Below are 70,640 nucleotides of genomic sequence, written 5' to 3' on the forward strand. Positions count from 1 at the left end.
TCCACCCATCCACCGACCCATCCACTCACCCATCCACTCACTCATTTCTCCCTCCCCCGTCCATTCATCCAGCCATCCCTTCATCCACCCATCAGTCCACCCATCCACTCATCTACCTATCCACTCATCCATCCTTCCATTCATCCATGCCTCCGTCCATTCACTAATCCATCCACCCATCTCATCCATCCACCCACTCACTGACCCATTCATCCCTCCTCTCTCCGTCCCTCCCATCTAGTCTTCCCTCCCTCCCTCCATTCACCCATTCATCCATCCATCCAACCATCCATCCCTCCCTCCCTCCATCCATCCATCCCTCCATCCATCCATCCATCCATTCTTTCCTCCATTCATCCATCCATCCCTCCATTCATCCATCCATCCATCCATCCATCCATCTCTCCAGTCATCCATCCCTCCATCCCTCCATTCACCCATTCATCCATTCATCCATCCAACCATCTGTCCATCCATCCACTTAGCCACTGACCCATTCATCCATCCTTCCCTCCCTCCATCCATCCACCCACCCATCCATCCATTCATCCCAACCATTCATCCACTCACCCACCGAAAGCAAAGTTATTGAGTGCATCTGCTGTGAGGGTGGCCATGGGGGACCCACACAGGCCGCTGCCTTTGAAGCATTCAGAGCAGGAAGGCCAGCGAGGGTCACACAGTGTGGCCAAGGTGGTGAGGACAGTGTTCAGTGAAGGGATGTGGCACCTGGACCAAGTCTTGAGGAGCAAGTACCCCAAGGTGTCTGGACTCCTGAAGCACAGCTCTCCCCATGTCGGCCCTGGCCCTGGGCTGCCCTTTCCCAGTGGAGCCTCCAGTGCCTGCCTGCCCAGCGGAGGCCTGGCCTGGTTTCGGCCTCTCTCAACTCCTCACCTGAGAACAAACACTCTGTGTGCTCACCTGCTCACCCCTCACGCAGTGTGGCCCCAACATCCGGCCTTTCACCCCTGTAGCCTTGGGCTGTGATGCGCACACCTCCCTCCAGGCCTCTCAGAACCTTTGGAGGCCCAGAACATGGGCATGCTTGGGGGTCTGCGCCTGCCCTGGGAGGTGGGCATGGCTGGTGTTTTATTTGCCCTCCCTTGAATCCTCAGATGCTGCCTGCCAGGGTGCAGGCCTGGGCCTCTCCACTCTGTCTCTGTACGGGGCTGCGGCTGGGGCCGGGTCCTCCTTGGTGTCCAGAGGGCTGAGAACCGTGGCTTCTCTGGGTGTGCTCTCCATCTGCCCACCAAGGCAGGCCAGAGCCATGGCACTGGGGGTGGGTGCCAGCCCCTACAACCCTGGTTAAGCCCAGTTGGCTGGGCCTGGGTAGCCTGGTGCTGGCAGGGTGGGCAGCGACAGGGTGGCTCAGGTCTGAAGAATGGGTGTGGGCCAGCCTGGCCTCCTGTGCCCTGAGTCACTGGTCTTATGATGGAGGCACAAGATGTCCAGTGACTCAGTTTCCCCTTCTGTAATGTGGGCTGATAATCAGACCTTCCACGTGGGGGGGATCATCAAAAAATGGCCCCAGATGACACGTGGCTGAGGAGTGGGTGGCCTGCATTTGCCGAAGGCCGACATTTCAGTGTCCAGCGATGGGGGCCACCTTTGGACCAACACAGGCCGTGGGGGGAGGGGCTGCAGGGAGCTGCGCTGTGGGTGGGTGGGGTGCTCTCCGGGAAACCAGGCTCCATGCCGGTCTCCCACACCCGTGGGAGGGTTTGACCACACAGGGAGCACTGGTGTTCTGCAGGGAAATAGCCAGTGGGCCGTGGGCTTACTCTAGGGAGCTGGCTCATGCAAGGGTGGGGGCCTCCAGCTGGAGACCCCGGAGGCCAGCAGGAGGCAGCTCGCCGCGTTCTGTGGAGGACATACGTCTCTTCCTCAAGGCCCTCTGCGGATTGTGTGAGGACCGCCCGCCTCGCCAGGGTCACATTTGAGAAATCCCTTCACAGCAGCATCCAGCCCAGCGCCCAGCCAGAGACTGGAGCCATGGCCCGCCAGGCAGACCCGCAGCCACTGCCCGAGCCACAGGTGAGCCACTGGATGGGGCGGGGGACGCGCCTGCTGTCTTCGGCTGCCCCAGCAGCGCAGGGGTTCCCTCTGCTCCCCTCCCTCCCCAGCCTCCTCCTCCTCCTCCTCCTCCTCCCTCTCCTTTCCCTTCTCCCTCCTCCTTCGCTGGCTCTGACTTCTGAATGGCTACCCTTCACCCGGCCTTCCTGGTGAGTCAGGTTTGTGGATACACAGTGGGGAGGGGGTGTCACTTCAGGCACCGTGTGACGTCCGTGCTGCCTCCTCCCTGCAGTCACGACTGAATTCCGTGCTGGCCTTGGCGACAGCGTCTCATCAGGGTAAACATGCCAGGTGTGGGTGGGGTGGGGAGAGGTCAGGAGGCCAGGATGCTGTCTGTGTGCGGGTCCACTCTCCCACCCTGCCGACCTGCCCAGCCCCCATTGCCTCCACGACCCCAGTAGATGCTATGAATCTGGCGGTGGGGACCGGCCGAGGCTGGGAGGCGAAGAGGTCGGGGACACTCTCGCTGTGGGGGTGCCGGTGACTCCAGTCACCCTGGCCTGATGCACCCCTCACCGCTGTCTTCCCCAGCTCCCTTTCCCCATTAGGAGTGGGCCTCAGCTCTTCACACCTCGCCCCACGCAGGGCTGCCCGTGAGCTCAGACAGGGCTCTCACCTGGGACCTGGCCACGGGCCAAGAGGGGTGTTAGGGTCAGAGCCCTGAGTCTGGGCACCACCACTGCCCGCCCAGAAGGGACACAGGGTCAGGGTGCAGGAGGGGCTGTGCTGGGCAGCCTGTGCTTGGCCAGGGTCCCTCCAGTCCCCCCAGGGCAGGGAGCCTGGCCTGGAAAATCTGCCCCGAGGCCCCTTGGGGGGTGAGGGCCGAAGTTGGGGCCGTCCTTGGGTTTTCCCAGGGCTCAGTGCCAGTGTGCGGAGGCCACACAGGGAGGTGGACAATGGTCCCCTCTGGCCTGGACCCACTGGCTTGTTTCCTAATCCCTGGTCCTGCTGGCCGGGGCCACACACTCAGCTTCCGCCACGTGCTCAGGCCCTGGCAGGGGGCACAGACTCTGGGCCTGGTGCTGATGGGCAGCGCAGGAGGCCAGGAGGGGCTTCATTCCAGGCACCGGCTCCTGGCCACCCTAGTCCCTGACGTCTCTGCAGGGCGGGGACCCCTGTGGGTCCTGAGTAGGAGATGCAGCTGGAGGGCAGGGCTGGGGAAGTCTGGCAGGGCTCCCCGACCCGGCTCAGTCCAGGTGAGGGCTCCAGCTCCAGGGGGTCACTGCCTCTTTGGGGGAGCCTTGTCGGAGAAGCAGGTCAGCCAGGGAAAGAGACTTGGCGCCTCGGGCCCCAAGTCTCCATAACTGTTGGGATGATCCCTTCCCGTGGCCATCATGCTGCCAGCCCGTCCCCCGACCCTTTGGCCAAAGCCACAAACTCAACACGGGGCCGGGCTCTGTTTTCAGGAGAAAAATGTAGAGGGGGAGGGTCCCCAGACCTCAGTTTACCCACTGGCTACACCTGCCTGTGTCCTCCCGGGCCGGGGCGAGCACTGGTGTGCCCAGTGGTCTCACGGTTTGTGTCCCTGTGAGCTCCGGTTCTCCGGGCTTTTCCACACACCTGCTGGGCTCGGCGGGTGAGACTGAGACTCATCAGAGGCCCAAGCCTCAGGGGCCTGACCCCCGACCCGAGTGAGAGGTGGCTCTGGGGAGCATGGGCAGGCTGCTCCTTTCTCAGCCCTCAGCCCCGAGGTCCCCAGGAGAAGAGACAGATGGCCACTTCCGGCCACCAGCTGGCTCCCCACGTGCGGGATTCCGTAACCTTTCCCCTGGCTGGGCGGGTACCCCTCAAGTTCCAATTACGTGTAATACCAGAGACTGGCTCAGCCTGGGAAAAGGATGGGCTTAGAGGGTGGTGGGGGGCTGGGGCCTCTGACACAGCTCTGTGAGCCCGGCCAAGCGTCCCACGCAAGTCGGTGGCTCCCCTCGGACCCCGAAGGATCCCATATCCTCCCTGCCCTCGGGGAGGCCCCTTCCTGGGTCAGGCCTGGAAGCTGCCCCAGGGCTTGGGCCCCAGAAAGGGCTTGGTCTTCCCAGGGTAATGTGAGCCTGATCAGACCTGGGACCGGCTCAGCGGGGGTCTGGGGGCCCGTGGGGGGCACGGAGCCTGACCAGACATTCTTCTGGCAGGACACTCCTCCCCCAGCCACCTGGGTTCATCCCGCTAGCAGCTGGACATGGTCCCTGGGCGTGTGTTGGCATTCGGGCTGCAGGGCTGCCGCATCCTGAAGAAGGCTGTGTTTACCCAGGAAGCCATAAAGAGATGACCTCCGATAACCTGAACCAATATTTCCCCACGGCTTGGGCCCCCACAGCTGTCTTCTTGATCATCTGGCAAATGCCACACCCACCCCTTGGCCCTCCTCTACCTTCCCGCCCTCCCACTCCTGCTGGGGCATATAAGGCCTGGACCCCTGTGCCCGGGCGCAACCTGCACCACCCCTCCCAGCCACCATGGGGCTGCCACTAGCCCTCCTGGCAGCCGTCTGCCTGGCCCTGTCTTTGGCCAGGGGCTCGGAGCTTCAGACAGGTGAGAGGGCAGAGTGTCCTGGGGCCGGGGCCGGGGGGCAGGCCAGTCGCACCTGGGAGGCAGAGGTGGTCCGAGTCCCTCCTAGCAGTCTGGGCGACTCAGCTGAGGCTCCGGGCCTGGGTTGGCCCCCTGCAGCCCCCCAGCTCTGCTGACTTTCAAGGGGCTGGAAGGATGGGGTTCCCCTGCCAATCCTTTGGGGTTGACTGCCCGACAACACTGTGGGTTCCCGGGCCAGCACCAGGTGGAAACAGCAGCCCAGGCCCCAGTGAGCTGGGTCATTGTCTGTCGGGGAGGGAAGAGTGGCCAGGACCCCACCAGGAGGCCCCCTTCTCAGGTGGCAGAGACCCCGGAAGGGTGGAGGCTGCATAGCCCTTGCTGGGGTGCCCAGACCCCCTCCCCTACACCCTGCTCGGCACCCGGCCTCACTCCTCACTGGGTGAGGCGGGGGTAGAAGGCCTGAGACCCCTGGGGTGGAGTGACCAAGGCCCAGCAGAGGGAATCTTTCCCGGCCGGGGCCCGTGCTGGGCACGAAGCTGCTTCCAGGTCTTCCGTGGGGCCCTCCTCCTGAGGGCAGTGTGGGCAGCCTTTCCCGGCTGGCGCCACTCACCCCTCGTCCCCCGCTGCTCCCTCAGAGGGCAGAGCCCAAGACCACGGCCACAGCGTCTGCAGCGCTTGGGGTGACTTCCACTACAAGACCTTCGACGGCGACGTCTTCCGCTTCCCTGGCCTCTGCGACTACAACTTTGCCTCGGACTGCAGAGGCTCCTACAAGGAATTCGCCGTGCACCTGAAGCGGGGCCCGGGCCAGGCCAGGGCGCCCCCGCCGGTGGAGTCCATCCTGCTGACCGTCAAGGACGACACCATCTACCTCACCCGCCACCTTGCTGTGCTGAATGGGGCCGTGTGAGTGTGGCGGGCGGCGCCTCTCCCACGTCCAGCAAAGGGGGGTGGACGGCTCCCGTAGGGGTCTCCCTCGTAGCGCCTTCCTGCCCCAGCACGCGGCTTAGGAGAACAGCCTTGCAGTTCGGGTTCAGGTCACTAATTCATTCAACAAACACTGATGAGCCCCCATCATTCCCCTCACAAGCAAAGGGTTTTAGTTATCCCTTTCCTGTGTGTCCTGGACAGCTCCTGCCCTCGGAGGAGCCCACCAGGCTCAGGGCGGCCTTGGCACCCCTGGAGGCTCCCGTCTCTGGTCCTGGGCAAGGAGTGGCCGTGTGCCCTGTCCCCAGGCTAGAGTTACAGAAGCGGGTGCAGGGGGGCTGTGGGGGGCTGTGGGAGCGCTGTTGTCTCCCGAACAATGAGGCCCTGTGGGTGTGTTCCTGTCCAGCGGGGTCCCTACCTGCAGGACTTGCCCTTCTTCAGCCCCGGGGATTCAGTTCTCTGCAAGGGGCTCCAGTGTGGGCGCAGGTGGGAAGGTAGAGACCCTCAGGTGTGGGCACGGGTGGGTGGGAAGGTAGAGACCCTCAGGTGTGGGCACGGGTGGGTGGGAAGGTAGAGACCCTCAGGTGTGGGCGCGGGTGGAGGGTAGAGACCCTCAGGTGTGGGCGTGGGTGGAGGGTAGAGACCGTCAGGTGTGGGCGCGGGTGGAGGGTAGAGACCGTCAGGCGTGGGCACGGGAAGGTAGAGACCCTCAGGTGTGGGCGCGGGTGGGAAGGTAGAGACCCTCAGGTGTGGGCGCGGGTGGGAAGGTAGAGACCCTCAGGTGTGGGCGCGGGTGGGAGAGACCCACAGGCGTGGGCGCGGGTGGAGGGTAGAGACCCTCAGGTGTGGGCGCAGGTGGGAAGGTAGAGACCCTCAGATGTGGGCGTGGGTGGGAAGGTAGAGACCCTCAGGTGTGGGCGTGGGTGGGAAGGTAGAGACCCTCAGGTGTGGGTGCGGGTGGGAAGGTAGAGACCCTCAGGTGTGGGCCCCGGGTGGAGGGTAGAGACCCTCAGGTGTGGCCGTGGGTGGGAAGGTAGAGACCGTCAGGTGTGGCCATGGGTGGAGGGTAGAGACCATCAGGCATGGGCGCGGGAAGGTAGAGACCATCAGGTGTGGGCACGGGTGGGAAGGTAGAGACCCTCAGGTGTGGGCACGGGTGGAGGGTAGAGACCCTCGGGTGTGGGCACGGGTGGAGGGTAGAGACCCTCAGGTGTGGGCACGGGTGGGAGAGACCCTCAGGTGTGGGCGCGGGTGGAGGGTAGAGACCCTCAGGTGTGGGCGTGGGTGGGAAGGTAGAGACCCTCAGGTGTGGGCGTGGGTGGGAAAGTAGAGACCCTCAGGTGTGGGTGAGGGTGGAGGGTAGAGACCCTCAGGTGTGGGCACGGGTGGGTGGGAAGGTAGAGACCCTCAGGTGTGGGTGCGGGTGGAGGGTAGAGACCCTCAGGTGTGGGCGCGGGTGGGAAGGTAGAGACCCTCAGGTGTGGGCACAGGTGGGAGAGACCCTCAGGCATGGGCACGGGTGGAGGGTAGAGACCCTCAGGTGTGGCCGCGGGTGGGAAGGTAGAGACCCTCAGGTATGGGCATGGGTGGGAGAGACCCTCAGGTGTGGGCACGGGTGGAGGGTAGAGACCCTCGGGTGTGGGCGGGGGTGGAGGGTAGAGACCCTCGGGTGTGGGCGCGGGCGGAGGGTAGAGACCCTCGGGTGTGGGCATGGGTGGGAGAGACCCTCAGGTGTGGGCATGGGTGGAGGGTAGAGACCCTCAGGTGTGGGCATGGGTGGGAGAGACCCTCAGGTGTGGGCACGGGTGGAGGGTAGAGACCCTTGGGTGTGGGCACGGGTGGGAGAGACCCTCGGGTGTGGGCACGGGTGGAGGGTAGAGACCCTCGGGTGTGGGCACGGGTGGGAGAGACCCTCGGGTGTGGGCACGGGTGGAGGGTAGAGACCCTCAGGTGTGGGCACGGGTGGCAGAGACCCTCAGGTGTGGGCATGGGTGGAGGGTAGAGACCCTCAGGTGTGGGCACGGGTGGGAGAGACGCTCAGGTGTGGGCGTGGGTGGAGGGTAGAGACCCTCGGGTGTGGGCGCAGGTGGGAGAGACCCTCGGGTGTGGGCACGGGTGGGAGAGACCCTCAGGTGTGGGCATGGGTGGAGGGTAGAGACATTCAGGTGTGGGCATGGGTGGGAGAGACCCTCAGGTGTGGGCACGGGTGGAGGGTAGAGACCCTCGGGTGTGGGCATGGGTGGGAGAGACCCTCAGGTGTGGGCATGGGTGGAGGGTAGAGACCCTCGGATATGGGCACGGGTGGAGGGTAGAGACCCTCGGGTATGGGCACAGGTGGGAGAGACCCTCGGGTGTGGGCACGGGTGGGTGAGACCCTCAGGTGTGGGCGCGGGTGTAGAGTAGAGACCCTCGGGTGTGGGCACGGGTGGCAGAGACCCTCGGGTGTGGGAACGCGTGGGAGAGACTCTCAGGTGTGGGCACAGGTGGAGGGTAGAGACCCTCGGGTGTGGGCACGGGTGGGAGAGACCCTCAGGTGTGGGCATGGGTGGAGGGTAGAGACCCTCGGGTATGGGCACAGGTGGAGGGTAGAGACCCTCGGGTGTGGGCACGGGTGGGTGAGACCCTCAGATGTGGGCGCGGGTGTAGAGTAGAGACCCTCGGGTGTGGGCACGGGTGGGAGAGACCCTCGGGTGTGGGAACGCGTGGGAGAGACTCTCAGGTGTGGGCACGGGTGGAGGGTAGAGACCTTCGGGTGTGGGCACGGGTGGGAGAGACCCTCGGGTGTGGGCGTGGGTGGAGGGTAGAGACCGTCAGGTGTGGGCGCGGGTGGGAGAGACCCTCAGGTGTGGGCACGGGTGGAGGGTAGAGACCCTCAGGTGTGGGCACGGGTGGAGGGTAGAGACCCTCGGGTGTGGGCACGGGTGGGAGAGACCCTCGGGTGTGGGCACGGGTGCGAGAGACCCTCAGGTGTGGGCGTGGGTGGAGGGTAGAGACCCTCAGGTGTGGGCGTGGGTGGGAAGGACCCTCGGGTGTGGGCACGGGTGGGAGAGACCCTCAGGTGTGGGCACGGTTGGAGGGTAGAGACCCTCAGGTGTGGGCACGGGTGGGAGAGACCCTCAGGTGTGGGCACGGGTGGAGGGTAGAGACCCTCAGGTGTGGGCACGGGTGGGAAAGATCCTCAGGTGTGGGGACGGGTGGAGGGTAGAGACCCTCGGGTGTGGGCACGGGTGGGAGAGACCCTCGGGTGTGGGCACGGGTGGGAGAGACCCTCAGGTGTGGGCACGGGTGGAGGGTAGAGACCCTCAGGTGTGGGCACGGGTGGGAGAGACCCTCAGGTGTGGGCATGTGTGGAGGGTAGAGACCCTCGGGTATGGGCACGGGTGGAGGGTAGAGACCCTCGGGTGTGGGCACAGTTGCGAGAGACCCTCGGGTGTGGGCACGGGTGGGAGAGACCCTCAGGTGTGGGCGCGGGTGGAGGGTAGAGACACTCAGGTTTGGGCACGGGTGGGAGAGACCCTCGGTTGTGGGCGGGGGTGGAGGGTAGAGACCCTCAGGTGTGGGCATGGTAGGTGGGACAGGTAGAGGTCCTTGGGCACCGAGGCGCAGAGGCTGGGGTGAATGCCTCTACCTGGGCCAGCACAAGTAGCAGCAGAAGTTGGGTTAGGGCCCTGACAGCCTCGGGGGCAGCCTAGGGAGCCCCATGGGCGGTTGTTCCACTGAGCAGGGGGCCTGGAAGGGGGCTGGGCAGCCTGGCCCTCCCTACTCTTCCAACCCTGTGTCCTCAGGGCCCTGAGAGGGGACCCTGCCTGGGACTGTGCCAGGAGGAGGGAGTGGAGAGCGCAGTACAGGCCGGAGGTGGCTCTGCTGGGAAGCCCGGCCAGAAGAGACAGACAGGGGTCTTTGGCCATATCCTCCCACGCCAGAGGCCGGCCAAGTCCGCTGACCCGGGCAGAGCCGCCCCCACCACTCGCGCACGGCTTCAGTCCCCTCTGGGCGGCAGGGTCCCGGGAGGACAAGCCGGGGTCGGGGGGTCCGGGCGGTGGACCCAAGAATGACCCCGACGTGCTCCGGCCAGGGTCGGCACCCCGCACTACAGCCCCGGGCTGCTCATCGAGAAGAGCGACACCTACACCAAGGTGTACTCCCACGCCGGCCTCAGCCTCATGTGGAACCGCGAGGATGCGATCATGGTGCTCGGGGGCCCCGGGCTCGTGGGGCCGGTGGGGGCTCCGTCAGGCCTCTGGGTGGACCCCAAGGGAGGGCAGGGCGGGCAGGGCTCTGACCCCTCACTGAGAGGGCAGGTGTGGGCAGGGTGTTGGCGCTGGACCTGTGGGGGCAGCAGCAGAAGCTGGCCTGGCCCTGACCCCTGGGCCTCACCCTTCCCCCAAACACACTCGGCTTCTCGGGCACCTGCCCTCCCTCCTGTCCCACCTTCCTCTGGCTCAAATGAGCAGCGAGTGGGTTCCTGGCCGCTGTCCTGGAGGCCGTGGGCCGGTTGGGAGGCCAGCTCACCCGCTCCCTCCCCAACAGCTGGAGCTGGACAGTAAATTCCGGAACCACACCTGTGGCCTCTGCGGGGACTACAACGGCCTGCAGAGCTATTCGGAATTCCTCTCTGACGGTGAGGCCCAGAGGACTTGGCAGGGGCGGGGTGGGCTGGGGGCTCCCGGGAGCCCCGCTGAAGGCCGTGCATCCCCAGGCGTGCTCTTCAGTGCCCTGGAGTTCGGCAACATGCAGAAGGTCAACCAGCCTGACGTGGAGTGTGAGGACCCCGAGGAGGAGCCGGCCCCAGCGTCCTGCACCGAGCACGTGAGTCCCCTCGTCCTGGGTGGGGGGTCCCTGCGGAGCTGGCCTCTGAGCAGCGTGCTCACCCATGCCCATTCCCAGCGCGCCGAGTGTGAGCGGCTGCTGACCGCCGAGGCCTTCGTCGACTGCCAGGACCGGGTGCCGCTGGAGCCCTACCTGCAAGCCTGCCAGCAGGACCGCTGCCGCAGCTCCGACGGGGATGCCTATGTCTGCAGCACGGTGGCCGAGTTCTCCCGCCAGTGCTCCCACGCCGGCGGCCGGCCCGGGAACTGGAGGACTGCCTCGCTGTGCCGTAAGCGCTGGTGCCCTGCGGGCAGGGGACTCCGGGGGACCCCGCGCTGTCTCCCCAAGCCTGAGGGTGGGGGTGGGAGCCGTGTCTGCGCAGGGGACCGGGAGTCGGGGGACACTCACCGTGGGCTGGGAGCCCTTCTCGACGCACCTCGGGGTGGAGCGGCTGCTGTGCCCCAGCCTCACCCTCACCTCGGGCCTCTGCGGTTGCAGCCAAGACCTGCCCCGAGAACATGGTGTACCTGGAGAGCGGCTCGCCCTGCATGGACACCTGCTCGCACCTGCAAGTGAGCAGCCTGTGCGAGGAGCACCGCATGGATGGCTGTTTCTGCCCGGAAGGTGCGTGTGGAGGAGGCCCTGCCCCGGCACTGCCCACCGGGCGAGACTCCTGCAGCCCTGGCCTCGCGTTCTCGCCTGTGCTGAGGGGACGGCTCTGCTGGGTGGCGGGGGCAGCGGCGGTACAGAAGTGCCTCTCCCTCCACCCAATACCTGGGCGGGTCCAGGGAGAAGGGGCCTCGGTGTGAGGCTCTTCCCCAAGGATGGCTTCGGGGAGGCCGGGAAGGGGGCGGCCTTCTGGTCATCAACCTGGGGACAGACCTCCTCCTGCCCAGCCCCTGTCCTGGAGCCTGGAGGCTGGGGCCCCATGGCCAGACCCCAACCCAGGGACCCGGTGGGGACCGCAGGCGTCAGCCCAGAGGAACAGCGGTGCCTGCGGGTGGGAGGCCCGGCCGGCAGCCCCCCAGTGGGGATTCTGGCTCTTTCTGAGCTAGCCAGGGTGACGCTGCCTCCCTGGCCGTCCCAGGCACCGTGTATGATGACATCGCGGGTGGCGGCTGCGTTCCCGTGAGCCAGTGCCACTGCAGGCTGCATGGACACCTGTACGCGCCGGGCCAGGAGGTCACCGATGACTGCGAGCAGTGGTGAGTCCCGGGCCAGGGCTGGCGCGGCAGAGGCGGGGCGGCGGAGCCCTGACCCTGTGCCCCGCTCAACAGCGTCTGCGACGCCGGCCGCTGGGTGTGCAAAGACCTGCCCTGCCCCGGCACCTGTGCCCTGGAAGGCGGGTCCCACATCACCACCTTCGACGGGAAGAAGTTCACCTTCCACGGGGACTGTTACTACGTCCTGGCCAAGGTAGAGGCTGCCCGGGGGCTGGGGCGCGGGGCAGAGCTGGGCTGGCATCCGGGCCCTCAGCTGTCCAGGGGTGGCGGGCCGGCTGTCCCTGAAGCGCAGGGTGCCCGTGGGCTGTCCCGGGGCAGGTGACAGGGCTTCTGCTCTCTGGCTGGAGGATGAGAAGCGGGCCTTCCCTTGTAAGCCACCGCCGGGTCCTAGGGTGCAGGGTGCTGCCCGCTGCGGCCCTCAGCGGCTACTCTGCCTCCTGCCCTGTCACAGGGTGACAATGATTCCTATGCCCTCCTGGGCGAGCTGGCCCCCTGCGGCTCCACGGACAAGCAGACCTGCCTGAAGACGGTGGTGCTGCTGGCCGACAGGAAGAAGAATGTGAGTGGCCCCGCCCTCTCCTTCTGGAGCCCCGAGTCCCCCGGGGGCCCTTCTCTGCCCTGAGCACCCTCGGCCCTTCCCCAGGTGGTGGTCTTCAAGTCTGACGGCAGCGTGCTGCTCGACGAGCTGCAGGTGAACCTGCCCCACGTGACTGGTGAGTAGTGTCCAGGGAGGAGCCCGGGCCCTTCGAGCTCCATGGGGCCTGCAGTGATTCGGACAGTCCAGCCGCATCCGACCCAGGAGGCTGGGTGGGAAGATCCCACACTGGGAGGGTCCCTGTGGTGCCCTGAAGGCTCTGTCCTGGGTCCTCTGCTGGAGGGGGCGGTGGGAGGGTGGCACCTTCCGGCTGCTCACCTGGGCCCTGCAGGTCCCGGGACCTCACCCCTCACCCCGCCCATCTCCCTGCCCCTCACCTCGCCCCTCACCCCACCTATCTCCCTGCCCCTCACCCTGCCCCTCACCCTGCCCCTCACCATGCCCCTCACCGTGCTCCTGCCCGCAGCGAGCTTCTCCATCTTCCGCCCATCTTCCTACCACATCGTCGTGAGCGTGGCTGTTGGCCTCCGGCTGCAGGTACAGCTGGCCCCGGTCATGCAACTCTTTGTGACGCTGGACCAGGCTGCCCAGGGGCAGGTGCAGGGTGAGTGACCCCACCGAGCTCGCCCCCACAAAGGCCCATAGGGGGCCCTGCCCTGCCAGCCCCAGACCCTTCCCAACCTTCCCTGGCCCCTCAGGGCTCTGTGGAAACTTCAACGGCCTGGAAGGCGACGATTTCAAGACGGCCAGCGGGCTGGTGGAGGCCACGGCAGCCGGCTTTGCCAACACCTGGAAGGCACAGTCCAGCTGCCATGACAAGGCGGACTGGCTGGACGACCCCTGCTCCCTGAACATCGAGAGTGGTGAGGCTCGGCCACGCGGGCACCCCACCCAGCCCACCTGGCGACCCGCCCATGGCCTCCAAGGGTAGACGGGGCTCCAGCCGGATGCGTGTGTGGGGAGGGCAGTTAGGCGGCTCTCCCACGGGGCAGCACGGCACCTTCGACTTCCTGCTGGGGCTGGTTTATGGTGGCCATGGCGGCAGCCCGCCGGGTGACCTGGAAGAGCCTGGGCTGGATCCTACTGGGATGCTGGGCTGTGGGTGAGAGATGGGAGGTGGTGGGTGACCTGCAGGGGGCTCTGCCCAGCCTGGAGCTGCCTGGAAATCTGATTCCGGGGGAGGAAGGGGACTGGGCGTGGGTACACAGGGGGAACCATGTCTGGGGTCCAGGGGATCTCATGGGGGTCCCAGGTCCCACTGAGGTTCTGATACCCACTCCCCAGCCAACTACGCTGAGCACTGGTGCTCCCTCCTCAAGAAGACAGAGACTCCCTTCGGCAGGTGCCACTCGGCTGTGGACCCCGCTGAGTATTACAAGGTGGGTGGGACCCGCACCCCCAGCCCCCCACACCATCGAGGTGGACTTGGCACCCCGGCCCCCCACACCATCGTGGTGGATTCGGTGCACCCCCAGCCCCCCACACCTGAGGTGGACTTGGCACCCCAGCCCCCTACACCATCGTGGTGGATTCGGTGCACCCCCAGCCCCCCACACCTGAGGTGGACTTGGCACCCCAGCCCCCTACACCATCGAGGTGGACTTGGCATTCCAGCCCCCTACACCATCGTGGTGGATTCGGTGCACCCGGCCCGGCCCGCCGGTTGTGTGTGTGAGGTATGCGAGCTTGTATGTGTGAGTGCCAGCCACTCTGCCTCCCGGCCTCACTGCCCGCCCGCCTTGCTCTGTCACCCAGAGGTGCAAATACGACACGTGTAACTGTCAGAACAATGAGGACTGCCTGTGCGCAGCCCTGTCCTCCTACGCCCGTGCCTGCACCGCCAAGGGCGTCCTGCTGTGGGGCTGGCGGGAGAGCGTCTGCAGTGAGTCTGCCCCTGCGCGCTGCGTCCTGGGGACGGGGCTGGGCCCTGAGCACGGGTGGTCTGGGGAGAGGGGTCGGCTCCCTGGCAGCTGCGGACCAGGCTCCAGCTTCATAGGCCGGCGGTAGTGGGAAACCAGCCCCTCCCACAGCAAGGGGTGGCCACACAGCAGGGACGGAACCGGGGACGGGCCTGGCACTGTGGTGGCCGAGTGTGGGAGTGGGTTCCAGAGCGTGCACTCCCTGGCCCCCGGGCCGCCCTGGGGATGGCAGCCACGTCTGGCTCCTCACGCCCCTCACGTCACCCGTGGTCCTCTGCAGACAAGGACGTGGGCTCCTGCCCCAACTCGCAGGTCTTCCTGTACAACTTGACCACCTGCCAGCAGACCTGCCGCTCCCTCTCGGAGGCCGACAGCCACTGTCTCGAGGGCTTCGCGCCTGTGGACGGCTGTGGCTGCCCTGATCACACCTTCCTGGATGAGAAGGGCCACTGCGTGCCCCTGGCCAAGTGCTCCTGCTACCACCATGGCCTGTACCTGGAGGCGGGGGACGTGGTCGTCAGGCAGGAGGAACGATGGTGGGTGCTGGGCCCCGGAGACCTGGGAGGCTCTACCTGGGGAAGCTGAGACGCCCGAGGCTGAGGGGGCCCTGGGTGGGGACTCTGAGAGTTGCCAGTCTCACCTATGTCCTGGGGAAGCTGCTGCTGTCTGTGGCCGTCCCGCGTGGGCCCTGCTCATCTCTGGCCTCTCCCACAGCATCTGCCAGAACGGGAAGCTGCACTGCATGCAGATCCGGCTGCTTGGCCAGAGTAAGTGGCACTGCCCCTGCCACCCCTCCCTGGCCACCCCTCCCCTGCCACCCCTCCCCGGCCACCTCTCCCCTGCCACCCCTCCCCTGCCACGCCTCCCCAGCTACCCCTCCCCTGTCACCCCTCCCCGGCCACCCCTCCCCAGCCTGGCCACCCCTCCCCAGCTGCCCCTCCCCTGCCACCCCTCCCCAGCCTGGCCACCTCTCCCCTGCCACCCCTCCCCAGCCACCCCTCCCCTGTCACCCCTCCCCAGCCACCCCACCCCGGCCACCCCTCCCCAGCCTGGCCACCCCTCCCTAGCCACCCCTCCCCTGACACCCCTCCCCAGTCACCCCTCCCCAGCCACCCCTTCCCGGCCACCCCTCCCCAGCCACCCCTCCCCGGCCACCCCTCCCAAGCCTGGCCACCCCTCCCCAGTCACCCCTCCCCTGACACCCCTCCCCAGCCACCCCTCCCCTGTCACCCCTCCCCAGCCACCCCTCCCCTGCCTGGCCACCCCTCCCCGGCCACCCCTCACCTGCCACCCCTCCCCGGCCACCCCTCCCCAGTCTGGCCACCCCTCCCCGGCCACCCCTCCCCAGCCTGGCCTCCTCTCTCCGCCCACCTGCCTGCCCACCCCGGCTATCTGCCCCAGTCATCCTCCCCGGCCACACCTCCCCAGCCTGCCTGAGACCCCCAGCTTTAGCTGGAGCTGAGGTGGCCCCTCCGTCCCACAGGCTGCGTGGCCCCGAAGATCCACGTGGACTGCAACAACCTGACCGCACTGGCCACCTTGAAGCCCCGAGCTCTCAGCTGTCAGACGCTGGCCGCCGGCTATGTGCGTGCTGGGGGTGCTGCTGTGGGTCGGGGGTCCCTGGCTGGCTGGCTGGCTGAGCTGGGCTCCTGAATTGTGCCCCCAGCCAGGGTCTGGGTGCTGAGTCTTGAGGATGCGGGCCCTGCAGATGCTGTCCCTGTCCCTGGGAGGGAAGCAGCAGCCTGTGGGCCACTGGGGCACAGGGGTCAGTGTAGGGCCCTCGGCAGGCAGCCCTCACCAGTCTCCCTGCCCATTGGCGGGCCTGAGAGCGAGAGGCCTGAGCCCGGGCCAGGGAGAGAGGTGGGAGGTCCAGGACATGATGGAGACTGCATCGTCAATCCTGGCCGGGCATCTAATCCTGACCCCAGGGAGGGCTGCAGCCTCACCTGTCCACCCCCAACCCCCACCCTCTGGCTGTCTCCAGTACCACACAGAGTGTGTCAGTGGCTGCGTGTGCCCTGATGGGCTGATGGACGATGGCCGGGGCGGCTGCGTGGTGGAGGAGGAGTGCCCCTGTGTCCACAACAAGGAGCTGTACTCCCCCGGGGACAAGATCAAGGTGGACTGTAACACCTGGTAAGCTGGCCTGGCCTCTCATGCCCCACGTGCTCCACAAGGGTGTCCACTGGAGAACGGGCAGAGGGGCAGGTGCCTCTCCTGGGGGGTCTGCCTGGGTCTGGCGAGACCCTATGGTGGCCCTGGTCCCACGGCCAGGGGGAGTCTATGTCAGCCGCTGGTCTTGAAGCCATGGCGGGAGGGGCATTTGGAGCCACTTTTGGGGCCAGCGTGGGCCTGCAGGTGTCCTGCGTGGGCAGCACAGGGAGCTGTCTGCCCGGTGCCCAGGGTCTCCTCCAGGCACCCATGAGCGGGTGGGGGGGACCTCGGCCCCTGGGTCCTTCAGGCTCCTCTCCTGTCCTCAGCACCTGCCAGAAAGGACGCTGGGCGTGCTCCCAGGCTGTGTGCCACGGCACCTGTTCCATTTATGGGAGCGGCCACTACATCACCTTTGATGGGAAGTACTATGACTTTGACGGACACTGCTCCTACGTGGCTGTTCAGGTGCGGTCATGGCCACGGCCTAGCCAGCTGCTTGTGGTCAGGGACCCTCTGCCTGCCTCGAGTGAGGCTCTCAGCTCCCTGAGAAGCCCTGAGACTTGGGAGGGCTGGCCTTTCCTCAGCCCCAGACCCACACCTGCAGGGAGATTTGGCCTTCTAGCCAGGGGTGGGTGGGGGTGGTAAAATCCCCTCGGCAACATCCAGTTCTGTGGCCCTCCTGTGGGTGCACGAGGTGGGTGGGGTTGACCGCCCAGCCATGGGGACTGAGGTTACCCATGTGGGGAGCCGAGTAAGGGCCAGGGCTAGGCCCCTGCCCACGAGACTCTCCAGATCCAAATCCCACGGCCCTTTGAGGCACCATGATCCCTGGGGTCCAGGGATGGGCCTGCAGCTGGGTCAGGTCCCCGGATGGGCAGGAGCGGGGCCAGGTTTGTGTGCCCAGTGGCTGTGGCCCCACCAGCTAGGGTGGGTGTGCCCTGGGGGGTACCTGGGGCCCAGCCGTCCTGGCTGACCTCCCCCTCGTGGCCCCCAGGACTACTGCGGCCAGAACTCCTCACTGGGTTCATTCAGCATCATCACCGAGAACGTCCCCTGTGGCACCACGGGAGTCACCTGCTCCAAGGCCATCAAAATCTTCATGGGGGTGAGTGCTGCCGGCCCCGGGAACGTGTGAGCCCTGGGGGGCCCTCAGACCAGCCAGTGACTGGGGCTCTCCTCCGGGCAGAGGACGGAGCTGAAGTTGGAAGACAAGCATCGAGTAGTGATCCAGCGGGATGAGGGTCGCCACGTGGCCTACACCACGCGGGAGGTGGGCCAGTACCTGGTGGTGGAGTCCAGCACGGGCATCATCGTCATCTGGGACAAGAGGACCACCGTGTTCATCAGGCTGGCTCCCTCCTACAAGGTGGGCTGCCTCCCTGCCTGCCCTGTCCTCCCTGTCCTCTCCTGGCCGCCCCCACCCCACATCCCGTACCCCAGTGTTTGCAGGACAAGCCCCTGCCCTCCCTCCAGTCCCTTTTCGGAGTCCCCGGGATGCTTGTCTCCTGCAGGGCACCGTGTGTGGCCTGTGTGGGAACTTCGATGACCGCTCCAACAACGACTTCACCACGCGGGACCACATGGTGGTGAGCAGTGAGCTGGACTTCGGGAACAGCTGGAAGGAGGCCCCCACCTGCCCGGACGTGAGCGCCAACCCCGAGCCCTGCAGCCTGAACCCGCACCGCCGCTCCTGGGCGGAGAAGCAGTGCAGCATCCTCAAAAGCAGTGTGTTCAGCATCTGCCACAGCAAGGTGGGGGGCCGGCCAGGAGGGGCAGAGTAGGCAGGGAAGGGCTGTAGGTGGGCTGTGGTTGTGGGCGGGACCGACTGTAGGCAGAGCAGTGCTATAGGTGGGCTGTGGCTGTGGGTGGGGCCATGGGCGGGGCCAACTGTAGGCACAGCAGTGCTATAGGTGGGCTGTGGCTGTGAGTGGGGCCATGGGCGGGGCTGACTATAGGTAGCGCAGCACTATAGGTGGGCTGTGGCTGTGGGCGGGACTGACTGTAGGCAGCGCAGCGCTATAGGTGGGCTGTGGCTGTGGGCGGGACTGACTGTAGGCATAGCAGTGCTATAGGTGGGCTGTGGCTGTGGGTGGGGCCATGGGTGGGGCTGACTATAGGCAGCGCAGCACTATAGGTGGGCTGTGGCTGTGGGCGGGGCCATGGGCGGGGCCAACTGTAGTCAGCACAGGTCTATAGGTGGCTGTGGCTGTGGGCGGGGCCATGGGCGGGGCCATGGGCGGGGCCGCCCAGGCAGAGTGGCACTATGGGCTGACCTTGGACATGGTTAGGGCCTAGTAGAGCATGTTACTGATCAGGGCGTGGTCACAGCAGGGTGGTGTCTTAGGTACCCCTGGAGCTAGGGGACTTCTCCACATGCTCAGTGGGCACATTCGGGGTCGCCCTGCTGCACTGCTACGCAGCGCTTGTCCTCCAGCTTTGGCTCTGGCTGCTGCATCCTTAGGTCACGTGACCATGTAATCAGCCTTCCCTTTGAGACCCTGGGCTGGACCCCCAGCCTCCCTCTGCCTCCCAGACTCAGACACTCACCTGGAGGGAGAAAGGACATGCAGCCTCACCCCCGCTAGGCCCACTCGCCCCCTGCTGCAGGGAGTGTGGGGAGGGTGGGTTCTAGGATGGCCGTGTTGCAGCCAAGGACGCTGAGGGGCTGGGTGACAGGTCCGCACAGCCACGGTGGACAGGTGTCTGGAGCTTCTCCCAGAGGTTGGCCCTGCTGGGGCCCCAGGTGATGTGCCCTGTCACAGGAGCAGGGGCAGCCTCAGTGTCCTGAGCTCTAGAGCACCGGAGAAGTCCTGGCCCCACGAAGGCAGCACGGGCCCAGGGCACACCAGGGTCTTTTCCGCAGGTGGACCCCATGCCCTTCTACGAGGCCTGTGTGCACGACTCATGCTCCTGTGACACTGGCGGGGACTGTGAGTGCTTCTGCTCCGCTGTGGCCTCCTACGCCCAGGAGTGTACCAAAGCAGAGGCCTGCGTGTTCTGGAGGACGCCGGACCTGTGCCGTAAGAGCCCCCCGAACTGGACCTGGGGCTAGGAGGGGGGCTGGGAGGGCTGCCCTGTGGGCTGGGGTGGCACTCTGCGCCCATCCAGGTGATAGGTGTGCATCACCACCCTTTCCCCAACCTCCCTGGCGTCCTTCTTTGGGGCCCCATGGACCTGGGATGGCAGAACAGGCTTGATGTTTCTGTGCCCCAGCCCCCCACCCCAGATTTGCCTCATTCTGGCCCATGCCTGAGCCCCCACCCCTGGCATCTGACCCCGCCCCCCTCCCCCCAGCCATATTCTGTGACTACTACAACCCTCCGCATGAGTGTGAGTGGCACTATGAACCGTGTGGGAACCGGAGCTTCGAGACCTGCAGGACCATCAATGGCATTCACTCCAACATCTCCGTGTCCTACCTGGAGGGTGAGTGGGGCAGGCCTGGTGGGGGGATGACGGCAGATGAGGCTGGAGGGTGAGTGGGGTGGGCCTGGAGGGGTGATGGCACACAGGCCTGGCCATGTGGGGTTGAAGGCTGATGTTGCCTGGAGACCTATGGGAACACGTGGAGGGAGGCCTGACCCTCAGGGCACCCTCGGCCCAGGGCAGCCAGGCTCCCCTTGCTGCAGGATCAGGAGGGAAGCAGGCTGGCGCAGAAACCGGAAGTGATGGGGTGGGAGGTACTAAGGTCTGTGCAGAGCAGGGTGGGTTGGGGAACATTTCAGGCACAGGTCAGCGGAGGCCCCGGTGGGTGCTGGCATCTGAGCTGAGAACCAGTGACGTGAAGGAGGGTGTGGTGGGAAATTTGGGAAGGAGAATTCTGCCATGGGAGAGGAATGTGGGTCTTGGGACTCAGGGCTGCTCTTGAGACTGGGCAGGGCCCTTCTGCGGGCAGGGCAGTGTTCGGGCACAGTGCAGGGGGAGATCCAGGTCTTGCCTTTCTAATCCCCGGGCTTCCCAGAGGGGCATCCTCCAGAGAAGGGCCTGCCAGGGTGGGTGCGGTGGGTGGGGTGTGGTGGACTGCGGTGGTCCCAACTCCATGCCCTGTGTCCACCAGGCTGCTACCCCCGGTGCCCCAAGGACAGGCCCATCTATGACGAGGACCTGAAGAAGTGTGTCACTGCGGACAAATGTGGCTGCTACATAGAGGACACCCACTACCCACCTGGAGCATCAGTTCCCACTGAGGAGATCTGCAAGTCCTGGTACCTAAGCCATGTGGCAGGGGGTCTGGGGAGCTGCACATATGGGCACATGGGTACACACACACATGTGAGCACACAATGCATTAACACACAACCATTCTACATGAGTGCACATGCACACAAATGCACACAGCATACCATGTGCACACACAGTCACACACACGCCCAATTCACACATGCATGGATGCTGACATGCAGGCACACACAGTCACACATGCACACACAGTCATGCAGTCACATGTGCAGACACAGTCACACATGCACACAGTCATACATGCATACTCACAGTCACAACATACACACATGCTGAGTCACACAGTCATACATGCACACACAGTCACACACGCAGACACACAGCCACATGGTCACACACTCACAGTCACACCATCCATACACTCTCAGTCACACATGAACACATGCACAGATACCAACATACAGGCACACACAGTCACAATCACACCATACACACACAGTCACACAGTCACACATGCATACACTCACAGTCACAGTCACACATGCACACATAGTCACACATGCAGACACACAGCCACACGGTCACACACACAGTCACACCATGCACACAGTCACACCATGCATACACTCTGTCACACATGAACACATGCACAGATACCAACATACAGGCACACACAGTCACAGTCACACCATACACACTCAGTCACACAGTTACACATGCACACACTCTCACAGTCACACATGAACACTGGCACACGTGTATGGGTACGGACATGCAGGCACAGTCACAGTCATACAGTGCACCACATGCACACACAGTCACACGTGTACACATGCCTAGACACAGATACCCAGGCACATACTCACACAGTCACACACTCACAGTCACACAGTCACACATGCACACATAGTCACACAGTCACACACCTCAGTCACAGTCACACATGCACACACAGTCACATGTGTACACATGCCTAGACACAGATATCCAGGCACATACTCACACAATCACACACTCACAGTCACACAGTCACACATGCACACATAGTCACACAGTCACACACTTCAGTCACAGTCACACATGCACACACAGTCACACGTGTACACATGCCTAGGCACAGATACCCAGGCACGTACTCACACAGTCACACAGTCACAGTCACACAATCACACATGCACACATAGTCACACAGTCACCTCAGTCACAGTCACACATGCACACACAGTCACATGTGTACACATGCCTAGACACAGATACCCAGGCACGTACTCACACAGTCACACACTCACAGTCGCACAGTCACACATGCACATACTTCAGTCACACAGTCACACATGCACACATAGTCACACACCTCAGTCACAGTCACACATGCACACACAGTCACACGTGTACACATGCCTAGACACAGATACCCAGGCATGTACTCACACAGTCACACACTCACAGTCACACAGTCACACATGCACATACTTCAGTCACACAGTCACACATGCACACATAGTCACACATGCACACATAGTCACACAGTCACACACTTACAGTCACACATGCACACACAGTCACGTGTACACATGCCTAGACACAGATACCCAGGCACACACTCAGACGCAGTCACACACTCACAGTCACACATGCATGGACACAGACACACGGTCACACACAGGCACATAGCCACGCAGGCACACGGGAGCCAGGCCATGGAGGCACCAGTCCCTGCCTCGCTGGGGCGGGGTCTCCTGTCCTCTCATCCTGTCCTCTGGGTCTGGGGCGGGGTCTCCTGTCCTCATCCCGTCCTCTGGGTCTGGGGCGGGGTCTCCTGTTCTCATCCCATCCTGGCTTTTCCTTCCTCTCCTTGTCTCTGCTCTGTTCCCACAGTTAGGACCCAATGGGGGGCTCTTCCGGAGCTGGCTTTTGGGGAAGTGCCCAGGGGCTTTGGGCTCGGCACTGGCTGCATGGGGATACCAGAGGTCTGAGCAGGGCTGGCACAGCATAGGGATGCCGGTCGTGGGGGGATGCCAGGGGGAATGCTGGGGGCTGGGCGGGGCAGGCGTGCTGTCATGGGGTGGACCTGCAGCTGTCTGCTTGCTTTGCAGCATGTGCACCGACTCCTCCCAAGTTGTCTGCAGGCCGGAGGAAGGTGAGCTGCCCTTCGCCCCCAGCCCTGCGGTAGACGGGCCCATCCCCGGGAAGCCTGTGGAGCTTGGATGGGTGGGGGGTGCCGGTCTTTTCCCGTGTTCTGCCCCTTGGGTTCCCCCCACTGGCTTGGCTCCAGCTCTGATGTGCGTGAGCCCCGTCGGGCTCCTGTAACACATTTGTCTCTTTTCTGGGGTGCCGGTGCCCTGTGGGGAATCTCCATCGCCCTCTCCCATGACCCAGCTTCAGTGTTCCGATGGGATTCCCTTTATTCAGAGAGGGGCTCCGGGGCAAAGGCAGTCCCACTGGGGCATTTGCCTTCCACTTGTGGGAGCTTGGGCACACTCGCCTTCCCCCAACCCTGCTCCTGATGAGGTGACCCTTGGCCTCACCCTCATCCCCAGGAAAGATTCTCAATGAGACCCAGGATGGCGCCTTCTGCTACTGGGAGATCTGTGGCCCCAATGGGACGGTGGAGAAGCATTTCAACATCTGTGTGTCCACTACGCCACGCCCGTCCACGCTGACCACCTTCACCACGGTCACCTTCCCCACCACCCCCACCACCTTCACCACCACCACCACCCCGACCCCCAGCACAGGTGAGGCCCCCTGGTGCCCCTGTGCTTCCTCGGGCTTTCACCTTCCCCTGCATCCAGCCTCCGGCACAGAGGGCTCTTTCAGGGGCAGGCCCTGGTCCGGTGCAGCCAGGCTCTGCCCTGTGCACAGCAGCTGCAGAGTAAGGTGACAGTCACATTTCTGTGCACTGGGCAGGATGGGGTGGGGGGCAGAGATCGTGCCCTGGTTCCCCTCGCCTGGTGAGTTGAGATGGTAGCATCCTGACCACATCCCCAAACCCAGGTCATGGTGATGACTTGAGGAGATTTCTGAAAACCAGCAGGAAAATATCCCTCAGGGTTAGAGAAATCAGAGAAATTTCCTTATATGCCCCTGCATTTGTTCTGGTTGACATCCTAGCTCCTACCCAACAGCCACAGAAAAAAGAAGCTTTAAAAATTAAGGCAAGATTTTCAAAGATCTCGAACTATATAATGACGTTCTCTTTTCTTCCTGCTTTGTTGCAGTTTCATCGACAACTCCGGGTAAGTGACGGTGACGATATTCATGGTGAACACAGGGTGGGAGGAGCGAAGTTTGCAAAATCACCTGCAGGGCGCTTCCTTCAGGCCCAGACGTGAGGCCGGTGGGGCTGCACTCCTCTGCTTACGGACCCAAGATGGGTGTATTTTGGGGACTTGGTTCATGGTTTGCTGAGGCCAGTGACTCAAGCGGGACCTGAGTGGCTGTGGGTGACAATATTGCTGGTTAAGAGTGGAGACAAAGCTCAGGCACACTTCCTTACTGGAATGGGTGGTTCTCTTGCTATTCATTCCTTGAAAAAAGTATCGAAAATAGCCGAGGAAAGGGTCCGTCACCCCAGGTGTGGCCCTGGGTGGCCCCATCTCTCTGGGCACAGGTTTTCAGCTGCAAAATGAGGATGGAAGTGGTGTCCAGCCCTGAGCTCTCTGGCCCTGCACTCCGGTTTTTGGCAAGGCCGGGGAAAGAGAGGTTGCATCTGGGGGACGGGCATGGAGGTCCCCGGGTCCTCTGAATCCAGGTGGCCTCCTGGAGGTGCCTCTCCCTAGGAGTGAGTCACCAGAGCTGGGTTTTGCTTCCCTAGAGCCGTGCTGCTTCTGGTCTGACTGGATCAATGAGAACGACCCCAGCAGCAGCAGTGACGGTGGTGACCGAGAGACGTTTGATGGGGTCTGCAGCGCCCCTGAGGACATCGAGTGCAGGTCTGTCAAGGAGCCACACCTCAGCTTGGAGGAGCTGGGCCAGAAGGTGCAGTGTGACCTCTCCGTTGGGTTCATTTGCAAGAATGAAGACCAGTTTGGAAATGGACCATTTGGACTGTGTTACGACTACAAGATACGTGTCAATTGTTGCCTGCCCATACCTGGCTGCGTCTCCTCTCCACCAACTGCCACTCCCAGCCTTCCATCAACCACCACAACCACCACTCCCATCCCTCCATCAACCACCACGACCACTGCTCCACTAACCACCACTCCCAGCCCTCCAACCCCCACCCCTCCACCAACCACCACAACCACCCCTCCCAGCCCTCCATCAACCACCACAACCACCACTCCACCAACCACCACAACCACCACTCCCATCCCACCATCAACTACCACGACCACTGCTCCACCAACCGCCACTCCCAGCCCTCCAAACCCCACCCCTCCACCAACCACCACAACCACCCCTCCCAGCCCTCCATCAACCACCACGACCATCACTCCACCAACCACCACAACCACCCCTCCCAGCCCTCCATCAACCACCACAACCACCACTCCACCAACCACCACAACCACCCCTCCCATCCCTCCATCAACTACCACGACCACTGCTCCACCAACCACCACTCCCAGCCCTTCAACCCCCAGCCCTCCATCATCTACCACAACCACCACTACCAGCCCTCCAACCCCCACTCCTCCACCAACCACCACAACCACCCCTCCCAGCCCTCCATCAACCACCACGACCATCACTCCACCAACCACCACGACCACCACTCCCAGCCCTCCATCAACCACCACGACCACTGCTCCACCAACCACCACTCCCAGCCCTCCAACAACCACCATACCACCAACTACCACTCCCAGCCCTCCAACTCCCAGCCCTCCACCAACCACCACAACCACCCCTCCCAGCCCTCCATCAACCACCACAACCACCCCTCCACCAACCACCACAACAACCCCTCCCAGCCCTCCATCAACCACCATGACCACTGCTCCACCAACCACCACTCCCAGCCCTTCAACCCCCAGCCCTCCATCATCTACCACAACCACCACTCCACCAACCACCACAACCTCCACTCCCAGCCCTTCAACCCCCAGCCCTCCATCAACCACCACAACCACCCCTCCACCAACCACTACAACCACCACTCCCAGCCCTCCAACTCCCAGCCCTCCATCATCTACCACAACCACCACTCCACCAACCACCACAACCACCACTCCCAGCCCTCCATCAACCACAACTACCCCTTCACCAACCACCACTCCCAGCCCTCCAACCCTCAGCCCTCCATCAACCACCATGACCACTGCTCCACCAACCATCACAACCACCGCTCCCAGCCCTCCATCTTCACCATCCTCAACAACCCCGTGTGTGCCTGTCTGCCATTGGACTGGCTGGCTGGATTCCGGAAAACCTAACTTTACCATACAAGGTGGAGATAAGGAATTGATTGGAGACACCTGTGAAGGAGGCTGGGCAGCTAACATCTCTTGCAGAGCCACCATGTATCCTGATGTTCCCATTGGACAGCTTGGACAAACAGTGCTGTGTAACGTCTCTGTGGGCCTGGTATGCAAAAATGAAGACCAAAAGCCAGGTGGGGACATCCCTATGCCCTTCTGCCTCAACTATGAGATCAACATTCAGTGCTGTGAGTGTGGCCCCACTAGCCCTCCACCAACCACGACTCCCAGCCCTCCATCAACCACCACGACCACCACTCCACCAACCACAACTCCCAGCCCTCCAAACCCCAGCCTTCCATCATCCACCACAACCACCACTCCACTAACCACCACTCCCAGACCTCCATCCACCACCACAACCACCTCTCCACCAACTACCACAACCACCACTCCCAGTCCTCCATCACCTACAACCACCCCTCCACCAACCACCACTCCCAGCTCTCCACCAACCACCACAACCACAACCACTCCTAGTCCTCCAACCCCTGGTTCTCCATCAACCACCACAACCACCCCTCCACAAACCACCACAACCACCACTCCTAGTCCTCCAACTCCAAGCTTTCCATCCACCACCATGACCACCGCTCCACCAAACACCACGACCACTACTCCTACCCCTCCATCAACCACCACGACCACCACTCCATCAACCACAACTCCCAGCCCTCCAACCCCCAGCCGTCCATCATCCACCACAACCACCACTCCACTAACCACCACTCTCAGCCCTTCATCCACCACCACAACCACCTCTCCACCAACCACCACAACCACCACTCCCAGCCTTCCATCAACCACAACCACTCCTCCACCAATCACCACAACCACAACTACTAGTCCTCCAACCCACAGTCCTCCATCAACCACCACAACCACCACTCCTAGCCCTCCATCAACCACAACCACCACTCCACCAACCACGACTCCCAGCTCTCCAACACCTAGTCCTCCATCATCCACCACAACCACCACTCCACTAACCACCACTCCGAGCCCTCCAACTCCCAGCTCTCCATCCACCACCACGACCATCTCTCCACCAACCACCACAACCACCACTCCCAGCCCTCCATCAACCACAACCACCCCTCCACCAACCACCACTCCCAGCCCTCCACCAATCACCGCAACCACAACCACTCCTAGTCCTCCAACCCCTAGTTCTCCATCAACCACCACAACCACCCCTCCACAAACCACTAAAACCACCACTCCTAGTTCTCCAACTCCCAGCTTTCCATCCACCACCACAACCATCTCTCCACCAACCACCACAACCACCACTCCCAGCCCTCCATCAACCACAACCACTCCTCCACCAACCACCACTCCCAGCCCTCCATCAACCACAACCACTCCTCCACCAACCACCACTCCCAGCCCTCCACCAACCACCACAACCACAACCACTCCTAGTCCTCCAACTCCTGGTTCTCCATCAACCACCACAACCACCCCTCCACAAACCACCACAACCACCACTCCTAGTCCTCCAACTCCCAGCTTTCCATCCACCACCACGACCACCTCTCCACCAACCACCACAACCACCCCTCCCAGCCCTCCATCAGCCACAACCACCCCTCCACCAACCACCACTCCCAGCCCTCCAACCTCCAGCCCTCCATCAACCACCACAACCACCCCTCCACCAACCACAACTCCTAGCTCTCCAACCCCCAGCCCTCCATCATCCACCGCAACCACCTCTCCACTAACCACCACTCCCAGCCCTCCATCCACCACCAGAACAACCTCTCCACCAACCACCACAACCACCACTCTCAGTCCTCCATCAACCACAACTACCCCTCCACCAACCACCACTCCCAGCCCTCCAACCCCCAGCCCTCAGTCAACCACCACAACCACCACTCCACCAACCACCACAACCACCACCACTCCTAGTCCTCCAACCCCTGGTTCTCCATCAACCACCACAACTACCCCTCCACCAACCACCACAACAACCACTCCCAGCCCTCCAACCCCCAACCCTCAGTCAACCACCACAACCACTACTCCCAGCCCTCCATCAACCACAACCACCCCTCCACCAACCACCACTCCCAGCCCTCCACCAACCACCACAACCACCACCACTCCTAGTCCTCCAACGCCTGGTTCTCCATCAACCACCACAACCACCACCCCACCAACCACCACAACCACCATTCCTAGTCCTCCATTAACTGCAACCACCACTCCACCAACCACGACTCCTAGTCCTCCAACCCCCAGCCCTCCATCATCCACCACAACCACCACTCCACTAACCACCACTCCCAGCCCTCCATCCACCACCACAACCACCTCTCCACCAACCACCACAACCACCACCACTCTTAGTCCTCCAACCCCTGGTTCTCCATCAACCACCACAACTACCCCTCCACCAACCACCACAACCACCACTCTTAGTCCTCCATCAACCACAACCACCACTCCACCAACCACGACTCTCAGCTCTCCAACCCCCAGCACTCCATCATCCACCACAACCACCACTCCACTAACCACCACTCCCAGCCCTCCATCCACCACCACAACCACCTCTCCACCAACCACCACAACCACCACTACCAGTCCTCCATCAACCACGACCACCCCTCCACCAACCACCACTCCCAGCCCTCCACCAACCACCACAACCACCACCACTCCTAGTCCTCAAACCCCTGGTTCTGCATCAACCACCACAACCACCCCTTCACCAACCACCACAACCACCACCACTCCTAGTCCTCCAACACCTGGTTCTCCATCAACCACCACAATCACCACTCCTAGTCCTCCATCAACCACAAGCACCACTCCACCAACCACGACTCCTAGCTCTCCAAGCCCCAGCCTTCCATCATCCACCACAACCACCACTCCACTAACCACCACTCCCAGCCCTCCATCCACCACCACAACCACCTCTCCACCAACCACCACAACCACCACTCCCAGCCCTCCATCAACCACAACCACCCCTCCACCAACCACCACTCCCAGCGCTCCACCAACCACCGCAACCACCACCACTCCTAGTCCTCCAACCCCTGGTTCTCCATCAACCACCACAACCACCCCTCCACCAACCACCACAACCACCACTCCTAGTCCTCCATTAACTGCAACCACCACTCCACCAACCACGACTCCTAGCTCTCCAAGCCCCAGCCCTCCATCATTCACCACAACCACCACTCCACTAACCACCACTCCCAGCCCTCCATCCACCACCACAACCACCTCTCCACCAACCACCACAACCACCACTCCCAGCCCTCCATCAACCACAACCACCCCTCCACCAACCACCACTCCCAGCCCTCCATCAACCACAACCACCCCTCCACCAACCACCACTCCCAGCCCTCCACCAACCACCACAACCATCACCACTCCTAGTCCTCCAACCCCTGGTTCTGCATCAACCACCACAACCACTCCTTCACCAACCACGACAACCACCACCACTCCTAGTCCTCCAACACCTGGTTCTCCATCAACCACCACAACGACCACTCCTAGTCCTCCATCAACCACAACCACCACTCCACCAACCTCGACTCCTAGCTCTCCAAGCACCAGCCCTCCATTATCCACCACAACCACCACTCCACTAACCACCACTCCCAGCCCTCCATCCACCACCACAACCACCTCTCCACCAACCACCACAACCACCACTCCCAGCCCTCCATCAACCACAACCACCCCTCCACCAACCACCACTCCCAGCCCTCCACCAACCACCACAACCACCACCACTCCTAGTCCTCCAACCCCTGGTTCTCCATCAACCACCACAACCACCCCTCCACCAACCACCACAACCACCACTCCTAGTCCTCCATTAACTGCAACCACCACTCCACCAACCACGACTCCTAGCTCTCCAAGCCCCAGCCCTCCATCATCCACCACAACCACCACTCCACTAACCACCACTCCCAGCCCTCCATCCACCACCACAACCACCTCTCCACCAACCACCACAACCACCACTCCCAGCCCTCCATCAACCACAACCACCCCTCCACCAACCACCACTCCCAGCCCTCCACCAACCACCACATCCACTACCACTCCTAGTCCTCCAACCCCTGGTTCTCCATCAACCACCACAACCACTCCTTCACCAACCACCACAACCACCACTCCCAGCCCTCCATCAACCACAACCACTCCTCCACCAACCACCAGTCTCAGCCCTCCATCAACCAGAACCACCCCTCCACCAACCACCACTCCCAGCCCTCCACCAACCACCACAACCATCACCACTCCTAGTCCTCCAACCCCTGGTTCTGCATCAACCACCACAACCAGTCCTTCACCAACCAAGACAACCACCACCACTCCTAGTCCTCCAACACCTGGTTCTCCATCAACCACCACAACGACCACTCCTAGTCCTCCATCAACCACAACCACCACTCCACCAACCTCGACTCCTAGCTCTCCAAGCACCAGCCCTCCATCATCCACCACAACCACCACTCCACTAACCACCACTCCCAGCCCTCCATCCACCACCACAACCACTTCTCCACCAACCACCACAACCACCACTCCCAACCCTCCATCAACCACAACCACCCCTCCACCAACCACCACTCCCAGCCCTCCACCAACCACCACAACCACCACCACTCCTAGTCCTCCAACCCCTGGTTCTCCATCAACCACCACAACCACCCCTCCACCAACCACCACAACCACCACTCCTAGTCCTCCATTAACTGCAACCACCACTTCACCAACCACGACTCCTAGCTCTCCAACCCCCAGCCCTCCATCATCCACCACAACCACCACTCCACTAACCACCACTCCCAGCCCTCCTTCCACCACCACAGCCACCTCTCCACCAACCACCACAACCACCACTCCCAGCCCTCCATCAACCACAACCACCCCTCCACCAACCACCACTCCCAGCCCTCCACCAACCACCACAACCACCACCACTCCTAGTCCTCCAACACTTGGTTCTCCATCAACCACCACAACCACCACTCCTAGTCCTCCATCAACCACAACCACCACTCCACCAACCACGACTCCTAGCTCTCCAACCCCCAGCCCTCCATCATCCACCACTACCACCACTCCACTAACCACCACTTCCAGCCCTCCATCCACCACCACAACCGCCTCTCCACCAACCACCACAACCACCACAACCACCACTCCCAGCCCTCCATCAACCACGACCACCCCTCCACCAACCACCACTCCCAGCCCTCCACCGACCCCTACAACCACCACCACTCCTACTCCTCCAACCCCTGGTTCTCCATCAACCACCACAATCACCCCTTCACCAACCACCACAACCACCACAACTCCTAGTCCTCCAACACCTGGTTCTCCATCAACCACCACAACCACCACTCCTAGTCCTCCATCAACCACAACCACCACTCCACCAACCACGACTCCTAGCTCTCCAACCCCCAGCCCTCCATCATCCACCACTACCACCACTCCACTAACCACCACTCCCAGCCCTCCATCCACCACCACAACCGCCTCTCCACCAACCACCACAACCACCACAACCACCACTCCCAGCCCTCCATCAACCACGACCACCCCTCCACCAACCACCACTCCCAGCCCTCCACCGACCACCACAACCACCACCACTCCTAGTCCTCCAACCCCTGGTTCTCCATCAACCACCACAACCACCCCTTCACCAACCACCACAACCACCACCACTCCTAGTCCTCCAACCCCTGGTTCTCTATCAACCACCACAACCACCACTCCTAGTCCTCCATCAACCACAACCACCACTCCACCAACCACGACTCCTAGCTCTCCAACCCCCAGCCCTCCATCCACCACCACAACTGCCTCTCCACCAACCACCACAACCACCACAACCACCACAACCACCACTCCCAGCCCTCCATCAACCACGACCACCCCTCCACCAACCACCACTCCCAGCCCTCCACCGACCACCACAACCACCACCACTCCTAGTCCTCCAACCCCTGGTTCTCCATCAACCACCACAACCACCCCTTCACCAACCATCACCGCCACCAACACTCCTAGTCCTCCAACACCTGGTTCTCCATCAACCACCACAACCACCACTCCTAGTCCTCCATCAACCACAACCACCATGCCACCAACCACGACTCGCAGCCCTCCAACCCCCAGCCCTCCACCAACCACCACAACCACCACACCCAGCCCTCCATCAACCACCACAACCACCACTCCCAGTCCTCCAACCACTACCGAGACCACAACCACAACACCCACCACCACCACGACAGTGACCCCAACCCCAACACCCACCACTTTAAGCACAGAGCCCCCCACCTCCACCGGCACAACCCCCATTGCTCAGTCAACCACATCGAAACCCCCACCTGAGTCCTCAGCTCCTCAGACCTCTCGGTCCACCTCCTCCCCTCCGACGGAGTCAAGCACCCTTCTCAGTACCCCACTGCCTGCCACGAAGACGACCAGCACGGCCCCACCCTCCACACCCACAACACCCACGGCCACCACGACGGGAGGCCGCACCCCATCCCCACCGCCTGGCACCACCACGGCCCCTCCAGGTAAGTAGAGCCGCTGGATTCCTCCTGCCTGCAGTGCTTCCTCCTCCCGTGTGCCAGGCAGGACTGTCCCAGGAAGGCTCTAGGCAGGCTCTGGGTGCCTCCCTGCTCACCAAGCCCAGTTACCGTGTGGGCAGGAGCCGCTGACACGAGCCAGCCAAAGCTGACCCGCTCTCCCATGGGACAGCCTTCTTCAGGGGCCCTGCTGAGTGATGTGGCACTGTGGGAGCCCACCAAGCTGCAGGGGCGGAGAAAGGCTGCCAGTGAGGGCCTGCAGGTCCCCCTGCTTCTGGCTGCATGCCCTCCTCAGGCCTCGGGGCCTCTCCCCAGCAGACGGTGTCCCGCAGCCAGTGCCTTCTGGACACCTCTTACTGGCAGTTGGCGTGTCCAGCAAGCCGTGGTGCTGCCGGAGCGCCGGGTCGTCTGCGGGCTCCCAAGACTCTAGGGCGTGGTGTTGCCGGCCCTGGCAGTCCACCTCCCCAGTGACTCCGAGGGCCTGGGAGGTGGGTGGCAGGCCCTGGTCCTCCGGTACCACCACCCACTCAGCCGTCTGTGTCCCTTACAGCTGGGGAGTGGCGGTGGGGACCCCGCGGCAGTGTCTGTGATGCGCAGTGCCACAGCCCTCACTCGTGGCCCCCACTCTCACAGGCACCCCCACACGAGGCACCACAACTGGGTCACCTTCACCCACCACCCCCAGCACTGCACGGACGACCACCAGCGCCTGGACCCCCACACCCACCCCAATCTCCACGTCCAGCATCATCACGACCACAAGCCTGGTGACCGGCACCACAATTACATGCTGTGTCCTGAACGACACCTACTATGCACCAGGTACTCGGGCTTCACACCCTGCGCTCGGGCGGCCGAGGCTGGTTTTGGCCCCAGCACGTACCGATGGGTCAGGCGCCAGGGCTGAGGTCACAGTGGGGGCATCTCAGGAGGCAGCTGCGGTCGAGGGTGGCTGTGTCCAGGGCCTGGCTTCCCTTGGGTGGCCTCTGTGGGAACCCGCCACATGGTCAGCGGCCAGCCCTGCCTCTGGATGCGTGAGCATGGGTCTCTCCCCTCGCAGGCGAGGAGGTGTACAATGGCACTCTCGGGGACACCTGCTACTTTGTAAACTGCTCGCTGAACTGCACCTTGGAGATCTATAACTGGTCCTGCCCGTCCATGCCCTCCCCAACGCCCACGCCCTCCAAGCCGACACCCATGCCCTCCAAGCCCACGCCCACGCCCTCCAAGCCTGCGCCCAGTACCAAGCCCGCACCCAGCACCAAGCCCCCCGAGTGCCCAGACTTTGATCCTCCCAGGCAGGTCAGTGGCTGCAGGCGGCTCTGTCCCCATGGTGCTGAGTGCAGCAGGTCCGGGCACCCGAGGCCCCGGGCACCACTTCCTGCCGGTCATCTGAGGGCCGAGGCCTCCTGCAGCCCCTTGGGTGCGGGGTCCACCCTCCACCTTCTCACCATGCCTGGGGAGGTGGCTGGCTGTGGTGAGACACGTGGAAGCCACCTCGGCCTCCAGCCTCCCAGCTCAGTGCCCGCCCCTGCCAAGCGCGGACCCCCCCATCCTGTGCCCATCCCACTGACCGTCCCTGACCTCCCCCCGCCAGGAGAATGAGACTTGGTGGCTGTGTGACTGCCTTATGGCCACGTGCAAGTACAACAACATGGTGGAAATCATGGAGGTGAAGTGCGAGCCGCCGCCCATGCCCACCTGCTCCAACGGCCTCACCCCCGTGCGCGTCATGGATAGCGACGGCTGCTGCTGGCATTGGGAGTGCGACTGTGAGTCCGGGGCCCACAGACCCTCTCCCCGTCTCCTGCCCTCCCCCATCCCCCATCCCCCGTCCCCCCCCGTCCCCCGTCTCCCCGTTCCCCCATCCCCCCATCCCCCTTCCCCTGCCCTCTGAGGCTGCATCTCCTCCCCTCCCCGAGTCTCCTGCCCTCTCTGTGGGTGGGGGCTGCAGGGCCTGTCTCTGGGGGACAGAAGGGCTGAGGCTCCTTGGGGACAGACCCAATTGCTGTGTTCACTGAGGCCAGGTGCTGTCTGAGGGACTTCTCACAGTCCTGCTTTTGCCCCATTGTGAGGGGTGGGGGGCCTGGGCAGGCGGAGGGCTCGCCTGGTGGACTTAGGGCCCCTCCCTGGAGCAAGGGTACTTCTGAGGCAAGAGAGGGCTGAGCTGGGGTTTGAACACCGGTCTGGCCTCTGTGGGTGCTCTGGGGCCACTGCAGCTCATACGTCCCCAGGCCCCCGCCCAGGAGCGGGTGTTCAGGCCCCAGTTTCCTGCCGCCTCTTCCTGACTGTGCTCCGGCCCAGCCCTTGCACCCGACTCCGGCCGGTGGGGCGCAGGCGGCGTGCTCACTCGGGCTCCCTCGCAGGCTACTGCACGGGCTGGGGTGACCCACACTACACCACCTTCGACGGGCTGTACTACAGCTACCAGGGCAACTGCACCTACGTGCTGGTGGAGGAGGTCAGCCCCACTGTGGACAACTTCGGCGTCTACATCGACAACTACCACTGCGATGTCAACGACAGGGTGTCCTGCCCCCGCACCCTCATCGTGCGCCACGAGACCCAGGAGGTGCTCGTCAAGACCGTGCAGATGATGCCCATGCAGGTGCAGGTAGGCGCAGTGCGGCCGCGGGCGGCTGGCACGGAGGCCCCGATGCGCTGTGGTTCCCCATGGGGCCAGAGGACTGCGCTGCGGGGTGCCAGGCACAGCCTCTCCCAGACCCAGGCTGGAGGGTGGGGCAAGGTGGGCACCTGGCTCTCGGACACAGCAGCTCTTCCCACAGTCCTCCAGGAGCATCCTGGAGGGGCCCCCTGATCGCTGGCACGCCTGCCCTGCTGGGCACAGTCTCTGCAGCAGATGCTGCCTCCTGAGGACAGAGTGGGGGACGGAGCTCTGCACACCCTTGGCTGAGATGCCCCTACTTGCAAGGGGATCGTTGGTTCTGAGGCTCAGGAGGCCCAGGGAGCCTGGCCCCCTGCGAGGAGCTCCACAGTCCGCGGGGGGGTCCCAGGAGAGCTCCTTCACTGGCTCACCCCGGGGACCAGGGTCTGGTCAGGCGCAGCGGAACAGAACAAGAAAGGGGTCAGGAAAGGCGGGTAGGCAGGGCCCGCTCTGCAGGCGCCGGTCAGAGAGCAGGTGGGGCGGGGCAGCCCTGGAGCTGGGGGAGGCCGAGGCGGGCGGGCGGCGGGGCAGCGGCAGCACCCCCACCCCGTGTGTCGGCCGCAGGTGCAGGTGAACGGTCAGGTGGTGGCGCTGCCCTACAAGAAGTATGGGCTGGAGGTGTACCAGTCCGGCATCAACTACGTGGTGGCCGTCCCCGAGCTGGGCGCCCTCATCTCCTACAACGGCCTGTCCTTCTCCATCAGGCTGCCCTACCACAAATTTGGCAACAACACCAAGGGCCAATGCGGTGAGTTCCGAGGCCCCCGAGGCCCCACGGCTCCCACGGTGCCCTGTGTCCCCATGACCTGCCCCGGGGAGGGCAGCCGGGCCGGGCCATATGAGCATGGCGGACCTGGCTGTGGGCCTCTTGCCCCTCTGCTTGGGGCCACTGTGGCCGTCATCCCGGTTCAGGCCCTGCGAGGAGCCCATAGGAGGGGCCTGGCCGGCAGTCCCGGGCGTCGGGGCTGGAGAGGGCAGGGCTAACGCTGTCTGCACCGTGGCCTCTCTCGCTGACACAGGCACCTGCACCAACACCACCTCTGACGACTGCGTTCTGCCCAGCGGGGAGATCGTCTCCAGCTGTGAGGCCGCGGCCGACCAGTGGGTGGTGAACGACCCCTCCAAGCCACACTGTCCCCACAGCATCGCCACGACCAAGCGCCCGGCCATCACAGTGCCTGGGGACAGCAAGACGACCCCACACAAGGACTGCACCCCATCTCCCCTCTGCCAGCTCATCAAGGACAGGTGACCCTGCCCGGCCTGCCTGCGGCCGGCCGCAATACCAAAAAGCTGCCTGCCTCTCTGAGCCCCGGTCCCTAGCTCTTGCAGAGGGAGGAGGCAGCACGTGAGGCTTGGTGTGGGGCTGGGGAGTCAGGAGGCCGTGGAACCAGGGTCAGGCGCTAGGTCAACGCGGGGTCCAGGGCCCGGGCCCTTGGGTTCCACGGGGCTGAGCTACCAAGTCCGACGTGCTTGTGCCTTTGTTGAGCTCCATGATCTCTCCCACCTCCTGGGAAGGTGCAGGACTGGCTGGGTGCGAGGCCCGGAGCAGACCAGTCAACCCAGGACAGAGCTCAGGGCTGACATTGGGGAGGCAGGTTTGGGCTTTGACAGAGTGGTGCTCCCAACGCTGGTAGCCATGGGGAGTCAGCACCCCGTCCCTGGAAGTGTGGGGGCCATGGACAGGCTGGGTGTCCGTCTGCCAGAGTTGCTGGAGCTAATGGCCACGTAGATATGTGGCTTCTGTCCTGGGAACCGGGCTGCAGAGCCGCCTCATTCACCCATCCCTTGTTCTGTCCCCAGCCTGTTCCCCCGGCTGGGCTGTCCCTCGGGCCTCTGTCAGCCGCAGGTGCCTCTCTGGCGGGTGCTGGACTCCAGGAGGACGGTCTAGGCGGAGGTGCTAGGGTAGGGAGGGGGGAGAGGCAGGCGCCGCCTGAGTGTGACCCTGCCCCTCCATGCGCAGCCTGTTTGCCGAGTGCCATGCGCTGGTGCCGCCGCAGCGCTACTATGAAGCCTGCGTGTTCGACAGCTGCTTCGTGCCCGGCTCGCGCCTGGAGTGCGCCAGTCTGCAGGCCTACGCGGCCCTCTGCGCCCGGGAGGGCGCCTGCCTGGACTGGCGGAAGCACACGGACGGGGCCTGCCGTAAGTGCCCATTTGCCCTGCCCTGGAGCTGGGGGCCCGCAGGCCAGACGTGCCCGCTAGGCTCTGCCGGGTGCTGTGTCCAGCCTGAAGCTAGACCCAGGTGGGCCGTGGCCAGGATCCCAGAGATGGCGGGTGTGAGACCAGGGCTGGGGCCATGGGGTGGAGAAGGCCAGGCCGGAGGGGCTGAGGTGCCGGGGGTTCTGCCAATGTCGCTAGACGCAATCGAGCGCCCGCCACCCCGCTCAGGGCAACCACGAGGGTGGAGGCTGACTCCCCAGGCAGCTGGCCACTGTTCGCCGTGTGTGGGGCGCTGGGCGGCTCTGTCACTGGGGGGGTCCAGGCTCCTCCCCTGATGTGCATGGGCAGCCCTCTGACCCCGGCCCTATCCTGCAGTGGTGGAGTGCCCATCTCACAGGGAGTACCAGGCCTGCGGCCCTGCGGAAGAGCCCACCTGCAAGTCCAGGTATGTTGCTTGAGGGTCCGCCAGGACTGTGGGCTCGTCACCGTAGTGCGGAGGGTGGCACCATCCGGGCATAGCAGTCCCGCCTGCCGGCTCCCAGCCCCACCGGCACCCGTCTGATGTGCCCCCTCAGCTCCTCACTGGCACCCGTCCGACGGTGCCCCCCCAGTCCTCACCTGCACCTGTCCGACGGTGCCCCCAGTCCTCACCTGCACCCGTCCGATGGTGCCCCCCCAGTCCTCACCTGCACCCGTCCGACATGCCCCCTCAGCTCCCCACCGGCACCCGTCCGACGTGCCCCCTCAGCTCCCCACCGGCACCCGCCCGACGTGCCCCCCTAGTCCTCACCTGCACCCGTCCGACGTGCCCCCTCAGCTCCCCACCGGCACCCGTCCGACGTGCCCCTCTAGTCCTCACCTGCACCCGTCCGACGTGCCCCCCCAGTCCTCACCTGCACCGGTCCAACAGTGCCCTCTCCCCTCAGCTCCTCCCAGCAGAACAACACAGTCCCGGTGGAAGGCTGCTTCTGCCCTGACGGCACTGTGAGCTACGCTCCTGGCTATGACGTCTGCGTGAAGACCTGCGGTAGGCCACTGCTCACACTGCCCCTCCTGCCTCCCTCCTGCCTCCTCCTGGGTGTCCACGGAGGCTGCGACCAGGAGGCTGACCCCCAGCCCCACTCCTGCTGCACCAGGACTCTGCTAACAGGATTGTTTCTTCCCTCTTCCTAGGCTGTGTGGGACCCGACAATGTGCCCAGAGAGGTAGGCCCCACTTGGTGCTGAGGGATTCTCCCACCGATTCTGAATTCTGAGGAGTGAGGGGGATGGACATGAAAACCTGGAGCCTCAAAGATTGAGGAATGAGGTCATCTAAGTCCTGGATGGCTGAGTTGGCAGGGACATCACCTACTTACCCACCCATCCTTCCAACCACCCACCCATCCATCTACCCATCCACTCATCCATGTACCCACTCACCCAGCCACCCACCCATCCACCCACCCACCCATTCATCCTTCCATCCACCCACCCATCCACCCACCCATCCATCTACCCATCCATCTACCCATCCACTCATCCATCTACTCACCCATCCACCCACCCCATTCATCTACCCACCTATCCACCACCCACCCATCCCTCCACCCACCCATTCATCCTTCCACCCACCCACCTATCCACCCACCCACCCATCCATCCACCCACCCATCCATCCACCCGTCCACCCATCCTTCCACCCACTCATTCATCCACCCATCCATCCTTCCACCCACACACCCATCCATCCACCCATCCACCCATCCTTCCACCTACCCACCCACCCACCCATCCTTCCACCCACCCATCCATCCACCCATCCACCCACCCATCCATCCACCCATCCACCCATCCTTCCACCTACCCACCCACCCATCCACCCACCCATCCACCCATCCTTCCACCCACCCACCCATCCACCCACCCATCCACCCACCCATCCACCCACCCATCCATCCACCCATCCATCCACCCATCCATCCACCCACCAATCCACCCACACACCCATCTGTCCACCCACCGATCCACCCACGCACCCATCCATCCGTGCACCCATCCATCCACCCACCCATCCTTCCACCCACCCATCCACACACCCACCCATCCCTCCACCCACCCATTCATCCTTCCACCCACCCACCTATCCACCCACCCACCCATCCACCCATCCTTCCACCCACCCATCCATCCATCCACCCACCCATTCCTTCCGCCCACCCATCCACACACCCACACATCCTTCCACCCACCGATCCACCCACACACCCATCTGTCCACCCACTGATCCACCCACGCACCCATCCATCCGTGCACCCATCCATCCACCCACCCATCCTTCCGCCCACCCATCCACACACCCACCCATCCTTTCACCCACCCATCCATCTACCCATCCATTCACTCTTCCATCCCTCCATTCATCCATCTGTCCTTCCATCCTTCTACCATCTGTCCATCCATCCTTCCATCCATTTATCCATCCTTTCATCAATCCACCCATCCACCTATCCACCCCATCTATTCCACTCACCCATCCACCCATCCATCCTCCCACCCACCCACCCATCCACCCACCATCTATCCATCCACCCATTCACCCACACACTCACCATCCACCCATCCACCCATCCACCCCATCTATTCCACTCACCCACCCACCCATCCATCCTCCCACCCACCCACCCATCCACCCACCATCTATCCATCCACCTATTCACCCACACACTCACCATCCACCCATCCGTCTTTCCACCCACCCACCCATCCACCCACCCATCCACCCACCCACTATCTACCCATTCATCCATCCATTCTCCTTCCCTCGATTCATCACCCATTGGTCATATGATGCTCTGTCTAGAAGCCCTGACATGACATCTCGGCCACCTCTGTGCTGCCTGTGCCTCCCACCTGTGGTCGCAGCCACGGGCTGAGTCCTTAGCTAAATTCTGTACAAGCCTGAGGCCTGAGTGGAGTGTCTGCCCTGTGCCAAGTCCCTGCTTACTGTCCTATCCCAGAACCTGCCCGGTGTGCTCAGAAGTGAGGAGAGACATGGCTTTCCCCCAGGATCCCTCAGCAAGCTGCCCAGGGCAGTTGTTTCTACCCACTGACCACAGATGCAGCTCTGGGCCTGGCCGGCACCTCCTCTTCTCTCCTCACCCCTCCTTCCCCACCCGGCACCTCCTCTTCTCTCCTCACCTCTCCTTCCCTGCCTGGCACCTCCTCTTCTCTCCTCACCCCTCCTTCCCTGCCCGGCACCTCCTCTTCTCACCCTTCCTTCCCTGCCCGGCACCTCCTCTTCTCACCCTTCCTTCCCTGCCTGGTACCTCCTCTTCTCTCTCCTTACCCATCCTTCCCTGCCTGGCACCTCCTCTTCTCTCTCCTTACCCATCCTTCCCTGCCCGGTACCTCCTCTTCTCTCTCCTTACCCATCCTTCCCTGCCCGGTACCTCCTCTTCTCTCTCCTTACCCCTCCTTCCCTGCCCGGTGCCTCCTTTCCTCACCCCTCCTTCCCTGCCTGGCAGCTCCTCTCCTCACCCCTCCTTCCCTGCCTGGTGCCTCCTCTTCTCTCCTCACCCCTCCTTCCCTGCCTGGCGCCTCCTCTTCTCTCCTCACCCCTCCTTCCCTGCCTGGCGCCTCCTCTTCTCTCCTCACCCCTCCTTCCCTGCCTGGCGCCTCCTCTTCTCTCCTCACCCCTCCTTCCCTACCTGGCAGCTCCTCTCCTCACCCCTCCTTCCCTGCCCGGCACCTCCTCTGCTCTCCTCACCCCTCCTTCCTCCTCCTGCAGTTTGGGGAGCACTTTGAGTTCGACTGCAAGGACTGTATCTGCCTGGAGGGCGGAAGTGGCATCACCTGCCAGTCCAAGAGGTGCAGCCAGAAGCCTGTTACCCACTGCATGGAGGATGGCACCTACCTGGTCACAGAGGTCAACCCTGACGACACCTGCTGTAACATCAGCGTCTGCAGTAAGTCCATGCCCGGGCCCGGTGCACATCCCTGTAGGCAGGGCTGCATGTAAGTCCATGCCCGGGGCCGGAGCACATCCCTGTAGGTGGGGCTGCATGTAAATCCATGCCCGGGCCCAGTGCACATCCCCGTAGGTGGGGTTGCATGTAAGTCCATGCCCGGGGCCGGAGCACATCCCCGTAGGTGGGGCTGCATGTAAGTCCATGCCCGGGCCCGGTGCACATTCCCATAGGTGGGGCTGCATGTAAGTCCATGCCCGGGGCCGGTGCACATCCCCGTAGGTGGGGCTGCATGCTGTGCCCTCCTTGGCAAGCAAGGAAACAGCTGGTGTGGGAGCCTCCGACGTTCCCCTGGAGAGGGCTTGGGAGGGGCCGCTGGGCCGGGTCCAGGCATGCCTGCTGCAGGGCCGGGCCTGGGTGGGGAGGGGACCCTTGGAGGTGCAGCGGCCCCGGGGGCTTTGCCTGCGAGGAGCCACCCTCACGGGGCGTGCCCACCCTGTCTTCAGAGTGCAACACCAGCCTGTGCGAAGAGGAGCCCCCCCTGTGCCTGCTGGGATTTGAACTGAGGAGCAAGATGGTGCCAGGGAGGTGCTGTCCCTTCTACTGGTGTGGTAAGCAGGGCTGCTGGGTGGGCAGGAAGGAGGCCGTGGCCAGGATGGGGTGTGTGTGGGGAAGGACTCCCTCCTGGGGCCTCAGATTCTGGGGACACAGATGGCTGCATGATTGGCTGACGCATCACCCCAGCCCCGAACGCAAGCCCCATTCCCCGGGGGGGCACAAGGAATGGGGGTCCGGCCAGATGGCCACCCCAGGGCGGTCGCTAACCAACGGCCTTCTCTGTTCTTTCTCCCAAGAGTCCAAGGGGGTGTGTGTTCACGAGAATGCTGAGTACCAGGTGAGCCCTGGGCTGGGTGGGAGCGAGGAGGGGAGGAGGCTGGGCTGTGGCGTAGGGGTCCTGGCATGTTCTTGGCCAGCTGGGGTGGCCCCTGCCTCACGTCTCTCCCTGTCCCCAAAGCCTGGTTCTCCAGTGTATTCCTCAAAGTGCCAGGACTGCGTCTGCACCCACAAGGTGGACAACAGCACCCTGCTCAACACCATCGCCTGCACCCACGTGCCCTGCAACAACTCCTGCAGCCCCGTAAGTGGCCGCCCAACCCTAGCTCCTGCCCTGGGCCTGGTTCCCTCCCCATCCCCAGCTCCCACCACAGCCCCGGCTCCCACCACAGCCCCAGCCCAGCTCCCGCCCCAGCCCCAGCTTCTACCACAGCCCCGGCTCCCACCACAGCCCCAGCCCCGGCTCCCGCCCCAGCCCCGGCTTCCCGCCCCAGCCCCGGCTTCCCGCCCCAGCCCCGGCTTCCAACCCCAGCCCAGCTCCCACCCCAGCCCAGCTCCCACCACAGTCCCGGCTCCCACCACAGCCCCAGCCCAGCTCCCGCCCCAGCCCCAGCTCCTGCCCCAGCCCCGGCTCCCCACCCCAGCCCCGGCTCCCACCACAGCCCCGGCTCCCACCACAGCCCTGGCTCCCCACCCCAGCCCCGGCTCCCCACCTCAGCCCCGGCTCCCGCCCAGCCCAGCCCCGACTTCCCACCCCAGCCCCGGCTCCCCACCCCAGCCCCAGCTCCCACCCCAGCCCCAGCCCCAGCCCTGCTCCTTCCCTCCTACCAGACAAGCTTGTGTCTGCATGGTGGCACTTTCTTTCCTCCTTTCAACGCCAACCCGCCGCTGTCCCCACCTCTCTGTGCTGACACCTGCCCAGTCTGGGGCCTCCTCTGAGTGGGGGTCTCGGCAGCCCCGCAGGTTTGTGTGGTGTGGGGCACAGCCCAGGGGCTCAGCTGCGGCGGTGTGTCTGTCCGCAGGGTTTCGAGCTGGTGGAGGCCCCCAGGGAGTGCTGTAAGAAGTGTGAGCAGACACACTGCATCATCAGGCAGTCAGACAACCAGGACATCATCCTGAAGGTGGGTGCCACTGCCCCGAGGCCGCCAGGTTGCCTGAGCCCTGGGCAAGGCTGAGTCCTCCCAGTCCTGGGCGCAGCGGTGATGGGTGTCCTGGAGCTGCCGTGACACATGAGCAGGCGTTGTAGGCAGAAAGGGATTATCCTGGGTCTGGAGCCCAGAAGTCCAAGAGCAAAGGGCCTCAGGGCTGCGCTCCCTCAGAGGCTCTAGGCAAGGACCCTTCCCAGCCCCTGTCACTGCTGGTGTCCCTTGGCTGTGGCCATGGGGCTCCTTCTCTGTGTCTGTCTCTCCTCTTCCTTTTAAGGGTTTAGTCCCCACCTCCCCCACGCAGGATGATGTCATCCTAGGATCCATCAAGGCCCCGCCCTCTTCCCACCCCTACACAAGATGACGTCATCCTAGGATCCTTCAAGGCCCCGCCCCCTCCCCGCCCCCACACAGGATAATATCCTAGGATCCATCAAGTCCCCGCCCTCTTCCCACCCCTACACAGGATGATGTCATCCTAGGATCCTTCACTTAATCACACCTTCATAGAGCCCTTTTCGAAGGCAGGTCACGTTCACAGGTTCAGAGAGTTGCAACAGGTCTTTGAGGGTTGTGTGGGCTCCAGGCTGGTGCCTGACGTGGGTCCCGCCCGTGTCACTTGTCCTGTGGCCCTGGCCCCGCCAGGAAGCCTCACCAGCCAAGTGTATCCAGGGTGTCTTCCTGGCCGGGCTGGGGCTGGGCCTGCTGCTCTCCCTCACCAGAACCCCCTGCCCCGCAGCCTGGGGACTTCAAGAGCGACCCCAAGAACAACTGCACGTTCTTCAGCTGCGTGAAGATCCACAACCAGCTAATCTCGTCCGTCTCCAACATCACCTGCCCCGACTTCGACCCCACCATTTGCGTCCCGGTGAGCGGGCCGCGGGGGCCTGGCTGTGTGCACTCTGCCGGGAGTGAGGGTGCCTGGTATTGCTGCGGCAGTGGCCTCGAGCCTGGTCTGTGCGGCCGAGGGAGGCTTTGCCCGGGGCTTTCTGCAGCAGCTCCCCTGCCCAGGGCACGGCAGGAAGGGGCTTTCACCCCCAGGGATGTCTGGGGGTCCCAGGCTCATTCTCTGTTCCCTCCAGGGCTCCATCACATTCATGCCCAACGGATGCTGCAAGACTTGTGAGTACAGGGCATGGCCTGGGGGTAGGCATGGTGGGGGCACAAGGGCTGGAGCCCTCAGCCCTGCCTGCTCAGGGGTGGCTGGACCACAGCCTCCGGGTGGGCGTGAGGGCCGGGGGCTGAGGCTGGGCCTGGGGAGGGGCTGCAGCGAGGGGGAACCACTCTGGCCCTCAAGGATGTGGAGACCCTGCCCCGAGCCACTGCCCCCTCTCCCCAGGCACCCCTCGAAATGAGACCAGGGTGCCCTGCTCCACCGTCCCCGTCACCACGGAGATTTCACATGCCGGCTGCACCAAGAGTGTCATCATGAATCACTGCTCGGGGTCCTGCGGGACATTCGTCATGTGAGTCCCCAGCTGGGAGTGTGTCTGGTGGGGACAGTGGAGGCCCCAGAGGGGTGGGAGGCCAGCGCTGCCCCGGGAGGTCGCCCCTCACTCCGCCCTCCCCCCAGGTACTCGGCCGAGGCCCAGGCCCTGGACCACAGGTGCTCCTGCTGCAAAGAGGAGAAGACCAGCCAGCGGGAGGTGGTCCTGAACTGCCCCAACGGGGGCTCGCTGACGCACACCTACACCCACATCGAGAGCTGCCAGTGCCAGGACACCGTCTGTGCGCTCCCCACCAGCACCTCCCGCCGGGCCCGGCGCTCCCCCAGGCATCTGAGGGGGTGGTGAGCGGCGTGGGCACAGCCCGGCTCTGCCGCCCTCCGCAGCTTTGCCTCCCGTTAGAGGCCTCCTAAGCAATAAATACCCTCGCTTCAGATATTTATTGTGTGAGTCTTTGTTCTGTCTTTGCTGTCCAGTAATAAACTCAGCAGACTGCTGCACTGCAGGGGTGTGGCCTGGCCACTGTGCAGTGGTGGGCAGAGAAGGGACGGCAGGCCGTCCAGACGTGGTCAGATTCCCTTCTAGGAATCCTCCTGGCCTGGAATCTGTGAAAAGAGCCCTGAGTTCCTTCACAGCCATTTCTCAGGTTTTCCACGGTTGCTGGGGCCTTTGGGTAGCCCCGAGGCTCAGGTGGCCCCGGGGAGAGGTTATGTGAGTGGGTGTGTGTGCACGCGCATGTGAACGTTTGTGTGCACGTGTGTCTGCATGTGCCGTGTGTGTGTGAAGTGCACCCTGCCCTGGGTCTCCGCACTGGGAAAAGGGAGAAGGTCTTAGTCCTCGGGTCACTGTCAGCTCCTGCTACAAAGTGACAAAAGGCAGCCAGGGCCTGGTGGCTCTGCCAGGAATTCCAGGAGCTGCTGGGCAGAGCCACCAACACCTTCAAACCAACTTACAGAAGTTCTGGTTGGTTCCGTGGACTCAGCTGGACAGTGGGCACTGGGTGTGCACCCTGGACACAGTGCCCACGTGCGTGGGAGAGTTGAGCCCCTGGCCTTCTGGGTGGAGCCCAGCAGCCCCAGCACAGGCCAGGAAATGGACAGGGCGGGGTGGGGGCACTGTGGCCATGGGCCCAGTAAGGAAGAGGTGGTCAGGCTTCCTCCAGCTTCCTCATCTGTCTCCCAGCTTGCAGCTGTGAAGAGGGGCTCCCCCAGTGATGCAGTGTGGACACAGGTACAGCCGGGACCCTGCCTGCTCTTCCCTGCTGTGCCCTTTAAAGCAGAGGCTACCTGGGGAGCTCAGGAGAGCATGAGCCCTGACATGCAACCCTTCCCCACAGCAGGCCCCACCCCTTTCCTAGGGCAGGCCCCGCCCCTTCCCCACAGCAGGCCCCACCCCTTTCCTAGGACAGGCCCCGCCCCTTCACCACAGGAGGCCCCACCCCTTTCCTAGGACAGGCCCCGCCCCTTCCCCACAGCCGGCCCCACCCCTTTCCTAGGACAGGCCCCACCCCTTCCCCACAGCCGGCCCCACCCCTCCTGCCCACTCAGGATCTTCCCCTTGGGTTCTTGCGTCCAGAACCCCAGCACAGGTGTTAAGGGTTGGGAGGGAGCTGCCCTTCAGGTGGAGGCAGGGTTGGTGCAAATGGAGGGGCAGGGAGACACAGGGGCTCCCCGCAACTCCGTCCGGTCACTGTGCAGCCCCCGACTTTATTCCCAGTGCCCTCCTCTTCCTCACATAGCTCATGCCCCCAGCTGGGTCCTCCTTGGTCTCCCTAGGGGTGACTTGGGGCAGGGGTTGCCTGCTTCCCTGGGCTCACCACAGTGGACTATGCCCACAGCAGAGGATATGGGGAGCCAGCCACCCAGGTGGGCAGCCCCCACCCCCTTGGAGTAGCTGGAAGGATTGGGACCAAGTTCTCCCATTCCCCAGAAGAAGCTGACTGTTCCCATGGCGGCCTCACTGTTTCTGGGAGCAGATGGAAGGCCCCAGCGCGCACCCCTCCCTTCCCCTGACGTGAGACTCGCTGCTGTCCCCTTGGCTGAAACAAGCTGTTGGGTGCTCCAGGGTGCACCAGCAAATCACCACAAACCAGGGCAGGGAGCCACAGGGAGCCCTTTCCTGCAGTTCGGGGGCCGGGTCTAAGGGGGAGGCCTGGTGGAAGCAGGGAGGGTGCTGCTCAGCGTCGGAGAGGACGCGGTTCAGGCTCCGTGGGACGCTTTCGGCCCTTCCAGCTGCAGGTGGCTCTGGGCACTCCTTGGCTTGTGGCTGCATTGTCCACGCCCTGCCTCGTCTCCACTGGGGCTTCTCTGGGACGTTTCTCCTCTGCGTCTCTGCTAAGGACGCCGGTGGTTGGATTTAGGGCCCACCTGATTGATAGTCCAGGATGAGCTCATTGAGAGGCCCTTAATCACATCGGCAAAGACCCTTTTCCTTTCCTTTTTTTTTTTTTTTTTGGAGACAGATTCTTGCTGTGTCACCCAGGTTGGAGTACAGTGGTGTGATCTCAGCTCACTGCAACCTCTGCCTCCCGGGTTCAAGCAATTCTCCTGCCTCGGTCTCTGGAGTAGCTGAGATTACAGGCACCTGCCACCGTGCCCAGCTAATTTTTGTATTTTTAGTAGAGATAGGGGTTCACCATGTTGGCCAGGCTGGTCTTGGACTCCTGACCTCAGGTGATCTGCCTGCCTCCCAATATGCTGGGATTACCGAGTGAGCCACAGCACCCGCTCCCCGAGTCTTGGTGGATCACAGCAGCAGGGTTGTCTGGCTCACGCTCTGTCTGTGGCAGCGTGGCTGGTGCCCTCCTCCTCATCCACTCACTCCAGGGCCTAGGCTGTGGGAGCAGCTATAGCTTCTGTGGTCACGGCGTGGAGACAGGGGCCCAAGGGTCTTCCTGTGTCCAAGTCCCCTGAGAGTCTGGCTCTGCTCAGACACCAGGCCCCTGGGGCTGCAGTACCACCACCAAGCAGAAGAGGGTGCCAGAGACGTGCGGAGGATTTAAAAACCAAAGGCCCTGAGGGGCAGAGAGGTGTGATGGAAGTCAGCAGCGGGACTGGACTTGCTGCTGTCAAAAAAGCAAGCCCAGGCTGGAAGGGAGCGGTCTCAACCTGCTTAGGAAAACAGCACATGTCGGACCCCTTGGTGGGACGTGGGACTCCCTCCCACAGAAGCCGGGCACATGGGAGATGTTGGCCACGGCTGTGCCTTCCCTCCACGGGGCACTGGAGGCTTCACCAAGACCGCAAGAAGAGCAAGAGGAAATGAACGCCAGCCCTGGGAGGAGCAAAGCTCTGCTGATTTGTTCCATTTGCATCTGCTTTTTTGTAAAGACGGGGTTTTGCCGTGTTGCCCAGACTGGCCTTGAACTCCTGGGCTCGAGGGATCTGCCTGCCTCAGCCTCTCAAAGTGCTGGGATTATTGATGTGAGCCACGGGACTGGCCCTTATTTAATATGATTATCAAGATGTAAAAGCTAACTGGCCGGGCGCGGTGGCTCATGCCCGTAACCCCAGCCCTTTGGGAGGCCGAGGGGGGCAGATCACCTGAGGTCAGGAGTTCCAGACCAGCCTGGCCAACATGGTGAAACCCTGTCTCTACTAAAAATACAAAAATGACCCAGGGGTGTTGGCGGGCGCCTGTAATCCCAGCTACTCGGGAGGCTGAGGCAGGAGAATCGCCTGAACCCGGGAGGCGGAGGTTGCAGTGAGCCGAGATATTGCACCAGTGCACTCCAGCCTGGGCGACGGAGTGAGACTCTGACTCAAGGAGAGAAGATGTAAAAACCAAAAGAAATTGTGACTTTACTATTCGAACTCATGCGAGGGTTCGGCAATATTGTGTGGGCTACGAGGCTGATGAAGGAAAATCAATAGCACATGTTCATACTAGTAGAAACCAAGTTGAAATGTGATAGAAAAATACCTCACTAACAGCTAAAACCTACGAAGATACCCACGTAGGCAACATCAGATGGAAGGTGTCCAGGCCATGATGAGAACGTTGTAAAGGGCATGGAGGAAGCCCTGACTGACTGGAGACGCACGTCACGTTCGTGAATGAAAAGTTTTCAGTTTTGAAAAGTGACGTCCATAAAAGAAAGTCAACACTGAGGTCGACTCTGCAAACAGCCTTCCACAATGCCAGTTGAGTTTTTCGTGGGCTTTGGTGGGCTGGTCCAAAAGTCCATGTGGACAGCCGAAAAGCCAAGCAGAGCTATGCAAGTTTCAGGGAAGAATCACGTGGGAGGCCATCTCTCCGGGCCTCCTGCCTCTGAGACGGCGTGGCGTTGCTGCAGGGACAGGCAAGTGGATGGCTGGAACAGCCCATGCGCTCACGGTGATGTTCTGAGGCAGGTGGGTGCTCCACGTCTACAAGGAAGGAGGACCGTCCCTCCGTGAGTGCTCTGGGCGGGTGCTTCCTCCACGTGGGGAAATTAGGTGCCTGTGTCACGCTCCAAACAAAATAAAACAGCGTGGAGATTAAACAATGCTGACGTGGAAAGCTAAACCCGAAAACGCTTAGAAGGAAAATGGCGTAATAACTATGACCTGGGGTAGGAAAGGGTTTCTTAACCGAGTCACTAAAGTCACAAGCCATCAAAGAGGGAGCATTTGACCACACTACACTTTAAAACTGTTTGAAAACAGATGACAAAGTGAAAATGTGAGCCGTGGAGTGGAAGGAGGTACTTCGGCGACCTGGAGCTGAGGGCCGCAGTCCAGGACACCTAGCGAACGTCACCATCAGACAAGCAGCCCAAGGCTGAGGCGGGCGTCACACAGGAGGAAACGCAGTGAGAAGCCAGCGGAGAGGCTCGGCCACCGGGACCCCGGGAGGTGCGCGGTGATCGTCGGGTGTGCCCTCTCACGCCTCCAGAGAGGGCACACTTGCCACGTTCAGTGGAGAGCGATTGGTCAGGGCAGCCCTGCTTCCGGGCACCCAGGGAGCTACCCGCCGGGAGTGTGGCGAGTCGCAATGGCCTGAGTGCCTGTCCACCAGGAACCGGCCGCTTCTCCCGGCATGTTCGTCCCCAGGACAGGGCCCAGCCCTAGACTTGACGAGGCTGCGTGGCAAATCCACCACGGAACAGAAAGAGTGAATTGCAGGTCTCGCTAACCCTGTGCCCGATGCCGTCCGCTTCTGTGAATGTGAAGCAGGACACTATCGCTCGATATTCACAAGAGCAGTAAGATTATGAAATATTTTGAGGCACTGGATTCAGGGTGATAGTTGCCTCTGGAGAGGGGTGGGGGTCAGGAGGGGCAGCCACGTCTGCCCGCGACGTTTTCTTCCTTGATGGGAAGCCCGTGAGCTGGCGTGGCACGTCTGACATTAGTCACAGCTGATGGTGAGGAGATGGCGGTTGTGTCCATCCCATGACTCTCTGTTCTTCACAGGGTGTGAATCATCCATTGCTTGAACCTGGGAGGTGGACGTTGCGGTGAGCCGAGATTGCGCCACTGCACTGCAGCCTGGGCGACAGGGCGAGATGCATCTCAGACAAAAACAAAACAAAACGAAAAATGTGAGTGGGCCCCGTGCGTGTGGGCTGAACCATCCAGCAGGGGCTCCGTGGAGTCCGGAGCTGAGCTGCTGGGAAGCCTGCAGGCTTGATCCCAGCGGGCGGGGAGGCAGGTGAGGGAGAGGAGGCGGCTGTGGACGTGCCCTGCGGGGCGAGGGTGCCCCCCCGCCGGCCTCTGCGAGGCCCGGTTGCTTTGCTGGGTCCCCATGCTCCTGTGGACAATTCCTCTCCACCCTGAGACAGCCAGGGCACACCCCCACGCGGCCGGGGACCAGAGGCCAGGGCTGAGCGAGGCCACAGAGCAGCTAGGTTCTAGCAGATGCTGGGAAGGAAGCCCCAGACACGCCAAACGCAGGGTGTGGGATCAAATCCTGTCCCTGCAGGATTCCGCCGGCCACCCCTGCACCGCAGACCCTCACGGAGCCCAGCAGGAGCTGGGGTCTCTCTGGGGATCTGGCTCGCTGCCTCGGCTGTGGTTCTTGCGTTATGGCAGAGCTGTGCTACCCCCACCCCCGCCCATTAATATGTTGAAATCCCACCCCCTCGTACTTCAGGATTATTGCATTTGGAGATGGGGGCTTTGCAGAGGGAGGTAAATCCAGATGAGCCAGTAGGGCAGGCCCCACTCCCATCTGACTGGGGCCCCCATGAGAGGAGGTGAGGACACAGGGGAAGGCAGCGTCTGCAGGCTGGGAGAGAGGCGTGGAGGGGCCGCGCCTGCCGACTCTGGGATCTCGGACTCCAGCCTCCGGGGCTCGGAGGAGTGTGTGCTGCCTGAACGGCCTGGTCCCTGCTCATCCACGGTCAACCTGGGCTGCACTGGACGGGACCCAGGCGAACGGAACACGGAGCTCAGAGATGCCGTGGGGTTCCCGGCCGCCCCCACGAACAGCTGGAGGAAGAAGGGGCGGCATCACCGGGGAGAGGCTGGCCCCTGCGGACCATCTAACCCCTCGCCTCCATCCAGGCTGCCGGGGAGGGCGGCTGCTGCCATCTTCCGTTAACAGGTGGCAGAGCTGGCTGACGTGGCCAGTGGCCTCGGGGTTCCCACAGCTGGGGCTGGCAGTGCCCCTCACCATGCTGCCATCCACCAGGCCTTGGTCACCTGCTCGGGGTCCCCCCGGCCCCAGCTGCCCCCGGTCCGTGGCCTCCAGCCCTCAGCTCGGGGTACTGCGCCTGCCTCACTGTTCTTTTCTGCCACGTGGCCGAGGGGCCTCTTGTCTGTTTAAACCTGATAAGAATTGGCAGACGGCTCCGGGCAGCCAAACCCGCCTGCTTCCGGCACTATCAGTGGGTTCCTCCGGCATTTTCACCCAATGTCACGCCTCAGCGGGCTCACTGAACAGGGCCCCGGAGGAGGCTGTGGGCTGGTGCCACCTGGTGTCAGAGGGGCTCCTCCCAGCGGCCTCGGGCCAGCGGCGCCCTCTCATCTTGGGGATGTCCGGGCTGAACTGTGGGCCACAAAACCGCAGCTTATCACGACAGTGGGCTGCGTGGGCAGTGACTCACCGGCCACCTACCCACTTCCTGCACAGGCGAGGGTGGTGCTGGCTGTCCAGGGACGCGGAGAGCAGCGTGGCGGCCCCACGGCAGGGTGGGCAGGGGGCCAGGACACCACAGGTCCCCGGGGCTTCTGAACTTGCCTACCTTGACCTAGGCTCCAGGGGCCTCCGGGAAGGAACGGGGGCCCCTGCCTATTCCTGGCCACCTGGCTCTGGGCTCTGTGGTTTGGTCCGTGTTAGAGCGCTGGGGACTGGAGGCCCTTCACACTTGACATCTTTGGCCTCGGCCGCAGGGTCCAGGACGGGTCACAGCCGGCACACTCCAGCCAGGGCGCCCCACCTGAGCAGCTGCGCCTTGCCAGAGAACGAGGTGGGCGCTCCCCTCCAGCGTGGTTTGGACAGGCTGGGCAGGAGGATCCTGTGGCCCGTGCTGAGGGAGGTGACCAAGAGCCCAGCTTTGCCCGGCTGATGGCTGGGAGATGGGTGTCTATCCTGCCCACCTGCCTGGCCGTGGGGCCGCTCCTGTCCGGCGCCAGCTGGGCTCCTGTCAGCCACACTGCCCACCCCTCAGCCCCCGTTACAGGGGCTTTCTTCTCTCCTGAGACCCCCGCCGGCCCTTTGACTCTGAGTGATGAGATTTCTGGGGTGTGTTGTGATGCGGGCGTCCTGCTTGGACAGTCGGAGCTGAGCCGTGTCCACCCATGGCTCTGTCAACTGCCCAGGGCTGCGTGGACGCCTGCAGGCCACAGGCCCGTGGTTCTTCTGTGTCTCCCCCACGTCCTTACTTATCTCATCTGGCTGGGGCAAGAGCACCAGCCGAGGCTGTTCCAGGACGCACCCCTGTCCGGGCTGGGCCACCGGGCTGCTCGCTTGGGGTCGTGCCTGCCCAGCCCCTGTTGTCACAGTTTTGGCTGTAGGGACAGTGGTGTTGCAGGCTGCCTGAGGGGGTCATCATGGGGTCACCGAGGCTGGCTGGAGGGGCTGGGCCTTCAAGGCAAGCAGTGGTGGGCTGGGGAGCCCACAGAAGGGCAAAGCTCCTCGTCGGTCAAACTGAGACCCAGGGTTCACGGAGTGGATGTCTGAGCCTGGGGTCAGAGTCCCAGACACCCGCCTGTCCTTGCTCTCATCAAAACACAGGCTTTTAACGCTTGCTTTAGGACAGGCGTGAGTTCAGGGAGGTCACTCTGCCCCGATCCCTGAGAGCCCTGGCTGGCCATTGCACTCACTTGGGATGGGAGGCGTTCCTGAAAGGGGGAGCTCTATGTGCAGATGGGGCCCCCCCGGAAGGCCGCCTGTCAGAGTGGGTGTCCCCCACTCTCAGACCCCAGGACCAACCCTAACGTCCCCCAGCGCCGCTTGGATAAATGTTTAAGAAATAGGGCCGGGCGCGGAGGCTCACACCTGTAATCCCAGCACTTTGGGAGCCAAGGCGGGTGGATCACCTGAGGTCACAAGTTCGAGACCAGCCTGGCCGACATGGTGAAACCCCGTCTCTACTAAAAATACAAAAATTAACAGGGTGCGGGGGCACGTAGTCCTAGCTACTCGGGAGGCTGATGCAGGGGAATTGCTTGAACCCGGGAGGCGGAGGTTGCAGTGAGCTGAGACCGTGTCACTGCACTCCAGCCTGGGTGACAGAGTGAGACTCCGTCTCAAAAAAAACAAAACAAAATAGAAATACGATCATCGTGTTCGGTGATTGATGGTTGGGGGTGGGGGAGCGGCATCCCTGGGTCCCTCCCTGCCAACCCTTGGATGCTTCCTAGATGCCCCCATCTCTCCTGGGGTGCTTTGTGCAAGGTGGATCAGAAGGCTAAGACCCCAGGGTCGACTCCCTAAGACCAGCCTAAACTGGCAGCCCAGGGCTAAGGGCACGGCCAGAGCTGGGGCCCTTGCCCGCCCACCACCCCACTGCGTGGATCAGGCCTTGGGGGTGACTGAGCATGAGGGGCCGTGCGGAAGTGCCGCGTTGGCCTCTGGTCTCGCCTCTGGCAGGGGGTGCTGACATTGCAGGGATTCAGCAGCAGGAGTTGGGGCTCCCAGGGCAGACTGGAGAGGCAGGGCACGGGGCAGGACCTCATCAGGCACTTTCGAGAAAGATTGTTGGGGGCCAGGGCTGGTGGAGGAGTTGGGGGCTTCGTGGGAGGGCAAGACGAGCCTGCTGGGGCTGGGTGGGCCGGGGAGGGAAGAGCAGGAAGCAGTGTTTCTGGAAGGATCTCCAGGATGCTGAGAAAAGGAGGGAGGGGGGAGGCTGGTGGGAACTGGGAGGGCAGGCGGAGGTGAGGCGTGGGCACCAGAGACCCTGGAAGGGCCCACGAGTGGACAAAGTGTGTGGAGGCCCTCCCAGAAGTGGAAGATAAGGTGGAGCCGGTGGGCTTCAGCGGGGCTGGGAGCTGGGGAGTAGGTGGACCCCTGGGCGCTCCAGAAAGACCCTGGCCATTGACTCACGTCCAGAGGGGGTCCTGGAGCACCCGAGGCTGTTCCTGTCCCCAGGTCACCGAGGCTCCTGGCCAGCCCTCAGGAGCCAAAGGGCGGGACCCCTCCCCAAAGCCCATGCTGGATGCTGACCAGCCACTGCGTGCGTCATTAGGTAGGGCTGAATTAAAACTTCATAAATCTCATAAATAAATACGGTGGCCGGGCCAGCCCTGTGTGCAAACAGGCAGCATGGGTGTGGCTGTGCCCACTGCCGGGGGAGCCCGGGACCCCTCCCCTCCTCGCCCTGGTTCCTTGCTCTCCTCCCTCCTCTGGAATTCCAGCACTTTCCCTCCAAACCGGGCGCTGACACCTCTGCCCTCCTGGTGTCCTTCCGAGGCCGAAGTGGGTGGCGTCCCACAGGGCCTGGCCTTGCCTGGGGCTGGGGGCTCCGGGCTCTGGGGGGCTGCTGCAGCTCTGCCTGGGCCCAGAGTGGGGGCCTGTGTCACCCTGCATGGTGGCTCACAGAGGGCAGGGCTGTGGGGGACAGAACGCAGGCCGTGGGGAGGCCTCAAGAGGAGGGGAGTGTGGGGCACTTCCCGGCTCTATCAGAGGATGAGGCTGTGCGCTGCGGATGGCTGGGGCGGCCCGGTCTGAGGCTGCACTGTGCTCAGGGCTGGTTTAAGCTCTGGGTCCCCATCTTAGATTCAGCCATCTTTGGAGGGGCCTCCTTTCTGGTTTGCAGGGGCCCCATGGGTTCTTCTCCTTCAGGGGCTGTGGGAATGCTATGTGTCCACCCTGAGCAGGGCTCAGCTGTGATTGCATTTGTTGCATGGCAGCCGTGTGGGTTACACGAAGGAAGAGGACGAGGCCCCAGCTTGAGGAAATTGTGCTGTACGGCGTCTATGCCAGATTTCAAAGCAGCCTGTGAAGAGCGGCTAGGGTCTCCCCGGGGCTAAACACTAGCCCTTGACACAGGGACCCTTTGGTGCCCAGATGGAACCCAGGGCCTGTTTTCACCGGCCTGAGGCTGCAACCGGGGCGTGGCCAGGGTAGGGAATCGGGGGCCTTGGGGTAAAGGGCTTGCCCAGGCTGGGGTGCAGTGATGGACCACAGCTTGCTGGCAGCCTCCACTTGCTGGGCTCAAGTGATCCTCCTACCTCAGCCTCCAAAATCCCTGGGATTACAGGCACAAGCCACTGCACCTGACTGCAATGAGTGGATGGGAATGAGGGGATGAGAATGAGGGGATGGGAATGAGGGGATGGGAATATGTGGATGGAATGAGTGGATGGAAATGAGTGGATGATAATGAGTGGATGGGAATCAGTGGATGGGAATCAGTGGATGGGAATGAGGGGATGGGAATGAGTGGATGATAATGAGTGGATGGGAATGAGTGGATGGGAATGAGTGGAAGGGAATGAGTGGAAGGGAATGAGTGAATGGGAATGAGTGGATGATAATGAGTGGATGGGAATGAGTGGATGGGAATGAGGGGATGGGAATGAGGGGATGGGAATGAGTGGATGGGAATGGAGTGGATGGGAATGAGTGGATGATAATGAGTGGATGGGAATGGAGTGGATGGGAATGAATGGATGATAATGAGTGGATGGGAATGGAGTGGATGGGAATGAGTGGATGGGAATGAGGGGATGATAATGAGTGGATGGGAATGAATGGATGGGAACGAGGAGATGGGAATACATGGATGGGAATATGTGGATGGGAATGAGGGGATGGGAATGAGAGGATGATAATGAGTGGATGGGAATGAATGGATGGGAATGAGGGGATGGGAATGAGTGGATGATAATGAGTGGATGGGAATGAGTGGATGGGAATGAGGGGATGGGAATGAGGGGATGGGAATGAGTGGATGGGAATGGAGTGGATGGGAATGAGTGGAAGGGAATGAGTGGATGGGAATGAGTGGATGATAATGAGTGGATGGGAATGAGTGGATGGGAATGAGGGAATGGGAATGAGGGGATGGGAATGAGTGGATGGGAATGGAGTGGATGGGAATGAGTGGATGATAATGAGTGGATGGGAATGGAGTGGATGGGAATGAATGGATGATAATGAGTGGATGGGAATGGAGTGGATGGGAATGAGTGGATGGGAATGAGGGGATGATAATGAGTGGATGGGAATGAATGGATGGGAACGAGGAGATGGGAATACATGGATGGGAATATGTGGATGGGAATGAGGGGATGGGAATGAGAGGATGATAATGAGTGGATGGGAATGAATGGATGGGAATGAGGGGATGGGAATGAGTGGATGATAATGAGTGGATGGGAATGAGTGGATGGGAATGAGGGGATGGGAATGAGGGGATGGGAATGAGTGGATGGGAATGGAGTGGATGGGAATGAGTGGAAGGGAATGAGTGAATGGGAATGAGTGGATGATAATGAGTGGATGGGAATGAGTGGATGGGAATGAGGGGATGGGAATGAGGGGATGGGAATGAGTGGATGGGAATGGAGTGGATGGGAATGAGTGGATGATAATGAGTGGATGGGAATGGAGTGGATGGGAATGAATGGATGATAATGAGTGGATGGGAATGGAGTGGATGGGAATGAGTGGATGGGAATGAGGGGATGATAATGAGTGGATGGGAATGAATGGATGGGAACGAGGAGATGGGAATACATGGATGGGAATATGTGGATGGGAATGAGGGGATGGGAATGAGAGGATGATAATGAGTGGATGGGAATGAATGGATGGGAATGAGGGGATGGGAATGAGTGGATGATAATGAGTGGATGGGAATGAGTGGATGGGAATGAGGGGATGGGAATGAGTGGATGGGAATGGAGTGGATGGGAATGAGTGGATGATAATGAGTGGATGGGAATGGAGTGAATGGGAATGAATGGATGATAATGAGTGGATGGGAATGAGTGGATGGGAATGAGTGGATGGGAATGAGGGGATGGGAATGAGTGGATGGGAATGAGTGGATGGGAATGAGTGGATGGGAATGAATGGATGGGAATGAGGGGACGGGAATACATGGATGGGAATACGTGGATGGGAATGAGGGGATGATAATGAGTGGATGGGAATGAATGGATGGGAACGAAGGGACGGGAATACATGGGTGGGAATATGTGGATGGGAACGAGGGGATGGGAATCAGTGGATGCATGAGTGAATGAGGATGACTCAATTAATGCACAGACAAGCAATAGGCTCCTACAGTGGCCTGTCGTGCAAGTCCTGCTGCCAGCCAGGAAAACTGAGGCAGAGTGGCTCCTGGCTCAGCCCTGCCCAGTTTGCCCAGCCCCTGCCCTGCTGGGCCCTCCCGCTGCAGACCCACAGGTGGTCTGCAGTGACGGCAGTGCCCTGTCGCCATGCCTGAGCTCCAGGTCACTGCCCGGAGGCCTCTGAAGCAGACACCCGCCCCTACCTCCCCGAGCCCACGCTGCCTGCTCTGTTTCCTGTCTAGATCCTTCACTGGCTGGCATCGTCCTGTGTGCCAGCTCACTGTCTGTCTCCATGGAACATCCATGCCACGAGGGTGGGGTCCGTTCTGTCTGGGGGGCCTCAAGCTTTTGGATCAGCTCCAAGCCCAGAGCCAGCCATCGTCTGAAATACTGAAAGGAGGAAGGGGTGGGGAAGGAAGGGGATGGAGAGGGCTCCCGGCAGGCCCCCTGCCCCACTTCATGCAGCCCCGCGGCTTGGGACAGACTTTGGCAGGGCTAGCGGTACCTGGGCCATCTGGGCTCTTGGGGGGCTCTGGGCCCTCTAGGGCTTGTCCCCGCCTGTGACCCGAGGACCCCTGAGCCCTGCATCTCAGTCTGCTCTGGGGTTAAATGGGGACCATAACACTTGCTAGGAATTCTTCAGAAGACCCGAGGCAAAACGCTGCCTGTAGAGACCTCAGCACAGCTGCAGCTCAGAAACTGCCGCGATTGTGAAGATGCTGAGAACTACTAGCCTTTCCTTAAAGGCTATGTATACAAGTAAAACTGCTTTGTAGCGTGCACACACACATGCACACACACCCATGCACACACTCCCACGCACATGCACGCACACACCCACTCACACACACGCACACACCCACACACACCCGCGCACACACTCCCACGCACACACACGCACACACCCGCGCACACACTCCCACACACACGCACGCACACACTCCCACGCACACACACACGCATACACACGCACACATACCCGCGCACACACTCCCACACACACGCACGCACACACCTGTGCACGCACACACACATGAAAAGCACCTGCAGCCAGCCGAGCCCGGGTCTAACGCTGCCTGTCCTGACTCTGGGACACACCATGGTTCCTGGTGTTGGCATTGAACTCTCGAGCTCTGGAGCTGACAGGAGACGTTATTGGTCAAGGCGCTGCCCCGGGCCGGGTTGTTGGGGGACCCAGGTGGGAGGGACGGCTTGGGGAGCAGAAAGGCAGGGAGGGGGAGGGATGTGGCTGATGCTGTGACCTCAGCCAGGCCAGTCCCCGAGGGGAGGACGAGGCTGGGCTCCTCTAAAGCCACCCTCCCCGAGCCTCCTGCCCATTGGCCCAGGTCTCATCACCCTCCCCCAGCCCCAGCCTCCCCTCTTGACCCCCAATCTGTTCCCACCTCCCTCAGAGGAGCTTGCCCGCCCCTGTCGAGGCCCTGAGGGCTCCAGAGTGGGACCGAGGCCTGGGGGTCCCAACCTCCATGTGTCCCCGAGTCCCCCCTCTGCAGCGCCACATGCGCCCCATTGCCAGCCACCAGGCTGCCTGAGGCTGGGGCCCAGAGCCAGACTACCCAGGTGTGTGGGCCGGGTCAGCGGGGCTCTCAGGACACCCGCTGGGGTGAGGGGAGCCTGGAGGGCCATGAGTCAGGATGAGCTGCTGCGGCAGTCGCTCTGGAGCTGGGAGGCCTTGGGGAACGTGCCAGGCTGGGCCTCATCCCTTGACATGGCAGGCGTCGCGTGCAGGCTTGCTGTGGCCTTGGGCGAGGTGGCTTTCTGGGGAGGGCAGTTCCCAGGGAGGGATGGCCGAGCCCTCGGCAGCCACCATGCCGGTGGCTTGGGGCGAAGGCCTTGGTCCCGGTGGGGCCCTGGCGATGCCCCAGTGCACACAACACAGGCCTGTGGGTGGTCACGGAGTGGCCTTCTCTTCCCACCCCCTGTGTCCACCTCGGCTTCCAGCAGGTGCCCACTGCTCACACCGGCCCAGAGCCGGGCCTGGGGGCTGCTCCTACCCCAACACCGTCAATGTGTGGCTGGGGGGTCCGAGGCCCAGGGGAACGCGGCCCATCCCCCACAGAGCAGGCCTCACACCCGCCGCCCCGCCTGGTCTGGGGTGGAGCGGCCGCCGAGCTGAGTCTGGGGCGTAGGCCAGCAGGGGAGCAGGCTGCCTGATCTGCCCACCCTGTCTGACTGCCACAGGGCCCTGTGCCTGGGGTGTGGCTGCTGCCCTGTGTGGGAGGCCATCTGTAGGTATGGCTGTCCTGCAGCTGGACATGGCTTCAACATGACCACTGCAGGCTGGGGTGCAGGGAAATGACATTGAGACCTGAGACCCAGCGGGGGACAGAGGGGAAGGCTGCGGGGCCTGGGCACCCACCTGGCTGCACAGCTGCTGGGACACAGAGCAAGCCTCCCATCCCAGGCCTGTCCCCTGATCTCCACCCAGCATGGAAGAGGACTTGGGCACAGCTGTGACCAGCCCAGCAGATAATTGGATTGGCGTGGCGACTGCCAGAGGGGTCACCACTGGCTTATCGGGGCCCGGATGTTGTCTGAGGTGGAGCTGGGCTGCCCCAGGTGAGGCAGGTGCTCCAGGCCAGATACGCTCTGCCCAGCTCCCACCCCCTGGCTGGCGCGGGGCCAGGGCTTGGCTGCAGCTGCCTGCTCCGTGGCTGCCTTCGGTGGGCACGGGGTGAGGGCGTGCAGGAGAGTTCACTGCCTCTGTTGCTTGTTCACTCATCAAATCCACCTGCGTCCCGGTGTGTGGGATGCAGATGAAGGGGCGGGGAGGGTCTGTCTCTATGCCAGAGCATCAGAAGTTCTGGGGGGAAGCCCTGCTCACGAGTGGAGAAACTGAGTCTTGGGACATTCGCCGCCTGGCTGACCGTCAGAACCCACCCCATCCCGAGACAGGCCTGGGCACCCAACGGCCGTGTGGGCTCTCGGCATGAAACACGCCAGGAAAGCGTGTGGGAGAAACTCGGACTTGAGGGAATCGGACGGGCAGAACCAGCTGGGGTGAAGGTGCCGCTTTTAGGGGCAGGGCTGCCTGGGAAGCCACCTGGGATGAGGGATACGGGCCTGGCTCACAGGAGCTGGGTCTGGAAGGCCCAGGAGAGAGGCCGGGGGACCTGAAGAAGCCCAGGGTGCTGGGCGAACCTGGGCCAGGCGGAGGAGGCACCTGCTGGCCGGGCCGGGGGAGCGCAGAAGTGCAGCCACCTGGGCCCTCCTCATCTGTCCCACCCCAGAGCCCGCCTGCACCGGCCACCGCTGGACTGGCTTTCCACCTGAGACCTGCGAGGCCAGGGCGCCCCTGATGGAAGCTGCACCCTGCTCTGCCCACCTCCCACCTCCTCACTCCCGGGGCGTCTCTGCCTGAATCTCTGCCACCCCCACAGCACCCTCCTCACATCCTCTCATCAGAGCCCTGCCGTGCACCCCAGACTCGGCTGGAGACACCCCCAGGAAGGCCCTGTGGGAAGCGAGTTCTGGTGTCGGTTCTCACCCCATCCCTCGGGGAGGCCCAGCTCCTGGGTGTGTCCCTCCGGTGGGGACCAGGGCCGCAGGCTGGCCTGGAGCCAGGAGAGCTGCCTGGCTGTGGGGGGAAGGCAAACACCCCTTTGTCTGCAGCCGCCTCTTCTGCTTGGGGAGCTCTGGGGACAAAGCCGGTGGGCCAAGGAGCCCCCGCTGTCTAGACAGCCCCACCCCACGAGGCAAGCAAAGGAAGGGGTTGCAGAGAAGCAGGTGCCAGGCGTCCTGGGCAGAGAAGCAGGTCCCAGGCGTCCTGAGACTGTGGGGCCAGGCCAGGGCGGGTGAGTGACGAGGCCCACGGGGGTGGGGGGAGCGGGACACTGTTCCTCAGGGACCCTTGGCCCCAGCTCAAGTTTCTCCCTGGTCTTCCTTTCTGCCAGTCACCACCTCCAGGAAGCCAGCAGGACCCGACCCTGCCTCCCAAGGGCTCTAGGAACCCATGTCTTAGGTCCAGCTCTGCACCAGCCTGTCCCCATGACCGTCGCTGGCCTCAGAGATCCCCCAGTGAGTGGCAGTGATGGGGACTCACCTGTGGGACTTGATCGAGCCATGCCCAAGACAAGGGGCAGAGCCAGGAGGCGCGGCCACGGCCACGATTCCCAGCTGGGAGAAGGCTCTCACCAGCCATGTGGGCCTCCCGGTCCCTTGGTGGTGTCTGGCGTCAGCACGCACAGTTCAGAACCCGATGCAGCCCCCAGGGATGAACAGCAGCACCACCCTCTCCCCTCGCTCTCCCTGCACCCCACCCCCCAGCTGCACCACGCACTCCCCTCGCTCTCCCTGCACCCCACCCCCCAGCTGCACCTGCCCTCTCCCCTCGCTCTCCCTGCACCCCACCCCCAGCTGCACCTGCCCTCTCCCCTTGCTCTCCCTGCACCCCACCCCCCAGCTGCACCACCCTCTCCCCTCGGTCTCCCTGCACCCCACCCCCAGCTGCACCACCCTCTCCGCTCGGTCTCCCTGCACCCCACCCCCCCAACTGCACCTGCCCTCTCCCCTCGCTCTCCCTGCACCCCACCGCCCAGCTGCACCACCCTCTCCCATCGCTCTCCCTGCACCCCACCCCCCAACTGCACCTGCCCTCTCCCCTCGCTCTCCCTGCACCCCACCCCGCAGCTGCACCACCCTCTCGCCTCGGTCTCCCTGCACCCCACCCCGCAGCTGCATCACCCTCTCCCCTCGCTCTCCCTGCACCCCACCCCCCAGCTGCACCTGCCCTCTCCCCTCAGTCTCCCTGCACCCAACCCCCCAGCTGCACCACCCTCTCCCATTGCTCTCCCTGCACCCCACCCCCAGCTGCACCTGCCCTCTCCCCTCGCTCTCCCTGCACCCCACCCCCCAACTGCACCACCCTCTCCCCTCAGTCTCCCTGCACCCCAGTCCCTCCAGCTGCACCACCCTCTCCCTTCACTCTCCCTGAACCCCAGCCCCTGGCAGCTGCTCACCAGCCTCATGTCTTCACCCAGGCCTGCCCTGCATGTGGACTACCCTGGTACCCCCAGTTGTGCCCATAGCTGATGGAAATTCCCAGCAACCCAGGCCAGGACCACCTTTCCACTCTACTGCCAGCTCTGAACGTCGGCCCTGGGACTGTCACATCTTACTCCCTCAGTTCCCAGCCCAGCCCCAGTCCCTGCCCCTCAAATGGAAACCACGTGAGTGCCAGAGCCTCCCTGGTGTCCTCACCTTCCCACCCATACACCCAGCTCTCCATTTATTCAGGATTAATTCGCCTGTTTTGGGATAAAGACGTGAAAGAATGACCATCTTTGACAATCCCCCGACTGACTTCAGAATGGTGTTCCCTTTTACCCCCGCTGTCCACCTGGGAATGCTCCTGACAGTGGCAGCTGCATTAGCGGGGGGAGGCCCAGCCGGCCTGCAGTGGACGTGCCATGGGAGCCTGGGCTCCAACTTTGCTATTTTCAGTCACAGACAGACTTTTAAGTACCTGACTGACACACCATCCAACCGGGTGTAAGGCTGGTTGCGTTGCCAAGAGCTTGGACACAGCCCCCTCCCCTCGTGGGGACCTCGGACACACCTCCTTTCCTTGCCGGGAGCTCGGACACACCTCCCCCGGCCCCCCGGGAGCCCAGGAAAAAAAGCCCTGTCAGGACCTACCTGATGGCATTTTGTCCCATCCAGGCCCCACTCCGTGCCTGCCATTTTGTCTTCCTGCTTACCATTTTGTCCTATGTGGGCCTCACTCCCTGCCATTTTGTTCCATCCGGACCCCACTCCCCACCATTTTGCCCCACTCACCTTGGGCACAGCCAATCAAATGCCTCCACTCCTTATAAAACCCTGTGCCTGAGGGGTGTCCACACGACTTCTCCGGCCCCTCCTGTTGGACCGCAGAACCTCATCCGGGAGCCTGAATAAATTCCCTTGCATTGGATTATTTTCGTGCTGGCCTCAGTTTCTTCATTTTATCCTCGGCAAGAACAGACCTTACACCGGGGACCCGGGGGATGGGAGAGTCCACACCCCCAACTGGAGAGTTCCCGAGGCCTGGAAGGAACATGTCCACACTGGCAAATCTGAGGAAGAGGGGCCCACAAAGAGATTCATTACATATTATTTATTCAGAGACAGAGTCTTGCTCTGTTGCCCAGGCTGGAGTGCAGTGGCGTGATCTCTGCTCACTGCAACCTCTGCCTCTTCAGTTCAAGTGATTCTCCTGCCTCAGCCTCCTGAGTAGCTGGGACTACAGGTGTGTGCCACCAGGTCTGGCTAATTTTTGTATTTTAGTAGAGATGGGGTTTTGCCACATTGGCCAGGATGGTCTTGATTTCTTGACCTTGTGATCCGCCTGCCTCGGCCTCCCAAAGTGCTGGGATTATAGGTGTGAGCCACTGCACCTGGCCTATTTATTTATTTTTGAGGCATAATCTTGCTCTGTTGCCAAGGTTGGAGTGCAGTGGTACAGTCTTAGCTCCCTGCAACCTCCACCTCCCAGGCTCAGGTGATCCTCCCACCTCAGCCTCCTGAGTAGCTGGGATTACAGGCACATGCCACCACACCTGGCTATTTTTAACATTTTCTTATAGAGATAGGGTTTCGCCATGTCGCCCAGGCAGGTCTAACTCCTGACCTCAAGTGATCTGCCCACCTCGGCCTCCCAAAGTGCTGGATTACAGGCGTGAGTCACCACACTTGGCCTTCATTATATATTAATTTTTTTAAAAACTGTTTCTCCTGAGAAGCAGAGGGAACACATAGTTTCATTTTTAAAAATACATTAGAAACCAGGTGTAGTGGCTCATACCTGTAATCCCGGCACTTTGGGAGGCCAATGTGGGTGGAACATGAGGTCAGGAGATCAAGACCATCCTGGCAAATATGATGAAACCCTGTCTCAAAAAAAAAAAAAAATTAGAAACAAAGTACATTTAGAAAGTATATGCTTTTATTATTTATGAATTCAGTAAAACAATGACTCAATGAAACAAAAAGTGAAAGATGAATAAAAAGGGTCACAGACTGAGAGGAGAGAATCAGCCCCAGGCAGAGATGGGGGGACTAGATAATGTAGAGAAACCGCCATGGGAGAGTTAATATCTGTACTCAAAACAGTAAAACAGTAAATAACAAAAAACACTGCGTGAAACTAACGAGCAATGTGGAAGACAACTGAAGTTCCTTGAGAACAGGAGGGAAAGAGCAGAGAGATTAAACAGGTGCGAATGCTCCCTCAGTGTCTGGGGAATGGTTCATATTAGAGTAGCATGCCTGCCCTTCATCATTACACACTCAAGATGAAGTAGAAAAGGCAACTGTTTTAAAGACTGGTGAATGGCTGGGCATGGTGCTCATGCCTATAATCCCAGCACTTTGGGAGGCCAAGGTGGGAAGATCACCTGAGGTCAGGAGTTTGAGACCAGCCTGGACAATACGGCAAAACCCTGTCTCTACTAAAAATACAAAAATTAGCTGAGTGTGGTGGTGCATGCCTGTAATCCCAGCTACTCGGGAGGCTGAGGCATGAGAATCACTTGAACCTAATTTCAACATGAAGGTTACAGTGAGCTGAGATCGCACCATTGCACTTCAGCCAGGACAACAGAGTCAGACTCAGTCTCAAAAAAACAAAACGACAAACAAACAAAAATACAAAAAACACAAGAAACAAACAAACAAAAAAGGGACTGGTGAACAATCAGAGGCAGGCAGCATCAGAAGGGATGCGATCCTTGAAATGGGAAGTAGATGAGGAACGATCCCCATTCAGCTCACTTTCCACTGGAGGGAGCTTCCCCATTTACAGGAATGTGAGGGAGAGGGTGCAGCTGACTGCAGCTCCCAGGCTGGGTTGAGGAGACGGAGGTCCAGGCTCAAGGTTGCTAGAGGCTGGGAATTAGGAAAGGTGTTACAGGAAGAACAGATTCACAGATTAGCGACTGAGTCCTTAAAAGTCACACGTAGGCTGAGACCTTAAACACTGGAGTAAAAGGAAACAGCTGGAAGGCTGAAAGATAGGAGCGTGGGGTCACAGAGTTTGGAGTTCAAGTTGGCCCAGCTAGCGCTCCTGGATAAACACCTTGCTCCCCATTACGACTCCATAAGAACTCTGCTTAGGAGCAAGGACCATCTCCTAGGACTAAGAGCTGTGCCCTAGGAACAGGGCCAAACTGAAAGAGACCCAGATAATAAAGCCTCAAAAGAAACCTCTTCAGGATCAAGTCGATCCACCCATAATTTAACCACCTGCTGAAATAAAACTTAACATTCCCAGGAAGATCACAGAATCCAAAGTCTCTACAGCATATCATACACAATGCACAGGGTACAATAAAAATCACCAGAGAGCATAACATGGCCCACAATCAAAGGAACAAAGCAGTCATCAGAAGCAGACCCACAGAGACCCATATGTTGAAATTAGGAGATAAATATTTTCAATTAACCATTAAAAAATGTTATATAATTTACATTGGAAAATGAATATGATGGAAAAGAGGTGGGGAACATCAGGAGAGACATGGAAACTCTAAAACAGAACCAAATGAAAATCTTCAAACTGAAGACAAACAAACACAACCAAATATCTGAAATGAAATAGTCATTAATAGTCATTGAATGGGCTTAACAGAAGCTGGGAAACTACAGAGGAAAAGATCAGTAAACTTGAAGAGAAGTCAATAGAAACAATCCACGCTGAAGAATAGAGAAAACAGTTTTTTGAAAAAGTCTCAATGACTGGTAGGATGATATTAAGCTGTCTGAGGAAGGAGAAGAAAGGGAAAAGGGGGTTAAAAAAAAAAAAACTAAAGAAAAAATAGCCACATGTTGTAAAATTTGGCTAAAAACATCAACTCTGAATTCCAAGAAACAAACCTTCAGTGCAATAAATATGAAGAAAACTACACTTATGATGCATGTAATAGTCAAACCACTGAAAAGGTAAAAGAAAATCTTTAAAGCATCCAGGAAGAAAAAGGCATAGCACACAGAGGAAACAGATGATAAAATGGTAGATATAAACGCAGTCATATCAAAATTTAAATTACATGTCAGTGGACTAAACACTCCAATTAAAAGACACACTTTTAGACTGAATCAATGAGCAAGACCCAAATATATGCTGCTTACAAGAGACATGTTGTGGCTATAGACGCAGATAAGGAAAAAGTGAAAGGATGGAAAAACATTTGCCACGCAAGCAGTCATGATAACAAAGCCAGAGTGGTTACAGTGACATCAGGCAGAGTAGACTTCCAGACAAGGAATACTGCCAGAGATAAAAAGGACATCTTATAACGATAGAAATGACAATTCATTGAGAAAGCATGATATTCATGTACATACATCTAATAACAAAGCTTCAAAGTGTACAAGGCAAAAATAGACAAAACGTAAGGGTGAAGCAGACACAGATTTTAACACCGTTTTCTTGGTAATCGATAAAGCAAATAAACAAAAACTCAGGAAGGCTATTAGAGGTTCTGAAACCACTATCAACCAGCTTGAGTGAATTGACATTTATGGAACCCTATACAATGACTGCAGAATACACCATTCCATTCTTCAAAAGTCCACATGGATTGTTCACCAAGATGGAACAGTGCTGGGCTATAAAGCAAGTCTCAGTAAACTCATTAGGATTGAAATAATCAACGTATGTTCTCTCACTAAAATATAAATTAATTAAAGACCAGTAACAATAAGATATTAAGAAAAACCTCAAATATTTGAAAATCAAGTAGCACAATGCATTCCAAACAACCTATGGGTCAAAGAAGTGACATAAGAATTACAACCAACTTCTCATAGAAACAAGCATGGCCAGAAGATGCCAGAAAGGCATCTTCATAGTGTTGAAAGAAAAAAGAAAGCCTGTCAATCAACACTGAAATGTAGATCTACAGGAAGGAATGTAGAGCACCAGAAATGATAAATATGAGCATAAATATAAGTAAAATGTTCTATTTTTTTTAACTTTCTTTAAGGGACTGTTTAAAGCAAAAAATTAATTGTGGAAGTTTATGACACATGGAGTAGTTAAATATATAACACTAAATAACACCAACAATGGAGAAAAAATGGAATTAGACTGTCCAAAGATTCATATATATATATATATATATATATATATAGAGAGAGAGAGAGAGAGAGAGACAGAGAGAGAGAGAGAGACAGAGTTTCACTCTGCAACCCAGGCTGGAGGGCAGTGGTGTGATCTCAGCTCACTGCAACCTCCACCTCCCAGGTTCCAGTGATTCTCCTGCATCAGCCTCCCAAGTAGCTGGGATTACAGGTGTGGGGCACCACACCAGGCTAATTTTTGTGTTTTTAATAGAGATGAAGTTTCACCATGTTGGCCGAGCTGGTCTCAAACTCCTGAACTCAGGTAATTCACCTGCCTTCGCCTCCCAAAGTGCTGGGATTACAGGCGTGAGTCACCATGCCTGGCTGGGTTCTTATATTTTATATGAGGTGATATAATATTAATTCAAGATAGACTGATAAGTTAAGAATGCATACTATAACTTTCAGAGAAACTACTAAAAATATAATGATATCTAGATAAAAACAAATAGAGGTGTTAAAATTCAATATTGAAAAATACTTAACTGATCATACTAAGTGTTGGCAAGAACGTGGCACAGGTGGAGCTCTCAGACACTGCAGACAAGATGTAAAGTGGTACGATCACTTTGGAGGACTGCCTGAAAGTTTCTTATGAAATCAGACAGGTGCTTAGCATAGGACTCAGCAATTCTACTCCTAGACGTTTACCCAAAAGAAATGAAAACGTGTGCTTACAAAAAGACTTACAAAAATGTTCCTAGCAGCATTATTCATAACTGTGAAAGACTGGGAAAGGCTCAGATATTCATGAAGAGGTGCATGAAATAAATACATTGTGGTATAGCCACGTGATGGATAAGTACATTGTGGTATATCCACGTGATGGATAAGTACATTGTGGTATAGCCACGTGATGGATAAGTACATTGTGGTATATCCACGTGATGGATAAGTACATTGTGGTATAGCCACGTGATGGATAAGTACATTGTGGTATAGCCACGTGATGGATAAGTACATTGTGGTATAGCCACGTGATGGATAAGTACATTGTGGTATAGCCACGTGATGGATAAGTACATTGTGGTATAGCCACGTGATGGATAAGTACATTGTGGTATAGCCACGTGATGGAATACTGCTCAGCAATAAAAAGAAACTAACAATGAAAACTCACCACAATATGGAGAAATCTCAAAACATCATGTGTGAAGAAGGCCAGACACAAAAGAGTTAATATTTTATGATTCCATTTGTCTGAAGTCCCATACAAGACCAAACTAATGTACAGTGACAAGACTCAGACCCATAGTTTCCTGGGTCAGGAATAAGAGTGGGGGGCCAGATCCCAGCTACCCATGAGGCTGAGGCAGGAGAATCTCTTGAACCCAGGAGGTGGAGGTTGCAGTGAGTCAAGATCACGCCACTGCACTCCAGCCTGGGCGACAGAGAGAGACTCCATCTTTTTTTTTTTTGAGGCAGAGTCTTGCTCTGTCGCCCAGGTTGGAGTACAGTGATGCAACCAGTCACGGCAGTAAAGGCTGACCGAACGCTCCTGCAACAAGGAGGCTGGACAGGGGCCTGGAAAGACAGGAGCACGCCCACAGCCTCACTGCACGTTGCTTGTACGAGACATGTCCAATGCGAATGCCACAGCAAAGTTAAAATCAAAAGGCAACAGGGCCGGGTGTGATGGCTCACGCCTGTAATCCCAGCACTTTGGGAGGCTGAGGTGGGTGGATCACAAGGTCAGGCGTTTGAGACCAGCCTGGCCAACATGGCAAAACCCATCTCTACTAAAAATATAAAAATTCACTGGGTGTGGTGGTGGGCACCTGTAATCCCAGGTAATCAGGAGGCTGAGGCAGGAGAATCACTTGAACCTGGAAGGTAAGGTTGCAGTGAGCAGAGAGCGTGCCGCCACACTCCAGCCTGGGTGACAAGAGCAAAACTTCACCTCAAAAAAACAAAAAAAGAAAAAGGCAACAGGATATGAGACAAAAGCCAGCAGATGCAGAGCCGTGGCCACAATATTAATAAACAGAATGAAACAATTAAACGCCAGACAGGACAAGGAGGGTCAGTGTGAGTTTACAGAAGAAACGATGCTGATTTATTCTGATTTTCACTCACTGGAAAGCAGTGCTGTTGCCCCAGAGGATGGCGTGCATCATCTTTTCCCTGTCCTTCCTCCTGGGTACAAAGAAGAATCCTGAACATTAGACACGGAAGACATGTAGGAAGGTTCCGGAAGGTGGAGAGGAGAGGACAGAGCAGCCGGGGACCTCTGGGGACCTCCAGGGACCTCGGGCCCCAGGAAAGACTCTTTGCCAGTTCCCTGGGTTTTGCTTTTGCCTCATGGATCCCAGGCCTGGAGCTGGAGAAGCTGGCAGTGTGGACCCTTCAACATGGGTCCACCAAGAAAAGGCCCAGCAGTCCCTCCCTCCTGGAACCAGTGTGGCTGGGAAAGCGGCTGCCCTGCAGAGCTGAAGACTTTTAGGTGATAACTGTCCTGCTCCAGCCAAACGCCACTGAAAACCTGCGCTCCACTGGACCAAAGGCTGGGCAGAGCTGGGCGGGGCCGGGCACCCACCCTGAATACTGGAACGAGGCACCCCAGATGGCTCCAGGGCTGGTGTCCAAGTGGGTGCAGCAGGAGGCGGGGGTCATCCCAGCAGGTGGTTCTGAACCCCTTTCCCTGTGGCCAGTGATGGGGACGGTGAAGACCACACGGGGTTAGGGGGTCTGGGTTTCCATGCAGCCCTGGTGTTGAAACACCCCTCCCCTTCCCCACGGGGCTGCCAGAGGAGGCCAGGTGGAGAGTCAGGACTTTGACCACTGCTCAGTGAGACAGGGCCCCTCCATCATGCCCACAGAGGGAACGGCAGCAGCTGCTAGGCTCCCAGCCCCTCCCAGCCGGGAAGGCATTGGTGAGGGCTCCACCCTGCCCAGCAGGCATGGGCAGAACCCGTGGGGTGTTAAGAGAGGGCCCGTGGGGAGTAAGCACCTGCACCCTGCCAGCTGCCCCTTCCCTTGATGAGTCTGTGCCAGAGGAAGTCGACGAGAAAGGGTTAAACGAGACCCAGAGTCTCGCAGCAATTTCCCAAATGGCCAGATTTTGATAGAAAATCGGTCATCACCCCCAGACCCAGGAAGATCTCAGACTGAATTCAACAGGACAGTCAGTAGAGGCTGGTCCTGAGGCGAAGAGGCGTTAGAAGGATCTGGAAAGCATTTTTGGGCAGCCCAGAAAGGGCTTCACTCATGAACAGA

The 70,640-nt window shown here is 60.9% G+C and overlaps 1 protein-coding gene across 1 annotated transcript; it reads left to right on the plus strand.

Annotated features, from left to right (window-relative positions):
• The first annotated feature begins 4,519 nt into the window (after positions 1–4,519).
• MUC2 (mucin 2, oligomeric mucus/gel-forming) lies at positions 4,520–45,070 on the plus strand. The gene is made up of 49 exons (XM_064370287.1): positions 4,520–4,602; positions 5,235–5,505; positions 9,602–9,716; positions 10,057–10,147; positions 10,226–10,335; positions 10,414–10,624; positions 10,834–10,959; positions 11,423–11,540; positions 11,613–11,751; positions 12,010–12,117; positions 12,202–12,271; positions 12,620–12,757; positions 12,852–13,016; positions 13,438–13,532; positions 13,909–14,035; positions 14,353–14,608; positions 14,787–14,839; positions 15,556–15,656; positions 16,057–16,208; positions 16,553–16,691; positions 17,221–17,331; positions 17,413–17,592; positions 17,738–17,977; positions 19,090–19,246; positions 19,521–19,652; positions 20,284–20,431; positions 22,502–22,545; positions 22,946–23,143; positions 23,627–23,644; positions 24,223–32,427; positions 33,073–33,261; positions 33,500–33,741; positions 34,037–34,211; positions 34,806–35,053; positions 35,669–35,852; positions 36,124–36,352; positions 37,068–37,246; positions 37,640–37,709; positions 38,191–38,291; positions 38,438–38,469; positions 41,033–41,210; positions 41,717–41,821; positions 42,065–42,105; positions 42,226–42,348; positions 43,067–43,165; positions 43,929–44,057; positions 44,272–44,311; positions 44,529–44,655; positions 44,763–45,070. Exons 1-49 carry the CDS (start codon positions 4,527–4,529, stop codon positions 44,980–44,982), a joined length of 14,805 nt encoding a protein of 4,934 aa, XP_064226357.1. The 5' UTR covers positions 4,520–4,526; the 3' UTR covers positions 44,983–45,070.
• Positions 45,071–70,640: the final 25,570 nt, after the last annotated feature.

This window comes from Aotus nancymaae, unplaced genomic scaffold (genome assembly GCF_030222135.1).
Source record: "Aotus nancymaae isolate 86718 unplaced genomic scaffold, 86718_ANA_hifiasm-v0.15.2.pri h1tg000106l, whole genome shotgun sequence".
Lineage (NCBI taxonomy): Eukaryota > Metazoa > Chordata > Mammalia > Primates > Aotidae > Aotus > Aotus nancymaae.

Bases quoted from the DNA above. Each gene is read 5' to 3' on its own strand.
- MUC2 (XM_064370287.1), top strand. From the start codon at position 4,527: ATGGGGCTGCCACTAGCCCTCCTGGCAGCCGTCTGCCTGGCCCTGTCT. The intron at 10,336-10,413 runs GTGAGTCCCCTC...GCCCATTCCCAG, and splicing joins CAGCGTCCTGCACCGAGCAC to CGCGCCGAGTGTGAGCGGCT. The intron at 17,332-17,412 runs GTGAGTGCTGCC...TCCTCCGGGCAG, and splicing joins CCATCAAAATCTTCATGGGG to AGGACGGAGCTGAAGTTGGA.